The sequence below is a fragment of the Camellia sinensis genome, chromosome 4 (assembly GCF_055761805.1).
Source record: "Camellia sinensis isolate YWXY chromosome 4, ASM5576180v1, whole genome shotgun sequence".
Classification (NCBI taxonomy): Eukaryota; Viridiplantae; Streptophyta; class Magnoliopsida; order Ericales; family Theaceae; genus Camellia; species Camellia sinensis.
This window is the reverse complement of record NC_138964.1, coordinates 217,906,315-217,967,262: the sequence shown is the minus strand read 5'-3', so window position 1 is coordinate 217,967,262 and position 60,948 is coordinate 217,906,315. Positions and strand designations below refer to the sequence as shown.

Below are 60,948 nucleotides of genomic sequence, written 5' to 3'. Positions count from 1 at the left end.
TGGCAAAACCACGTCTTAGCCTACTTGCGAGTAGCACCATCAAACCATTTTCAAAATAAACAAGCATGAAATGTTTTGCTCCAAATCAGGCGACCCAGTCTATACTTGTATGTTGTGCGCATCACATAGTAAATCTAGGCTAATAACCGAAATAAGAACACACAATGTTTTCAAAACTTGATATCATGGTTAGTAGAGGCCGATCTTTGATCGGGCGAGCGGGGGTGCTCACGAAGTGACCTTCCCCAATTGTACCCAAGTTCCCGAGCCGAGGCAACTTTGGTGATGACGGACACGTGGCCTTAGGCAAACGAGTCAGGGTTTCCTAAATTTGCCAAAATAAAATATTTAGGTAGCGACTCTGTATCCGGCAAAGCAGTCCATGTTTGGCACTTCTTTCAAAATCTGTTTTCTCAAAACGATTTGCCAGATTTGGACTCTTTGGTTCAGATTTAGAACCGTGACAAATTGAGAGTCCGAACTGTAGTGAGCGCAATATCGAACGGAACGGGGGACTCGTTCCTCCCGGGGCGTTCGGGGGACGTCTACAGGGGGCAGTTGTGGGGATGTATTTTCTGAATACCGACACGTGGCATGGTGATGCCGACGTGTCAGCCGAGGTGCCACGTGTCCTGGTAGTTACGCCGAGGTTACCTAGGCAAGGCCGAGGTGATCTCCGAAGATATCGGAATCCGAGATAAGCAGATAGGGGACAAGAGTCCTAGAGTAAAGAGAAGACTTTGCTAAGATAAATGATAAAGCTCTTAGGGAGTTTATCTTTATCTCTTGAAGAGTCCAAAGTTGACATTAAATTGGAGTCCATAGAAGTCAGACTTCTAGTGGGACTTGGATTTAGTAAACTATAAAAGAGAGGCACCCCCGTAGGTCTAAGGTACACAGTTTTATACTCAAGCTTGTGAGTTTAGCACTTGATTATCTTTGAGAGATATACTGACTTGATCGTCGGAGTGCCCCCGAGTGGAAGAGCCACCGCCGGAGCCTTTTCTTTCTGTTGCAGGTTCACTGAAACCATCTATTCTGCCAGTGCTCTCCAGCTGATTACTAGGCGGGCAGTGTGGTCAGAAAATTATCCACACAGTTGCCATTGACAAGTAAATTATATTCATAATTCTTACATTTATATTTTTATTCTAAAAAATTTTAAATTGTATCAATGTAATCTAATTAATAAAGTTCATTTACATATAGAACTTGGAAACATACAATAATTTAAGCAAAATTTTCTTTTTCTGAACGGTACACATTTAAACAATTGAAATACTTAGTTATTTAATACAAAAATACTCTATGTTCCATACAAAGAAACCTATTTTACTTAAGAATTTTTTTCTCCACCAAGTTCAATTCTTCAATCGTTTTATAAATATAGAAGATTTTCACATAATAAACACAGACGTAAGACAAAAAATGAGTTTCACAATATGTAAGACCAATCATTTGTCTCACATCTATATCTCATTATGTGAAAATTCTTTGTACATTTGTGGTTGCTCTCAATTCTTTGCATGTTTTTTAATCATGGTTCAGAAACTATGGATCTCTCTTCCTCCTCTTTGATAGCATTGATCATATATGCAACTTGGTTTACGCTAGGTCTTGCCTCCGGTGATCGATTAACGCATTTCACAGCTATCTGCAGCAAATTCAGCATCCTCTCTTCGCTCGCACCTTCTTGAATTAGGGTTTTGTCAAACACTTCAACAGTCCACTCTTCTCGAACCACAGAGAGAACCCATTTGGCTAAGTCCAACCCATTGGTCTGAACCATCTTTCCAGTTAGTAGCTCGAGAAGAATCACACCAAGGCCATAGATGTCTGCTTTGAAAGCATTGGTGTTGAAATTGGCAAGTGATGATTGAGCTTCGTTGTTCATTTGCATTAGACCATACTCGCTAATGCATGGTTCCATGTTGTTGTATAGCAAGATGTTTGAGGATTTGAGGTTGCCATGAGGAATGCCATCTTGATGGAGATCTTGGTGCATGAAAGCTAAGGCATTGGTTATGGTTGCTGCAATCCAAAGTCTGCTGCTCCAGTCCAAGGCTTGGGTTCCTGAAATTAGTATGTTGCACCTCACCATGATGAAAAATTCTAATACTCAGAATTCAATCACAAAATTTGACAACTCTCTTGAGCCTTATCAAATGTGTAGATCTCACGTCATGTGAGAGAGTTATATCTAATCGGATTATAGAAGAATTGCACCATCATTCCATGTACTAAACCAGTGGCGTCTGATTTTGTCCTACTTATAAAATTTTTTGTTATATCATTAGTTAGAAACACCTCATAAATAATGTCAAATGATTATTCTAAGACTACTAAATAATATCCTTGAAAATGAAAAGATGAAACAATAATGATAGGAATGCATAATGCAATCACAAAATAATCGTAGTACAAAAGTATTTTATGTAATCAATTCATCACATGGCCAAGCAAATATGTAGTCTTATACTCACTATTCATCATGTGGTAAAAGTTGAGACCAAAATTTGATGTAAAATAAAATTAATGTTAATAAAACTTAATTGATTGACACATTCTTGATTTCTTTGGATTTTCTAATGACTTTTTGTAAAACTAAAAATGGATTTTTTTGATCAAAAATGACTTGTGAATTAAGTGGGAATGAAATTACCATTGAGAAGCTTGAAGAGGCTTCCATTCTGCTGATACTGATACACCAAAAGCTTCTCTTGTTTAGAAGAGTAGAAGGCAACAGCTGACAATACATATGGATGCTTAACTTGATCCAACCTCCTCATCCTCTGCTTGAACTCATTCCCCAAAATGCTCCAATTCCTAATCCTCTTCACTACCAAACTCATCCCATTCTCACACACCACCTTATACACTGTCCCCTGCCTCCCTCTCCCCACCAACTCCGCCGGAGCCTTCAACAAATCATCAAATTTCAACCCATTCACCTCCGGACTCGTCAGCACTATCAGTGACGACGAATCGATCCCACCGCCACCGCCACTCTCAGCCGAAATTTCTGATTTTTCCAAAGACCCTGTTTTGTACTCCCCTGAGTTCACAATGGATTTGGTGTAGAAACTTTCATCAATTGAAGTTACCCTGTTAGCTCCTCCATCAATTACTTTTTCTTCTTTTTTCTTGTTTCTTTTACAAATCTTGATTATGATGACAACTAAAACAGCCAATCCTATGACGCAGTAGCCTGAATAGATGAGAAACTGGTGTCTGTTGGGTTTCTTTGGGCATTGATTTGGCAATGGATCACCACATAATTCAGGGTTTCCGGCGAAACTGCTCGCCGGAAAAAGACTTCCCCCATTGGGAATTGGGCCGGTGAAATTATTGAAGGAGACATTGAATTCGAGAAAGTTTGGAAAATTGAAATTGGGTATGAGTCCAGTGAATTGATTGTATTGAACAAACAACTGTTGAAGACCCGATATCCGATCCAATTCAGGCAAATTTCCAGAGAAGTTGTTCCATGAAAGGTTGAGTGATTTCAGGTTGTTTAGCCCGGAAAGAGACTCCGGTAGGGTACCGGAGAATCTGTTACCGCCTATATGGAATTGAGTGAGTTGCTTGCAATTTTCAATCCTGTCAAGGTTCTCCCCGCCGAGGTGGTTGTCATTGAGGCTCAGTGAAGTGAGAGATGCAACGAGAGATGGAGCGTTGCAGAGAGTGGATGCATCGAATGTTCCAGCGAAATTTAGGCCGTCGAGGTGGATTTTCCGAACAGAGAGAGTCCGGTTATTGCAGCTAACGCCATTCCAGTGATCTTTGCAGGGATAGGAGCTTGAATTCCAGCCTAAAACAGGGTCAGGTGGGTTATTGGTGTTTGAGAGTTTTATGTAGAAATTGAGCAGAGAGGTCTTGGCTTCTTCCTCATCTGATTTTGTTGTTTGGATGAAGAGAGAGAGTGAAATGAAGAGTACCCAGAAAGAGATTTGATTCATTTTGGGTGATACAAAATGTGGATTGTTTGTTGTGGAAGTTGGGAGTTAAAAGATATGATTTGGTCAGACAGGTTAGGATTGTGGAACAGAGGTGATGATCCCAAAGTTCAAATTGTGGTTAAAAATAACGGTTATATTTTTCCAGATTGGCGGTTATTACTAGGAGATTGTGTGTGTCATTAGGACTCTGATTGTCCCTAACAATGTTGAACAATAAGACATTTTAGCTGGAATTTGGATGCCAAAAATTGGACTGATTGTCAAGAATCTTGAACTTGCCACATAAATGATGCTCTTTCTAGTTGACACCCAACATTTTCTTATCAAAATCAACATTTTCTTGTAAAAAATACGGTAAAAAAATATTTTCCATAAAAAATAGATTAAAGAAAATAAAATAAAAAGAAATAGAAATGATTTGTTTATATGTTTGCTATTCAGTTAATAAAGAAATTTATGTTTGAAAACTATTTACACTTTTGGGTGATGTATAATTTTTCTTTTTTTTGTAATTTTTCTTCCACGTTTGTGTTCAGCCTCAAAAAGGATGGAAATTTTGCAACTGATGATGTGGTCGTGTTGATCAAAAATTAAATCAGATCAAATTTTAGGCAAAATATCGGTGGTGCTGCTTATGATTTTTTTTTTTTTTTTTTTTTTTTTTTTTGAGATTATATGTCAAACAATTTCCTAATAAATTTAATAAACATTGATTATTGAGAGACGCATGTTTTTAAATTTTGTTTATAAATTAGCAACGTCTAGCTTCAAATAGGCCGTAATGAACATATCAATCTCCAAACCTCACTCAACTCAATGAAGTACTCAAATGAATGGAAAATGTTTAGCATATGATGCAAAATATCATTGTACTCTTGTCCTCTTTCTTTCTCCTGCTGCTGCAACTGTTGAAGCAAAGAAAGCAACTGAATTATAAAGAATTCAATCTCTCATTCTGGTAGCTGTCACTGATTTCTAAATTATTGTAACATTCTAAATCACTACTCCAATCTGCCATCACTGTTTTAAGGAAAGATGAAAACAGAATGTATTGCATACGTGTTTAAGATTATCACAGTTCAATAATTGAGTCGTAAAAATCTAAGCATGCGACAACTTTGTGACTCAGAACCTAAAATTGACGTGTCCATGTCCCTACCTGAAAACAACATGTCCCTTGCAACGTCAGGGTGAACAGGCTTACTAATCCCCATGCCATCCTTGGATTCGGATTTGTCAAGGGAATGAAATACTATTTTTTTTTTTTTTTTTATGAATAAAACAAACAAAAAATTTGATCAATATCTATTTATTTTCTTCTCGTATTCCTAATCCAACAATAAATAAATAAATAAATAAGTTTAGTACTTAACAGACTCACCAAGTGCTGTAGATCAGCTCCACACAACTTCAATGTTTTGTAAAGACAAATCCTGCCTCAATAAATTTAACCCAATAATCATAGTATTTTGCTACGCAATTGATAATCAAAGTGACAGATAACAAGAGAGCAAATAAAAACAATCTCTCCATTTCTATTCTTCTTTGAACCAATGTGCCACCATAAATTGATACACATGCATGGTATCTTGTATCCAGTCTCTAACTGCCCTTCCTAATTATACAAGCAATTAAGATATATGTCATATATAGAAGACAAAAAACAACATCAAACAAGAATTAATTCCCTTATATTGAATTCCGAGGCCATTCATTCCCTTTTAAGGGTCTGCATTTCCAGCAACGTCATCTTCACTAGATGCACTTCGTCCATCGCTAACATCCTCATCACTTATTTCCTCGTCACTCTCTTCTGAGAGTGTGGCGGTGATATTCTCCTTTGCGTAACGCTCACAATACTCTGTCAACACAAGTAGTGTGTCAAATATACATTTGTCATCATTAACAGTAAAATGCTACCACTTCTACGAAGAAGGCCTAAAAGATATTCAAATTCTGAAAAGAATTTCAGAATCGCAAAAGAACAATAATACGAATAATGAAATAAAAGGTATGTGTTATGTTTGATTTTGCAGTACTCTCCAAGCTGAACTACAAAAACAAAACTTTTGGCCTATGTTTCGATTTGTACCCCAAACATCATCTATAGCAATACATATATAGTTTGCGGACAGTCAAAATGGTTAAATTCCCAAGTTAGTATCTTCAAGTCGAGAGGAAACCAACCAGAAATAAAATACCAATAATACTATGATGACTAAATTTATATACCACATTTTACTTATGTGATGTGTCACCACAATATTGGTAACATATGCAATGATGACATATGAGATGAGATGACAAACAAAATGTTGTACATAAACGCGGTGATCATCATACCATTATGGAAAAATAAATAACAAGACATAAGAAAAAACTCACCTTTCACTTTTTGTTCATATTGCTTCTGATCCTTCATCATTAGCGATGCTGCATCACCATTTAATGGATCTGAAGGATTTGGGTAAAGCAAAAGCTGCGGAAGAAAAACCTCAAACACATTGAGCAGATCTGTATATCCCAGAATAAACACTGTAAGGTATTGAAAAACCCTTAATGAAGATCAAGTAAACACAACAAACAAACACATTTAGTGACATTAGTTAACATCATTACTCTTGCACCAACAATTTAATTTGGTATTTTGTTCATAGATCAGTTGATAATTACCAAACATTGGACTCCAAGATTGGTTAATTACATCCAAGCATACGGAACCAGACCTGCGGTTGACCAAAACAATTTTAGTCAGTATATAACAAATTTAGCAACAAAAATATTAAAGATGTCTCATAGCACAGCCTCGGAAAAGCAGTACAACAATTTTCCTTTTTTGGAAAATAAAATTAAAAAGAAGAAAAAGAAAATAAGGGTTTTAAAATTAACTCTTTGAAAGAACTTCCAGGAGGTTCCTCAACCATACTTTAATTTTTCAAGCTCAAAAAGCTAGAGTATACTATTTTGTGATCAATCGTCTTTGGGTCTAAGCAAATTAGCTGCCATTATGAGCTATAGAAGTATGAAAGGAGGCTCACATCTCATCAACATTTGGGTGGAATATTTTGTTTAGAAATCCTATGGAAGGAGACTTGTATGGGTAGGCATCCGGCAACTCAACACGGACTTTCCAGACACCACCTTCATAAAGGCCTGCAACCAGTGTGATGGAATCAATAACATGTAACCAGAAACATAAGCCACGTTGAGACCTCGAAAATAGAAAAAGGTTACTCAGAGGTCTTTAGGAAGAGACATCCTATGCAAATTTAAAAAATAAATAAATAAAAATAAAAAAGAGAGAAGAAGAAAGAAAATAACCAGCAGAAGTTGACTACATTAACATGTAAGGACCTCACATCTAGCTGACAAATGTATAAAAAAAATAAAAGAAAAGAAAAAAAGAAAAAGAAAACATGAAAAATGCCTTTCCAGCTCTAAATCTAAAAAGAAGATCATTAAACAAAAGGACTGAAAATAAAATGGGGGGAAATTGACAGTCTCCTGTGGCATGAGAAAAACATAATAAGTATGGCCATGTATTAATAAGTAGGAATGAAATGCCCAACATCAATTCTGCTATGCCCAAAGATAATGAAAAACCCAAATTTCCTAAAACATTCTTACAGGGGCTCGTAATCAAGCCCCAACAAACTCTCGCATTTTTCAAAAGAAAAAAGAAAAATAAAAAAAAAGAAGTAGGAAATGATGAAAGAATCACGTCCAAGATGCATTTGCAACCAGTGTCTGAGCCACATACTTCCAAATGGGGTCAGTTGGCCCCACTGGAATATATAAATATACTGAAAAAAAGGTGAATTGAGTTTAATATTTTAACTAATGTTAGGTTTTTATGTAATTTGATCCCATTAGATTTATTAACAAAGAGTAGAGGATAGGGTCATGTCTCCTAATAAGTAAAAATTTTGAGTAAAATGTAAGAATCAAATCTAGCAATTATTACAATTTGAAATTTCCTTTCTTTTCTTTACAAAACAAAAATACACCTATAAACATATATTTTTCCATCTTGCACACAAACCAATAGACCCAACTGTAAATTAAAATGAATAAAATTTAAAGAATCAAGCCTTTTAGCATTTATGATTGAATTTTCAATTCACTTTTTAAACCTTTAATGGTGAAAAAATAATTACACTATTGAAATTAAGTGATAAACTTTTGATTGATATTTGATTCATCGTGCTATTTATAGTTTTCTTGTTCTGCTCATTATTACTGTTGTTCTTTACTTGTGACCTAGAGTTGCAAGGACTTCTATTTTTTGATACATTGTTCTACAATATCCTACTTAGTTAAACTTTAAAGTTATTTCTCTACTTCAGGTTTGCTTTAGGCAAGTTGATATAAGTTTGTTAGTTATTAAGGTTCTAAAAGGTTGAATAAGTGTTACCAAATCGTACATAGTTAAATTCAACTAGGGGCAATTGTAAAATGTTGTGTATTTGCACCCCAAATATATACCCATAATGCACCAAGTTAATGAGAATTTTACTATAGAATGCTATATTGCTACATTAGTACATTACAAAATGACTACAACAAAGGGAAATCCTAGCTCCTCCACTTTTTGCACCAACTCAGGTAGCAAAGGAAAGTCAAATGAATAAGGTCTATTATTCTCACACAGAAGAAGAGCAGCACCAGAGAGAGAGAGAGAGAAAGAGAGATTATAGCTGTTTCTGCTCTCTGGACAAGGTGCTTTTAAAGATTCCACTAGTATAATTATAAAAACAAGGGAAACAAAATTTAGCTCATTCTTTTCTTCAACAAAATTTAACTCATTCTTTAAGAAAATTGGGGGAAAAGAAAGAGTGGAGGGTAGTTTGAATTTTGACAAGAACTAAAAAAAAATTCACTTCAGTGACCAAATGTTTGCAAAATTAACCCTATGCACATGTAGGTTGTAGTGAAAGGCAATCAAAGATATTGTTTCTCCATTAAAAGATAAAAATTCTCAGTATTCCAAATAGTTGTCTTGTGCATGAAAAAATGGAACCTGATGTTTAAAATCAACCAGGAAAAAAGTGAACCGAAGGTTAGATTTAACAGTGGAAAAGAGAAATGTTTGGACCTTCAAGTTTCTTCAAAGCTATGAAACATACCTTAAAATGCAAATCTGAAAGTGTTGAAAGCCAACAGAGTCTATAGTCCTAGCCATACACACCCAAAGCTATGATTTGGCTTGTATATGCTGGAGATATACGTTAAATTAGCTCCAGTCATAATGCAAAAGGTTAACAGTCAAAACATATCTTTTAAATCAAATATATAATTTGAATCAGACAGCAAAAACATAATGAATAAAACATGTTCTCCAACTCAAAACCTAATCACCATTCAAGTTCAAGTAGTGAAAAGCAAATAGAAATAATGTGTCGGAACAACAGCTAAGGTCCTATTTCAATAAGACTAGTGGCACTGACAGAGAAGAAACTTACTTTCTTTTGGACCATGGAATTCCACATTGAATTCACTAATTCCATCATTTATTGGCTCCACAGCATAGTCACTCATCATCCTATAACAGGAACACAACAGATCAATAATAACACTAAGAAAATCACCATCCACAAATATGACTCTTAGTATAGAAGATAGCAAGAGGCAAAGCCGGAAAGAAGCATACGAATTTGCAAGAGGCAAACTGAAAAACCTAAATGTATATGATACCAAGATTTACTATAGCAATACCTAGGGAATTTTGAACACATGAAACAGAGATGTACATAAGTTTTTTTGGGTATGTGATGGCATAATTCATATCAGAAAACTAAAATAAAAAATGCAATGAGCCAAAAAACAAAGAACACGTCAATAAAAAAATCTTACAATTTCATGACATCCATATCTCTCCTCTTGCTTGGAGAAGACATTTTTTTAATCTAAAAATATTACGTATTTACCAACCTGCCAAGTTTAGAACAAAAGAAAAGAGATGTAAGCCCTCAAATATTCAATTCCCTATAGGTCTTTAAAAAATTCAGAATTCAAACATAAGAACCCAAAACAAACAAACAAACAAACATTTGAACAAGTGGAATCCGCTATGGCAAAATCAAAAGATGGTAGGCAATAACTTGAGAGAAGAAATCAACAGAAGTCTCACAAATCTCAAAAGTCTTCAAATCCCAAAAACTAATGACAAGGAGCATTATGTTCTTGTATACAGCTTGTTATTGCGGTGGTTGTTTGTAAGCAGCAAGTCACCTACTTCTTAGTGCAACGGTTGCACATAGGACACATATTAATAGGTGGCTACATGCAAAACCATGTCACTTGCCATTGAATGTTTGCATGAACATCATGTGTCACTAGCTTGTTATGGAGTGGTTCATTGTATGTCTTCCACTTGTTCCCTTCTTGTTATTTTGTAGTTTTTCTATTCCAAAAGTACTTCATTAGGAAGTGACTCCCTTAGCTACTTACATTTTAAGGATGTCTTTGAAGAACTGAATCTTCAGATTTTGGGATTTTATTTTAGCCTTACTTTGTTATTTCTTGTGGCTTGGTTTTGAGACCCATTGCTCATGGAATTTGACCCTAACTTGCTAGATTTTGCATAAATCAATCCTAAAATTTGATTTTACATAGTTTGACAAAACTGCCTCCCACCCCCCAAAAGAGGATTTTTTTCCAGGTTTGATCCTAGTCAAAGAAGTCAAAACACGCAGTTCCAAAAGGGCCATACTTTTTGAGATCATACCTCAAAAATGTGGCTCTAAAAAAGCCTTTTCCATCCCCAACTCAGTTTCTTGGTAACTATGATTGAGACCACTACCATTTATATAAACATGTTTCTTGTAATAACTCAACTAACCAATTGTCAAATAAGCCTAGAAATAAAATACTCTACATAGATATTTTATATTTATTATATACATAACCCATGTATTCTAAGGATCTTTTTTCTGTCAAAAAACTAGAAAAATAACGGGTGTGTTTGGTTTGTGTTTGTAGAGTAGTTTTTGCGACAAAAAGTACGAAAACTTGTTTGGTTTGCCTTTTTTCAGAAATGGTTTTGGAAAATTGTTTTGGGGAAAATTGTTTTGGGAAAAGAGTTTTGAAGTGATTGATTTGATGTGTATGAGAGAGTGTGATTTTGGAAAGTAAGTACCCAAACAAAATTTTGAGATTTTTTTTAGAAAAATTTGTTTGTAGACAATTTTTCCAAAATTTTTCTGAGAAACAAACCAAACAAGGCCAACATCTTTCTCCAAGAAAGACAATCTGATATCGCATCCTTTGCCAGCAGTGGTAACCATAATGATCACATCTTATCCTCGAGTTCAAGAATGCCTCCAGCAAAAAACAAAAACAAAAAAAATTGGTGGCATTGGATCAAATATACATTGACAATCCACATTACAACCTTCAACACTTTGAATGATACTACAGTTCAAGAAAAAAGCAACTATGACAATCACAAAGTTAAAAAGCTAAATAAAAATATTGTTGTACCAAATGCCCATTATTAGCAAATATGGTGCTATTAACTTTATTTTATTGGCTGCAAATACGGTGAAATTGTTAACAGGCATCGATCTTGTCAGATTTCCCTATTTCTAATTAGATAACCAATCACTGTTTCAAATTATATTTCAAATATAATTCTAAAATGCTCATCTTTGAGAAAAAACTAAAGTCAATCATTTTTTATTTTTTATTTTTTTAAAAAGGTAACGAAACAACTGTCATGCCATTTGAACTGCTCGTAAGCAGTAATTCAAAGCTGGGACAATGGAGTACCTACACTAGTATGAACCCTAAGACAATGGAGAACCTACTACACTACAATGCAGTCACAAGAACTCATGACAATAACCAATTAGTGATCCCCAAGACAAAGGTAGCCTTTATATAGTCACTGCAAAGTCACTTTCTCTAGTAATAGTATGCATTGCAGTAAACAGTTACTTGGTCATATCATGGCAAACAATATGCTGTGAAGACCAGCCATGATATTGCTCCCATTATTTGCACAACTACCGTGCACGTAAATACAGAGTCTCTAACAAGGTAACCCACTTAAAAGAGTATTTTTCTGAACTGATTCATATTAAAACCATGTCAATTAAAATTCTAAACTAAATCTCCGCAGATTATTGCTCCTAACAAACAAATTAATCGTTACAAACAACTCTGCACTCAATTCTGATTCAAATTAAAAAAGAAGTACATTCAACATAAAAATTTCAAGTTCTAAACTTTACTTTAACAACGAGATTCTTATTTTATTTTATTTTTTATTTTTAGTCTCTGCATTCAAAGAAAAAACAAGAATTAATTTAAAATAGATTATCACACATCGCTCGAATACATTCTCAATACAAAGTCAACCAAAACACCACAAATCCAAGGCAAGAAAAGCGTGCAATACAAAATACAACACATTTAACCGGGAAAGAAAAAAAAACAAAACAAATTGACTCCAATGACATCAAAAAAATAGTGAAAATACAAACAGATGGAAAAAAAAAAATCCAAAATAATCGTAAAAAATAGAAATCAGATTAGATTGAGGTTCAACGCAGTTTGATATCCGATTGAAGATCTAAAAAAATTATATTAAATCAAGAGAAAAATCAGAAAGAAATGAAGAATATGAGCAAGGGAAATAGAAACTAACCGTGAAATGAGAAAGTGTAGGACCAGTAGATCACGTTGCGTTGTGTTCACGGTAGAACCGATCGCGAGAGAAAAGAAAAGCTAGAGAGAGAGAGAGAGGGGTGGGGTGGGGAAAGTGTGTTTATATGTACGTATGGGAGGGGAGGTGTCGACATGGTTATCACAGAGGGGAGGGGGGGGGGGCACGTGCAAAGTGGTGGGGGGAAGTGAGTGCATACGTGTCATGGGGTGGGGAGACCTGTTTTTGTAACTTATGCAGAACACGATGAAAATAAAGAGGAAAATTTTGTGTGATGTGATGGAATGCGAGGCGGGTTTAGCTCTTCTCCGCTAAAACCAACAAAAACAAAACATAAGTCATCTCTATTTATTTCTCACACCACACCACCGCACCGCCCTCACTGGGGGAGACACTATTGGGCGTGTTTATCAATGCACCTAAAACTTTTTTGACGCCAAATTCTATCTTATTTTCGGGTGTTTGCTTGGGAAAATAGTTAAACTAAAATAATTCGCTAAAAAATAAAAGGCGATGGTTCTCTCTTGTCTTTAATCGGATTGGATTGTATTATTAGATTTATGAAGGTTTATTACGGGTCTCGTTTCGATAATCTGAACCGTTGAATATGTAGAACTCGTCGAGTACTATATGCTTGTTAAAAAGTACGTTAATCGGATATCGATAGTTATGTGATCAAATCAGTTTTGTATAAAAAAAAGGACGGTGAATAAATTAACGGTTGACAAAAATCTATTTTGATCACAAAGCTATCGATATCCGATCAACGTGATTTTTTACAGGCATATAGTACTCGACGAGTTCTACACATTGACGGTTCAGATTATCAAAACGAGACCTGTGATAGGCTTTCACGGGCCCAACAGCATGGTCGAATCCGATTAAGGACTGGACAGAAGTCCTTCCCAAAATAAAATATTAAGAGGTGGTTTGACAATGACTTTTATAGTTAATTTATTTTGACTTTTTTTAGTTTGGAATTTTTTTATTTGTTTGATTTTCTTTTTTAGATTTTTTATTTTTTGGCTTTGGAATGGAAAATATTTTTTTGTCCTTTTGTGATTTTTAACTTTTTGACTTTTTTGATTTTTTTTGTCCTTCTGTAATTTTTTAACCTAGAAGGAAAACCAAACTGGGACTAAAGGTTCTTTTGAAATGTAGGTTGGCTTTTTCACTTTTTAAAGTTTTGACTATTTTAGGGCTAGTTTGGCATGTACTAAATAAGTCAAAAAGTCAAAAAGTCACTATCTTATTTTAGTCACATCATCTTATTTAAATCACATCACCTCTCTAACACATCACATCAAACCCAACCCAAACCCAATCCAAACCCACCAATAAGTCAAAAAGTACACTTTTTTAGGAGATCTCAAACCAACCCTTAGTCTAAGATTAAAAACTTCATTTTGAATAAATTTTTTGGATTTTTTTACTTTTGTGAGAAAAAAAATAAAGTAATTATGGTTTGAATGTAATTTTTTGTCTTATTTGACTAAAAAATCTATTTTGTCTTTTCGTCGCTAAAATAGTCAAAAAGTCAAAAAGACTGGCATGCCAAACAAAAGCTTAAAATTGTTAATAAGATAAATTATCGCGTTCAATTTATAATCATTTTATTTTTTCTCTCATAATCATAAAACTAATTACAAGAAAAAACAGTTAACTTTCAAAATATAATTATTTTAGTCAAGTTAAAATAATTAAAAATCTAAATAATAAATTAAAATAATCAACTCCTCCAACAAGGCCTGCAAAGAATTATGAAAGTCAAATGTTATTTCTAAACTTTTTTTTTTTTTTTTGAAAATTGAGTGATAAATATTATTTTTTTATTTTTTTATTTAATTAAATGTGATAGTAAATATTTTGATAAAATAAATTTTTTTAATTTCACCTTAAATCAATTAGGACATAATTTTTTTAAAAAAATTATACATTATTTATTAGGTAAATTACAAATACACCCCATGAGATTTACTTAAAATACAAATCGGTCCCTGTAGTTTGAAAAATTACAAATACCCCCTTATTAAAAAAAATATTTAACAAAATTAACTGAAAAAATAAAATTCATAATTGTTCTCCGATACCATAATAAAATTACCTAAATTATTAATTGAAACATACTTTTAACATCATTAAAACTGTTAATTGACTTTATAATTTATTAATAAAATAGACAATTTGTTATGAAATTAGAAATCTCAATGGATGAAATATAATTTTTAAAACCACAAGAGGCGATTTGTATTTTAATAAAATTTCAGGAGGTGCATTTGTAATTTACCCTTATTTATTACGTACACAATTTTTAAAGGTTCTTAAAATTAACATTAATGTTAACAACATGTAAAAAAAAAATTAAAGAAAATTAAAGACCAAGGGATTTTTATTGATAAGTCCAATTTAGAAGTGTTTTAACCTAAGAAGTCCATAAAGGAATTTTTTAACCCATTTAGTCCCATGTATGTATAGTTTTATTCCATAAAATCCATTTTCTTGATTTATACTATTTTCTTGGACACTTATGCCCTTATATTTAATTTTGATACCCTTATAAATATTTTTTCAACGATTAGCAATTTAATGATGTAAACATTCATATTTTAAAATTCACATTTGTAGAAATGTAAATTGGCCCGTGGGCGGCCCGAAACCCGCCCGCGGGCCCGATCCGGCCCGTTGACAATGTAAATATTCACATTGACATGTTAACATTCACATTGATAAGAGTATAAAATTGGGCCGCGGCCCATGGGCGGCCAAAAGCCTTCCCGTAGCCCGGGGCGGGCCCGGCCCGGCCCGGCCCGTTGACAATGTGAATATTCACATTGACATGTTAACATTCACATTGATAGGAGTGTAAAATTAGCCCGCGCCTCGTTGTTGCCCGAAACCCGTCCACGGCCCGTGGGCGAGCCCGGCCCGGCCTGTTGACAATGTGAATGTTCACATTGGCATATTAACATTCACATTGATAAGAGTATAAAACTAGACAGCAACCCAGGGCGGGCCCGACTCGGCCCGGCCTGACCCGTTGACAATGTGAATATTCACATTGACATGTTAACATTTACATTAATAGGAGTGTAAAATTAGCCCCCGTCTCGTGGCAGCGCAAAACCCGCCCGTGGCCCATGGGCGGCCCGGGGCGGGCTCGGTCCGGCCCGTTGACAATGTGAATATTCACATTGACATGTTAACATTCACATTGATAAGAGTATAAAATTGGCCCGCGGCCCATGAACGGCCAAAAGCCCGCCCGCTGTCCAGGGCGGGCCCGGCCCGTTGACAATGTGAATATTCACATTGACATGTTAACATTCACATTGATAAGAGTGTAAAATTGGCCCGCAACCCGTGGGCGGCCGGAAGCGCGACCGCAGCCCGAGGCGAGCTTGGCCCGACCCGTGACAACGTGAATATTCACATTGACATGTTAACATGCACATTGATAGGAGTGTAAAATTAGCCCGCGCCCCGTGGTTGCCCGAAACCCGTCCACGGCCCGTGGGCGGCCCGGGGCGGGCCCGGCCCGGCCTGTTGACAATGTGAATATTCACATTGACATGTTAACATTCACATTGATAAGAGTGTACAATTGGCCCGTGACCCGTGGGCAGCCCGAAGCCCGACCTCGGGCCAGGGCAGGCCCGGCCCGTTGGCAATGTGAATATTCACATTGATAGGAGTGTAAAATTGGCCTGCAACCCGTGGGCGGCCCGAAGCCCGATCGCAGCCCGAGGCGGGCTTGGCCCGACCCGTGACAATGTATGAATATTCACATTGACATGTTAACATTAACATTGATAGGAGTGTAAAACTTGTCCGCTGCCCGAAACTCGCCCGTGGCCCGGGGTAGGCTCGGACCCAAACCCGGGCCGCCCACGAGCTTCGGGCCGCCCATGGGACGCGAGTCAATTTTACACTCTTATCAATGTGAATGTTAACATGTCAATGTGAATATTCACATTGTCAACAGGCCAGGCCGGGCCCGCCTCGGGCCGCCCACGGGCCGTGGGCGTGTTTCGGGCAGCCACGAGGCACAGGCTAATGTTACACTCTTATCAATGTGAATGTTAACATGTCAATGTGAATATTCACGTTGTCAACGGGCCGGGCCCGCGTCGGCCCGAGGCTGGGCTTCAGGCTGTCCACGGGTCACAGGCTAATTTTACACTCTTATCAATGTTAATGTTAATATGTCAATGTGAATATTCACATTGTCAACGAGCCGGGCCAGGCCCGCCCTGGGCAGTGGGCATGGGCCAATTTTACACTCCTATCAATGTCCATGTTAATATGTCAATGTGAATATTCACATTGTCAACGGGCCGGATCGGGCTCGCCCCGGGCCGCCTATGGGACGCGAGTCAATTATACACTCTTATCAATGTGAATGTTAATATGTCAATGTGAATATTCACATTGTCAACAGGTCGAGTCGTGCCCGCCCCGGGCCGCCCACGGGCCGTGGGCTAGTTTCGGGCAGCCACAGGGCGCGGGCTAATTTTATACTCTTATCAATATGAATGTTAACATGTCAATGTGAATATTTGCATTATCAACGAGTCGGGCCGGGCCCGCCCAGGGCATCCCACGAGCCGCAGGTGGGTTTCGGGTCGGCCACAGGCTGCGGGCTAATTTTACAGTCCTATCAATGTGAATGTTAACATGTCAATGTAAATATTCATATTGTCAACGGGCCGGGCCAGGCCCGGGCTGCCCACGGGTCATGGGCCAATTTTACACTCTTGTCAATGTTAATGTTAATGTTAATATGTCAATGTGAATATTCATATTGTGAACGGCCCGGCCCGGGTCCGCCCCGGGCGACGGGCTGGTTTCGGGCCGCCCACGGGCCACAGGCTAATTTTACACTCCTATCAATGTGAATGTTAACTTGTCAATGTGAATATTCATATTATCAACGGGCCGGGTCGGTCCTATTTTTTTGGCTTGTGGGTCGACCGGCCCGACTCGAATTTTTTCGGGCACCCACGAGGATCGACATGAGCCGGACCCCTACACATTGACAATATAAACATTTATATTGACGGTGTGAACATTCACATTAAGGGTATTTTGGTAATTATGTCACCCATAAGACTTATTAAAGCATATGAAAATAAAATGAACTAAATGGAACATAAGTAGATGAAAAGGGTTTTTTGGTCTTCTTATCTTAAATTGAACCTAATGGAATAGTCAAAAAGAATATGAGTTAGATGGAATAAACCTCTTAGAAAATAGATTTATCAAAAAAGTTCTCAAAGAACAAACAGACTTTCCGAATTCGGTTTAATTTTTTTAAATATCAGGTCTAAGACCTAAACAGTAGAAAAAGAATTGATGAAAAAAAATCCAATAAAACAAAGAAGTGGCCAAAATAATAATTCACTATTGAAAGATTATGACCGCCACATTGGACGGTGGAGGCATTATTTTAGTGACATTTACCTACTACTGGGTCGTGGGTTAATTGTCATGACTTTTGTCACTTGCTTTGGAAAATAAGTTAAAAATTAAGGTTTCGTTTGGTAAGTCTCTCAAATTATAATTTTATTTATTGATTTAAATGTAGTGTTTATTTTGAGTTTTGAAATCATAATTCTACACTCATTTCTCAAAACTCATAATCAAACACATAATTCAAAACTCATTTCAAAACTCATAACCAAACACATAATTCAAAATTCAATTCAAATCAATATTTTAATTTTTTAAATATTTTAAAAATATTTTAATTTTGTTAAGATTTTAAATATTTTAATATTTAAATATGTTACGATTTTTTTAATTTTTTAATTTTTTTAATATTTTTAAGTATTTTAATTTTTAAATATTACGATTTTAATTTTTAAAATTTTAAAATATTTTATAAAAATAAATTCAAACTCTATTTTATAAAAATATTTTTAAATATTTTAATTTTTTTGTTATGTATTTGGTTACGATTTGAGTGTAGAGTTGTGAAATTAGTTTGGAGTTTCGAGTTATGTCTTTGGTTATGAGTTTTAAAAATAATTTCTTAATTGAGTTTTGTTTTATGTGTTTGGTTACGATTTGAGTGTAGAGTTGTTTTTAAATTTAAAATATTTAAAATTTAAATTATTTAAATTTTTTGAATATTTATTTAAACTTTTTACTTATTAAATTTTTTATATTATTTAAATTATTTAAATATTTATGATTTAAATTTTTTGAATATTTATTTTGAAAAAAAATTATTTTTAATATTTTAATTTTCGGAATGTTTTTAATATTCTTAAAATTTTAATTTTCGGAATATTTTTAATATTTTTAATATTTTAATTTTCTAAATAATTTTAAAATATTTTTAATGTTTATACCGGTCTAAAAAATGAATTGACAGAAAAATTAATTGACATAAAACAATTGATATAGAAGTTATTTGAAAAAAAAAATATTCAGAAAAATTACTTAAAAACAATTAATTGAAAAAAAAATCATTTTTTTATTTGAGTATTTTAAAAATGGTTTCGTTATCAAAAATACGGATATCGAGTTATGAGTTGTGTGTTTGATTATCAATTATAGGTTTAATTAAGTTTTGAAAACTATTTTGAAAACTCATTACCAAACAAATTTTCTTATTTCACATGTCACATCAAACTTTTAAAACTCAATTTCACATACAATTCAAAATTCAATTCAACACTCTATTTAAAAATCATAACCAAATAAATTTTCTACACTCAGATCATAATTTCACAACTCACAAACTTAAAATACAACTCATACTCTCAAATCAAATTCACAAAATTCTACCAAACGCAACTTAACTTTTTAACTTTCATTTAAAAAACGTATAAAAAAAAAAGATAAAATGTGAGGTGATGTGACCTAAAAAAGATTAAAAGTCAAAAAGTTATTTTTAATCTCTTTGAAGTGTCTTTAGAGTGTTTTGAAAATTTAGTAAAAAGTTAATTTTTTGATTTTTTTTTTTGTTAAAAAAATTGATTTTTTTAACTAAAAAAATTAAAAAATAAAAAAACTGAATTTTTTAACTTCTTCATCCGAAAGTCAAAACAGAACTTTAATATCAAGATTTTAAAAATAGGACCGGATCAAACCGGAATTGAATCACGACGTAATATAAGGAAAGTAGAACACCCCGTATAAGGAAGCCGGAAGAATTAAATCACCTTATAGTAACAGGTTATGAAAAGGCAGTACAGTAATTGGACCATCAACAGGAGTTTAAATTTATAACACAAATTAAAAAGAAACGAACTAATGGCATCAATAAAGGGGCATCAATAAAGGGGCAAACACAGCAACAAAACAGATGTAGATGTCAATTGGTTTTGCACCCATGTTTTGCAATCTACTTGCAATTTCAGTCATATATTTGAAAAGATCAACAGAGAACTTGAAATGAATCAAAATAGGAGCTTGAAGAGTATGAAGCCTCATTGTATTTCAAAGAAAATTGGCATATCTTTATGCCATTCATTTATGTTTGGGAACCTAAGAGAGAAAAGAAAAGAAATGATTACTTAAGTAATAAGAGAAAAGAAATGAAATGATTGTAATTTCTCTCATTTTTGTTTGGATAAGGAAAAAATTAAAAGAAAGAAATAATTGTGATTTCTCTCATTCTTATTTGGTTAAAATTTCATTAAGAGAAGAGAAAAGAAAAGAAAAGAAATTATTTTATATTATATTATCAAAATAACTTTTTTATATTTTCAATCATTTTATTTCTTTTATTTTTATGGAGACAAAATTGATATTACGAAAACAGTGATTTCTTTTCTCTCCCAGTTTCTTCACTTTTGGAAAGATTGAAAATAAGACTTATAAGAGAAATGAATTTCTCTTCATTTCTCTCAATTTCTTCTCATTTCTCTCTACTTAAGTTATCCAAACAAATAAGAGAAATACATATCACTCCATTTCTTTTCTTTTCTCTTCAAATCACTTAATCCAAACATAGCGTTATATAAACTCCTAGCATGAGCATAATTCCAATATCTTTGGTTGTCATAGCAACAGTTTGCTCCAGCCAACCTGTTTGTTACAGATTCTTCATATTTACAGGAAATAATGCTAGATTTCTTATCAAATAGAAATAATATTGACCTCAAATTTATAAATTAAAAATTAAAAAAAAATGGTGTTAACAACAGCAAGGATCCCTTATTTTTGCTCAATTAACAATTCTATGGAGGAAAAAAAACACAAAAGCACAAAGCAGATATAAGTTGCAATCAAACTGCACCAGATGATTTGAACATTTCCCCATAATAATTTGTGCCAACCATTAATGCAACAATAGCACCCTCGACAACCACACGAGCTCTCATCAGCTGCGGACCCAAGTGAGAATTGCCCTGTCTGAAACTAATTAACCCAGCTGTGAGCACCCCCGCAGTGATAAATGCACCTGAAATAGCCAAGGCCATAATGCATATTCAGCGAATAACTTTCATTTAACCATATCTTTAGTAATGAAATCTCGGATCTTTGGGAAAATTTGCTTGAGGACGTTGTCTTCATTGACAATGATTTTTTTATTTTTAAAGTAAAAAGTGAAGAGGCTATGGACACAATCTTGGAAGATGGCCCCTATTATGTTGGGGCTAGATTGATTGTTATTAAAAAATGGCAACCTGGACTAAAACTAACAAAGTGTGAATTTTCAAGTGTGCCATTGTGGGTGAAGTTGTACAATGTTCCTTTGGAACTTTGGAGTGAAGAGGGTTTGGGTTACATAGCTAGCATCTTGGGAACTCCTCTTTATTTGGATGAGCCAACTTTCAAGAGAAGCAGACTTACATTTGCGAGAATTTGTATTGAAGTGCCAGCAAATAAAGAGATCCCTAAGTCTTTCAAAATAAATTTTGGTTATGGTGACCCATATGAGATTCAAGTTGAGGTACCATGGAAGCCCCAAAGGTGTGATGGTTGTAAGACTTTTGGCCATACCACTAATTTGTGCCCTCAAAAGCCAAAGTCTTTGAACCCTCCCTCCTTCAAACGTGAGTGGAGAGTCAAGGACACTAAAACACAAATTCCGACTAAATGGGAAGTGGTGAAGAAAAAGGGAAGAGATGGTGGGCAAGGTTCAACGCCATTGATCAACAAAGAGAGAGAGAAGCAGTCTTCTATCCCCTCAACATCTAATGCCTTTGATGTCCTTGGTGATATGGGCGAGTTAGGAAATGGAGATTCAAGTCAAGAGTTGAGAAATACAGGGAGTCCATCTCCAAGTGATCCTAGTTATGGGGAGACTTCAAAAGAGGATAACAGAAGAAACTTAAAGCGAAACTTCATGACTTGAAGAATGCCAGAAGGAAATTCTGAATCCTTGTTTTGTTGGGAATGTTGTGCTTGTTTTCTATAAGCTCAGTTTGTTTTTTGATGGAGTAGTTATTTTGTTTATTTTTGTGCTCCCATCAAAAGCTGTGTGTTGAACTTCATTGTATATTTTTCTTTTTTGGTTATAATATGACTTACTTATCCAAAAAAAAAAAAAAAAAAATCTCGGCTCTAACATTCTAACTTGAGAATAAATTGTTCTTAATTTCAAGTCCTACCACTGAGACAATCTGATCACACATTTTGATTACATCGTCAATAAAGGTTAAAATTTTGACTACAACTCTCGTTTGGCAACATCACTTTTTAGCCTAAAAGTCAAAAAGTCACTAAAAAATTAAAAAGCTAACAACCTATATCAAAAAGTCAAAGATTCATTTTTCTCTCTACTTTTTACACATAAAAAACTAAAAAGTCATCCCAAACATACTAATTTTTTTTACATCATATTTTAGTCAAAACACTAAAAAGTTACCAAAAAAATCTGTTCCCAAACGAGGAATATGAATACTACGATCACACAACATTCTTGATGCGCTCCTCCGTCTCACCCCGCCCTAGTTTTTTGGGTCACACCGTCATCTCTCCATATTTACGAATAATTGACCCAAAATATCAAAGATATTCACTATTAGGTATCTCATGCCTATCAAATTTTACTCTATATTCATCTATATTTCTAGTTATGATAAAATTGAACTCCACATTTCGTCATAGTTTTAGGTGACCTAAACCTTTTGGATTCTAAAGTATGTCTACACAATTTAGCTTAAAGTTAACCCTCTTGTTTCGTCAACTAAAAATATAATCTACAAATAACATACATCAGGGTATATCCATTTGAATGTTCCTAGTAAGTTCGTTCATTAATAAGTAATATAAAAGGCAAAAGACTTAGCCTATGTTTGGGAAGTTAGGTTTGAAGATTTTTTGGCTAAAATAGTCATAAAAAACAAAATAGACTTTTTAGTCTAATAAGACAAAACATCACATCGAACCCATAACTATTATATCCTTTCTCTCACAAAAAAATCAAAAAAGTCAAAAACCCTTCCCAAATCAGACTTTTTAGCCCCACGTTAAAATAGCCCAAAAAACTAAAAAGCCAAAAAGGCAATCCACTTCCCAAACAAAACCTTAGTGTTAATCTTGATGTAAGTTTGTTGTTATAAACTTATAATTTACAAATGAATAAATAGTGAAAAATAAATGAGATATAGAAAACAATTAAAAAGAGTAACATAAACAAGCTGGAAATGTTCTTCTCCTCTATTGCAACTTTGCAAGATACTCCAAATATTTATCTAGGTTTGTTCCACACATATCCCATATTCATATACATAGTAGACTTGGATTCAATTAGCTAAAACTTAGTTTAAAAAAAAAAGAAAAAATTATTCTATCCAGTGTCAGCATAAACTCTGGTAAGACCAGGGAACCAACAATACAAATAGAACAACTCCAGATGGATTAAGGTACACACACAATCATACACTAAGGTTGTGTTTGGTTCAAGGATTGGGGAGAGATTTGAAAAGAAAAAGAGAAAAAGCAAGTGAAATGTGAATAAAATATATAACTATATTTTACCTACTTTCACACACATTTTCCCTTTCCTTTTTCAAATTCCTTCCCAAATCCATAAACCAAACATAGCCTAATGCTGTGTTTTTTGATTCACTGAAGTGAAAGTATAATGGAACTTAAAATGGAGAATGAAGATTTCAGCAATGTAGTTTTCATCATTTTTTTAATGAAGTAAACGTGAGAATGGACATCCTAATTGAATGATCATTCCAATGAACTAAACACCACTTAAAAACACACGCATTCTACGCATTCCCCGAGTGAGATTAACTTAAGCATCGGAATACCAGACTAAGATTAATATTTTGCAAGGTTCATAAGCGCTTGGGTTTTACTCATCAAGTCATCCTAGTTCTTGACCCATCTTGTATGGATTTTCCCTACACAATATCCTCATAGCCAAAATGTCCCAACACACATATAGATTCATGGTTGGGTTGGGGACACATCACTTGTATAATAAAGCCATACCCTTGAGATAATTAATCATTTCCCACCACCATTAAGCTAGTCATGAACAATCTAATATTTTTCCATATAGAGAATTGCTAAAAACCCACATTTAATCCCTAAATTCACCCACACAATGATGTGGAAAATCTAGTATATATACAGGGGAGAAATGCTAGAAGCTGGAGTTCAATGTTTGAGCATTGATTCTTATCCAATACAATCCAGTCTAGCCACATAACTGAACACAATTGTATTACACAAACACCAATTGTTTTCCCCCCAAATTTCGAGAAACAATTGATTACTCTTCATTTCCCAGGACTCCAAACTAATAATGGGTTTTCAAAATTATTAACAAAAGTCGAATTGACTTGCATGAAATTCAACTAATATAAAGACAAATTTACCAAATAGATCAAAACAATAAACAAATACAGATTCAGATAAACAGAAACAGGAGGAAAGATGAGGATGATACCAATGGGAACAAAAGGGTTCTTGAGGCGCTTCTTCCCCTCAAACAATCCTTCGATATCTGAATTGGTCGTTCCAACCTTCTCCATTTGATCGAAAGAGTATTATCAGTATTCAATCTCACGCACCATAAAAGTATAGCACGCCTGTGATCGATGCTTTGTTGTGGCCCTAATGCTGGCGCCCAATTATTCGGCTAATTCTATTTACACATCCTTATTTATCTTAATACTAGTGGTCCCGTGCGATGCACAGATTTTAGAAAGTCAATAATTATTAAAAATAATTTTACTATTTGTTTATATTTCTTAATATTTTTATTTGATCTGTGTATATAAATCTTACTTCACATCATTAAAAATATTTAAGATTTCACATTATTAAAAATTTTAAAAAAAGTATCATATATTAGTAAATCATCACATATATAATAGCTAATTTATCTAAGAATTACTTCAGACAACCAAAAGTAGAGTAACAAATGCATATTATAATTAATCAAAATGACTAATATATTAAATAAAAATAACACTAATTTTGCTTAATCAATAGTAGATATTACATTAATCATCTCATATAATATAATAAATTAAAATAAAATTAATTTTAATTCCCATTATATTTAATCAGTGGTTAAAATTTTTTACATGCTATTTGTTTTTTGGTTATATTGATTCATTAAACACAAATAGGTTTGGAATGATTATAAAAAAAAATTTAAAAAAAAATGTTTGAAAATGCATTATACTTGAATTGACAAACATAAAGAATATAAATATTTAAATTATTAAAAAAAAAATTAACATTTTAAATATGAGATATCTTCCATTTGCTCAAACTCTGAATTTAAATAAATAAATAAATAATTTAAACAAAGAAGAAATTTGTGGTTTAGTTCTCAAAGGAAATGAGTTACTAAAAATAAATTTAATCATGAATTATTTCAATAGGATAATCGACAATAAAAAATCAACTGATGAATTTATTTAAAATATAACCCATATCCAATAAATCTTGATGTGTTCTTCATTTTCAATCTAACATCTACACCAAAAAAAAATTAAACACAAATAATCAATAAGTGAGAGAGTTACAAATTGATAATAGCAGTGCTTTTATAAATATAAAAAAAAGAATAAAATCTCAATTAAATGACACATTATTAACAAAAAGAAAGAAATAAGGAAAAATACAAATTGCAACCAAAAAAAATTAAAAAAAAAATAATAATATTCATTTATATGAACTCACTTTCTTACAAATGCAAAAACTCATACAAGTCAGAAATGGCTCAATTTTGATTGTTTTCCTCCCAACTTTCTGTTCATGGTTTCTTTTGCAGGAACTTGTTTTTATATTAAAAATATTATGTTTAAACAAAAAGATCTATGTGGAATTCTATCATGTTTAAAATTTGTATGGATAAGTAATTGATGATTTTGAAAGATAAAATATTAAATTCAACTTAAAGATAAACTTTAAAAAGATTAAGTTGAAATATATAGAAATTCTATAACAAACTAACAAAAGATAAATATAAATCGTTAAAAAAATTATCATCTTTTTGGGATATTTATATCCCAATCTTATTCTTTTTTTTATTTAAATATTTTGTTATCTTTTATTTGAATTTTCATTAAATAGTTATATTTTTATTTTTGTATATTTTTTCATCTATATTTATTTGTTATTCATATATACATAATTACCTTTTTATTTTAAAAATCATTTGACTCGTAATATTTTTTTATTTAAATTTTTTTTAATTGTTCATATATAAATAGTTAACTTTTTATTTTTATAATTAATTGACTCGTAATATTTTTTATTTATTTTTTTATCTTTTATTTGACTCTTTATATTATTTTGTAGTTGAAATTTGAATAGTTATCTTTTTATTTTATTTATTTTATATTTTTATCTCTACCTCTTTGTTGTTCATATTTAAATATTTATCATTTTATTTAAATATATATAATCCTTTTGGCTTTTGAGATTTAGATAATTGACAAATGATTAAAAATTAAGAAAAGCGGGAGGGGAGACTTGAAAAGTGACACGTAGGAGAGAGAATCCATAAAAATTTAGTATTAAGAGTTTGGAGAATTCTCATACTCCACTACATTTGTTTATATAGATAGATAGATACACTATTTACTTAGTTTACACCATATATAAAAATTAGGAAAAATTATTTATAAGTCCTATTAGGGAGACTTATACTATGTTAAGTCCTAAGAAATTTCTTATTAAGTTTGAAGTCCTATTTAAATTAGAAAGTATTCCATTAAGTCTCATCTATTGTGTGTTAATTCAATTAGTTTACTATTATACCCTTGATATAGGTTGCAATGTGTTAATCGTTTTCTTTCTATATTGTTTGGTGCCGTGATATGCGCCATGATCGCAGAGTCTGTTAGGTTTTCAATTGGTGAGTGTTGCTTTGGTTTGGTTGTTTCATCTTGCCGCTTTCGAGTCAGATTGTTTGAGGGAAGGAAATCAAGTTGTCTATTTATTCAATTGGTGAGTGTTGATCTGGTTTTTTTCCGAATGTTTTGTTTTCAATGTCCTCATATATCGTAAGAATTTCGCAATCTGTCATAGCAATCCATTGGTAGAATTTGCTATGGTAATCTTGCATCAACTTCCGTGGTAATGATATTGTGTTATAATGTTCACATACATGTCACATTTCGTTTCGTAATAGTATTTTACGATAGCTTAATTAGATTAGAAATTGAGTATGTGAGAATGTTGCTGCATTCTGCGAAATGGTGCAGCCTTACATTGGCGTAATTCTGTAGATTTGAAGGCTGTTATGTGGTGATGGTATGTGTTACATTCGTATGTATTTAGTTTGTGTTTTGCAATTGTGCTAGTTTTTCAAAACATATATGTCACGTTACGAATCGCAAAATTATTGGGCTTCATTTTTTTCTTTCTCAATGTCATATTTGCTTGTCTGTGGATACTATTGGAATGTATGTGAATGTAGCTCACATACACATGGAGAAGTACTTGGTTTTTGTATTGTGTTGTCTGATTCTTGTATTTACTGTGGAAATATGTGTCACATTTCGTTTCGCAAAGTCTTTGGTTTCTATTTTTTACAATTGAATGTGACAATTGTATCGGTTGATGAAATTTATTGGAATGTATATTAATGTTAATCTAACTTCTCTTTGTATGTTATTTAATTTGGGTTGTCATTGTGCAGATATAAAATTGAATGTGATTGAATGTGGTTTGGGCGACGTTGTGATTGTTTTGTGATTATTTTTTGTAGGATGTATGCCATGGTTAATGTTTCATTTATTTTGTTGTGCAGGATATGGATATCATGCTTTTTTGCACCTTCGGTTCATCCACGGTTGCTGTCAAGGGTGTTAATGGATTGACATTAAAACGTTTGATACAAAATTTATGTGATAGGTGGGTGGATGTGACACCATCATTGATTTCAATATCTTACAAATTACCGTGTCACGAGAATCAAGTGATGTTGTGTAATGACGTGGACATGGAAAACATGTTTTCCATTGCAAGGTCCATTGTCGTTACCCATATCAACGTTGTGATTGACTCGCAAAATGAGGTGGATGATTTGAATTGAGGTACTCAATTCAGTGAGACTATGTCTGCAAATCATCTGGATCCTGACAGTGAACCAATTACAGGTTCCCAACCTAGTGTAGATTTGTTGGCCAATTATTGTCACCATAGTGAGAAAATGTTGATGACAGTTGATTGGTCACATGGCAATAGTCATGTCGGCCAACGTTTCGAAGGGGGTGTTGCTGCTTTCCGTTTGGTTTTGTCCAAATATGCTATTGAGTGTGGGTTTGACTTCAAATTTGTTAAAAATGACTCAGTTCGAGTTACGGCAGTGTGCACATTGCGGGAGCAAAAAAGGTGTTCATGGTTGGTACATGTAAGGGTTCAAACATGCAATGGTTATTTTTACTTGAAGAGGTTGAACAACTTGCATAGTTGTGGTGCTGTTGTTCGCACTGGAAAGAATAACAGGCTTAACTCTGAATTGATTTGCAATGTTATCGGTGATTGGTTATGTGATAAGCCGCTTACACGTCCCACTGACATCGTGTTTAAGCTAAAAAAGGAGTACGGCCTTAATGTTAGTTACCATGTAGCATGGTTAGGTGTGGAGAAGGCAAGAGACGAAGTGTATGGTGACTACCATGTTTCATTTGATCAACTTAGGTGGTACGCGGATGCGGTTATGCATTACAACCCTGGGAGTTATGTCAACTTGGATTTTGAGCAGTCTACCGGCCGATTTAAGCGGTTCTTCATTTCATTCAAAGCTTGCATGGACAGATTCAACCATATCTGCCCATTATTGTTTCTTGATGGCACTTTTAAAAGGGAGATTTAAAGGCAATTTGCTTGCAGCGACTGGGAAGGATGGCAACAAAGGTATGTCTCTTACGATGATTAATTTATACTTCCATATAGTAACGCATTACATTGTGGCTAACCTCTTTTGTTTAAGTCCACTACAGTAGTGGGCGATCCCCAATTGCAAGTTTATTTCCAATTTAATATTATTTTACTAACATTGTGTGTGGTGCGATACGAATTGTGAACAATTGTTAATGTGGACGTAAACTTTGTTAAAAATATTTCATCTAAGGTAAACCTGTTGAATCTACCAGGTTTATTCCCATTAGCTTTTGCTATTGTTGACTCAGAAACAACTGCAAATTGGACTTGGTTTTTATAGCAACTGACAAAGGTTATTAGTAGTGCTCGCACATTAACTTTCGTATCGGACCGTAATATTGGGCTGCTTGAATCCTTGCCTGCTGTATTCCCATCTGCACATCATGCGTACTGCTTTTAACATCTCCAAGCAAATTTGCGGGACAAATTATGATGGGTTGACAACCGTGTACGTTTTGGTTTAATGGCGAAGTTGCGTAAATGTGCGTATGCTCCAACCGAGGTTTCATTTCAGCAGCATTGGAAGAAGCTAAAAGGAACAAGACGATCTGGAATAAATAATTTCTTGGAAGATATGCCACCGAAGCATTGGGCCAATGCATATTTCAGGTTCGTACGAGACTTACATGTGCTAACATTGCAAGTACCCAATATGTGATAGTATTTTCATTATGTTTTCATAATGTGAACAGGGGCAAACGGTATGGAGAGATGACCTCGAACGCTGCAGAATCGTTTAATAAATGGATACTTGATGCTCGTAATTATCCAATCACAAGGTTGGTTGATACAATCAGGAATCAAATAATGACTATGAGGGCTGAGCGTAAAGTTTTGGCAACTAATTGGAATGGGTTACTTTGTCCGAATATGGAAAGCCATGTTAGGGAGGCGTACTCCACTGGTTGCACATGGATTGTTAGCCAGTCAAATGAAGACATATATGAGGTCCATTCATTTCCGACGGTGTTGGTAGACGTTGGCAAGCGTTCATGTTCTTGCTTCCAGTGGCAATTGAACGGATTCCCATGTGCACATGCGGTGGTTGCAATACAGAGTAGTGGAAGGGATTTCAGTACATTTGTTGAAAATTTTTTCACTGTTGATCAGTATAAAGCCGCTTATTCTGGATACATTCAACCAATACTAACAGTTGACAAACCCTCCTTCTCGGAAGACAACTTCATCATATATCCACCGGCAATTAAACGTCCTCCAGGGCGACCCAAGAAGAATCAAATACCATCTTGGAGAGAGAAACTAAGTCAGATTAGGTGCGGTCGATGTGGGCGCATGGGCAGCCACAACCGAAAGACATGTAAAGAACCAATTTAGTAAAAGGCATTTAGCATTCGCTTTTGTAATCTGTTTTGAACAGCAGCATCGTATTATTGTAGTAGCATGTATCGAAGCCAACTGGTGACAGATTTTAATAAGTGAAGACACTTTTTACAATTGATCATTCAGCTATTTTTTCTTTCATACTGTCTCATTCATATGTTGCTGTTACATGTTTACTTATTTGGTCATGCAAACGTGTTTCAGACCTGCAAAATACGTTAGACAAAATGTGTTACACGTCGGCCTTGTATGTGAGAAGACATTTATTTTGTAACATAGGTGGTGTTGTTATTGTCTCCGTCTGACAGGTTGTCGTGCAACCGGTTAGTCAATGTTAAATTACAGCAAATTCTTGACATATTAAATTGTCAAAGCCAATCAAGATCCCTTATCACATTAAATTTGGCAATATCATTTACACAAACACATTCACATTTCTCTTTTTCCCACTCAATAAGAAAAGTGCACAAAACTGTTACACATTCAGCACCACAATCTTGCTATTAAGTGTAGACAACAAAACCTGTTCTAACAAACACAATCACATCCTATTTCACATTCACTATTGTAGACATCCCCGAACGTCCCGGGAAAATTCCGTTTTGTTCATTGGGCTCACTACAGTTTGGACTCGATGTCACGGTTCTGAATCTAATCTCGCAAAGTGCAATGCAAGATTGATAAATCACCAAAGAGTCCAAATCTGACAAATCGTTTTGAAAAACTGATTTTAGAAAGAAGTGTCAAACATGGACTACTTTGCCAGATACAGAGTCGCCACCTAAATATTTTATTTTGGGAGAATTTAGGAGACCCTGTCTTGTGCCTATGGCCACGTGTCCGTCATCATCAAAGTTGCCTCGGCTCAGGAACTTGGGTACGATTAGGGAAGGTCATGCAATGAGCACCCCCACTCGCCCGATCAAAGATCGATCACTACTAAACATGATATCTTGTTTTTGAAAATATATGTGTTCTTATTCCGGTTTATTAGCCTAGAATTGCTACGTGATGCGCACAGCATACAAGTATAGGCTGGATCGTCTAAGTTGGAACAAAACATCTCATGTTTGTTTTTGAAAATGATTTGCTACTCACAAGTAGACTAAAATGCGGATTTTGCCACCCTCAAGTGGGCTTAGAAAACATGGTGATTTGCCACTCTCAAGTGGTCTTAAAACTCGCAAATGATGAATTGTTCCAATTTAAATAATCCAACCTTCACTCACAGGCATTCAGGCAAGTATATCCCATAAGCAGTTAGCCTCATGACAAGCATACTATCATGGCAGTCACTCACACACATGAAAGGATGCTAAAGCATAAACACTCACCGAGTACTCCAAGCCAAAACAAAAACTAGTTAGTAATCAATGCATAATCCTAGTTCATGTTAAGATGGCTAATGCAGCACATGCAAAATACAACTAAGATAGGCTCGGCTTTTCTAAGATGGCATATGAGATGCTACAGATAACATGTATTCAACTCAGAATTGAAATACAATGCAGTTAGTGTGATGCGCCGAGCCCAGTGCATGCAAGACAGATGAATAGATGCAAACATGCGAAGCATAAGGATGCTAATTGAAACATGCCCTAAAACTAACCATCATAAACTGGTAAATAAAAGGGAGAAAGACGTGAGGTTGGAAGACATACATCACACACATGCACACTTATTACAACAGTTGGCCCTCTTGACGGAGGGTCCGAATAAATAATACAGAATCAAATTAACTAATTATTACACAACATTAACTAATTAACAAATTAACTGAACTAGCATGCAAACTATGTAAAAGGGGCTGCCTCAGCTCTGCTTTGAATGATAAAGGATGCATGCATGCTCAAGTCGCCTTGTAAGGAAATCCATCGCGATGCCCCGGCTCGCCTTTGTTTGCAATTGATTTCAGAAAGTTACACGAGGCTCCAGAGAGATGAAACTCCACCCAGGGAAGCTGTGGGAAGGCTGCCAACCAGCTATGGGCAAGGGAGACCACCTGCCGACCACCCTTGGTGGTGAAGACCAGAAAAGGTGGTCGGCCTGCCAGAAAACCTGGTCGGCCGACCAGTTCATTCTCCTAGTTTCTGCTTTTTCTGCAACAGAGACAAGGGAGAGAGAAGGCAAGGTATTTTCAACATATGTGTGCCCGACCATTCTCCCCATCATTGCATAAGCTCTAGGGAGTGTAGTCCTCGATCCTCAGGCCACCAATCACGCATCCCGATACATGATGGCCGAGGAGTCAAATTGCACGACTCAATAGGACATGAATGCACATATAAGCAACTAAAACCAATAACTCCATCATGGATGGTCAAGAGTGTCGGCAACCGGGAGTCGAGGCACGTTTCATCACTTGGAGTATGAAACGTTCCTCGTTTCCAGTGTTTGGACTAACTCCTATTTCAAACACAATGCAACAAGTAGAATGGCATGGCATGTACAAATGCAACTCTAGTATGCAATCCTAAATGTAATGCGACTAAGTGATGTAAACATGCAAAGGATGACATGCGAGCATGCAACTAGTATACACAATGCTATGGACTAATCAAGGGCATACTCAATGCACGTGGATTATATGGCATGCATACACAATGCACTAACATACGCAATATTATGAACGAGGCATACGCAATGCAATGATCGAACATGCGATAACATAGATTATATGGCATACACAATGCAAGATGGACTTAAACCAAGATGGATGGACCTCAGCCGCACCCAAATCAGTGGCCAAACATGATGAAAACAAGGCCCCGAAAGACACACAAGCATGCACAATGCGAGGGCTCCAAGCCTAAGGCACAAAATGCAACTCTACAAAAGCATTGAAAAGATGAAATATGGCATACAATGACACATGTTCCAGCTCTGAAATGACATACAAAATGGCTCTGAATCATGCAAACAACTCACACAATGCATGTTGGATGACTCAAACACCGAAACTAGTGAAGTGCATTATACTATAGGCATGCGAGGCAATGCTCAAATGGCCAAATCAACTCCAAACAGTCCCCATGCAAGCCAAAATAGGAGCAAAAGTGAACTAAGATGATGGCTCGAAAGGCACAAAAATAAAGCTCATGCAATGGCTCACAAATAGCGCATACAAGCACAACTCTCAAACACATTGAAGGAGTGATAAACATGGGAATATGGCAACCTTATATGCTCTGAAATATCATGCTCAATGATGCCAAAACATGCAAACACCTCAAGTTAAGCATGCAATGGACCTCAAAACTCAAGGCTAAGCAAGGCTATTACACTACAAGCATGCATGGCAAGGGTCATTCGACCAAGGGACCTCAGAACAGAGCTAAGGTAGCCCAAAATATGAACAAAATTAGTTTGGACCATGGCCAAAATATGCTAGAATGGAGGGCCAAAACAACATGCATTTCAAGCTAGTAAACCATGATTTACACTACAACCATATGAACCACATAAGAGGCTACCAAACCAGCCAAAAACAGAATCATGGCATGTCAAATGATGGCCAAAAATCCACTGAAACATGACCAACACATGCAAGAATGAGGTGCTACTTTGATAGGCTATACAAGGGATTGTTCTACACATGCAAGAGGCAAAAAAATGTGACCAAACCAACCATAGACATAGTCTAGGCAGGTCCTAAAAGTCACTAAAAATGGCCTGAAACAAAGTTAGGAAGTGTGGAAATATGGGCTCCTTTGAAAAGCCAAAAATGCTAGTAAACGAGACAACAAGAGAGAGGGCCACCCCTCTCTGATTTTGGCCCTCAAAACCACATTCTCACCACTGAAAATCCACTGGATTTCAGTGGCAGGAAGGCCAAGCAAAGATTAAATCAAAGGTTTTATGGCACGGCACAAAACAAGGCTATTTAAAGCATGTAAGAGGGTAGATGACTCCCAACAACAAAATAGCCTTACATAAACATGAAAATCACTTAAATATGAACCTTTTTTCAGTTGACAACAAAGCTCAAATAAGCATGCAAATGAGGCTATGAGAAAGATCAAAATAGTGCTTAAAAGAGGGGAAAATGATTACCCTTGAAGCTCAGCAAAACCAGCCAACTTTGGGACCAAAAACCAGACCTTTAACCTCTGAAAATGATCTCCAAGGACCTCAAAGCAAAGGTGGAAGTGTATGGCTATGAGGTGTAGTGTAAAAGGGTCAAGAACCATGCACTTTTGAAGCCAAAATGTAGAGATATAGAGAGAGATATTTTTTTTGCCTTAGAGGAAATCTGAACCTGTGCCAAGGAAGAAGAGGACCTCTCTTATAGAGATACAAGGCTAAAGCTTCTTCAAAAAGCTAAAAACCAAGGCTCAAGATCCTCCACGTGTATGGAGGATACAAACTGTGCCTTCCAGCTGGCACAGCTGGCACACACTCACACAGACAAAACAGGAGGGAGCTGGCCGACCAGACAGGGTGGTCGGCCGACCACTTCCCCTGGTCGACCGACCAGGGTAAGTGGTCTCCCAAGACAAAGGGTGGTCGGCCAGCCCATTTGATGGTCTCCCAACTGAATGCAAGCTAGTGATATAGTGGGAGACCAGCAAATGTGGCTCAGAGACCAAGAAAACCAGCTTCCCGACAAGAAAATCAGCTGGCGGGGAGAAAGTGGTTTCCAAGGAGAAAAGGTGGTCTCCCACCCTTGTACCACCTTCTAAACAATGAAAACAAGGTTCATGCCAAAAATGAACCAACACCGATGTAAAACGAGGGTTTAGGGGGCAAAACGCGCGGCCAGGTGCCCCGAAAACAAGCTGTTAAGCACCAAAAGTGGCGTACGACCACAAAAGTGGTCTCCCGGACCACAGTGTCCCTCTAGACAGAGGAAACAAGGTGTGTGCCAAAAATCGTGCCAAACGGAGAATGTTAAGCGATCCCGAACCAAGGCGCACGGCCGACGGCTCTGAAAATCAAAAACCGAAAACTAGTCTCCAAACGGGAACAGTGGCCTACGACCATGAAAAGTAGTCTACGACAACTAAGAGATGGTCTACAAGACCTCTCCCTCCCTCCGGAAAGAGAAAACAAGACTTAGTCCGCAGACCGAGTCAAAGCACAAAGGGTCCCGAGGTCCGGAGGTGAGGCTCTCGGCCAAGAAATCCGAAACTTCGAAACGAGCACAACATGCACAATCACCGAGCGCTCAATCGATGACGTCTAAGTCTTAAGGTCAGTCAAAAATGGGGTGTCTACAGTTGCCCCTCTTTGACAGAACTCGAAAGTCATAAGTGACGGAAGTGAATGTCAAAGCCCAGAGACGACCCATTTTTTACAAGGTCAAAGACTTAGACAAATAGGCGAGATAACAAAGAGATGTGCCCGCAGGAAGGGGCAAAAATGGAAAATGTTATGTAGAAAGATTTTGATAATTGGACTTATACGCTACGCAAAGCCGGTTTGATAATTGGACTTATACGCTACGCGAAGTCGGTTTGATAATTGGACTTATACGCTGCGCGAAGCTGGTTTGATAATTGGACTTATACGCTGCACGAAGCCGGTTTGATAATTCAGGATTTATGCAATGCAATGCAATGTAATAATTAGGAAGTGAAGGTACCTTACAGAGGCAATAGGCAAATGACTTACCTCATGCTGCTAGGGATCTTTCGCTTCTTCTTGGTTGAACCACAGGTACTACTTTTCTCCCTGACTATGGTCGCAGCTTTCCCTATTCTCTAACAGGGTGACAGACTAGGTTGGTTCAGTATCCAGAATTGAGGCGCATACATATGCTATCTCAATCTATGGGGCTACCATACAGATTTCAAGCTGAGGATATACCCCTGGGTATTTAAACCAGACTTTAGTCTCAGAAATCCCGAACCTTTGCGTTCTAGGCATGAGCCATTCGAACTCTAGTTTCCACCGTCTTAGTTGGTCTCCTAAGAACTCACCGCAAACACGGGCAGGTGGCTATACCAGACCACTGGAAGTCGTTCGGGCACGACAAACACCAAAGGAATTGCACCTTTAGAGGATTTAAGGTCTCCTAGACCGGAGAGTGCACAAGACAGTGCGAATAAAGATGCAGGATTTAAGGTCTCCCAGACCAGAGAGTGCACAAGACAGTGTGATGCTATGCACTAACAAGTGCAAGTGAGGTGCGTAAGAAAGCGCGAGCAATGCACTAACAAGTGCATATAAGATGCGTACGAAAGCGCAAACAATGCAATGCACTAACAAGTGCAGGTAAGGTGCGCAAGAAAGCGCGAACAATGCACTAATGAGTGCAGGTAAGGTGCGCAAGATAGCACAATGCAATGCATGTAAAATGCAATGGTGAATGCAAAGAGGAAAATACTCCAACCATGCTGGAATCATGAGAGGGGGAAAAACAAACAATCAGGCGCGCATACAATGCAACCTAAGTCAAATTCCAAACACGTTGAAATCGCATAAGGAAGGGACACTCACACCACGCTGAAATCATGAGAGGAGGTCAAAAACAAACCACCCAGCGCGTCTACAACGCAACCTGGGATAAAACCCGCCCAGGCTCACACATCAGGAGTCCTGAGATAAATTCCAAACACGCTGAAATCGCGTAAGGAACGGGACACTCAAACCACACTGAAATCGTGAGAGGAGGTCCAACAACTCGCCCAGCGTCTCTACAATGCAACCTGAGATAAAACCCGCCCAGGCCCGCGCATCACGTGTCCTGAGATAAATTCCAAACACGCTGAAATCACGTAAGGAACGGGACACTCAAACCACACTGAAATTGTGAGAGGAGGTCCAACAACCCGCCCAGCGCGTCTACAACGCAACCTGAGATAAAACCCGCCTAGGCCCGCGCATCACGCGTCCTGAGATAAATTCCAAACACGTTGAAATCGCGTAAGGAACGGGACACTCAAACCATGCTGAAATCGTGAGAGGAGGTCCAACAACCCGCCCAGCGCGTCTACAACGTAACCTGATATAAAACTCGCCCAGGCTCGCGCATCACGCGTCCTGAGATAAATTTCAAACACACTGAAATCGCGTCAAGAACGAGACACTCAAACCACACTGAAATCGTGAGAGGAGGTCCAACAACCTGCCCAGCGCGTCTACAACGCAACCTGAGATAAAACCCGCCCAGGCCCGCGCATCAGGCGTTTTGAGATAAATTCCAAACACGCTGAAAAATCGTAAGGAACGGGACACTCAAACCACGCTGAAATCGTGAGAGGAGGTCCAACAACCTGCCCAGCGCGTCTACAACGCAACTTGAGATAAAACCCACCCAGGCCTGCGCATTAGGCGTCCTGAGATAAATTTCAAACATGCTGAAATCGCGTAAGGAACGGGACACTCAAACCACGCTGAAATCGTGAGAGGAGGTCCAACAACCCGTCCAGCGCGTCTACAACGCAACCTGAGATAAAACCCGCCCAGGCCCGTGCATCAGGCGTCCTGAGATAAATTTCAAACACGCTGAAATTGTATAAGGAAAGGAACACTTTAACTATGCTAAAATCGTGAGAAGAGGTACAACAACCCACCCAACGCGTCTACAACGCAACCTAAGATAAAACCCGCCTATGCCCGCGCATCAGACGTCTTGAGATAAATTCCAAACACGCTGAAATCGTGTAAGGAAAGGAACACTCTAACCACGCTGAAATCGTGAGAAGAGATCTGAAACAAACTATCAGGTGCGTGCTCGGCGCAACCTGAGAAAGTCCCGGAGGACAACGATCCTAAACGCAGCTCGACGTAAAAGGACAAATGATACAAGATAACACAAGATGAAAATAAACGCAATAAGTGCGATGATACAGTGCATGTTACAAGCAATGTAGAGCATGATGTTTAGGAAATGCAATAAACAGACAAAGCGGCAATTTAGAAAGCACCTCATGGAGTGAGTGGCGGTAAACCGCTTTACTCTGATGGGTATCTCTTCTTGTATTCTTCGAATACTTACCTTTAACTCACAGTATAAAGATTCTGAAATGCTGACAAGAAGCAACATTTGCATGTAGAAACCACAAATGCCGTTTTTCGTCCTGATCATATTCATAACTTTCCCTAGGAACTCATTGCAAACACAGCCAAGATGCCTCCGGCAGGGAATGATACTCAGGAAGAGCACATCTGATTGCCATTCTAGTTTTGAAACAATCAACACAGTATTTTGTTCACTCTGAACACATAGCTCATACAGCACACTGCTCATTCTGAACATACAACCCGTAACACTGTACTCTGTTTCTTTTGAACATACAGCTCATAACACAGTATTTTTGTCATTTTGAACACACGGCTCGTAACAGCACACTGCTCACTCTGAACACACAGCTCATAACACAGTACTCGGTTTATTCGGTACACAGCTCATTCCGAACATATGGGATGTAGTGACAGAACTTTCAGAAGTTGAAACAAGCTCAGACGCTCTAAATTTTCCCTATTTTCTTTTGCTTTGCAGCCCGGAACTTTCATAGCTTCAGATGGGTCCTGGTTTTTACTGTTCTCATATGACCTGGGTTGAACCCTGCGATTTTATGAAAGAACAAATTCTGTTTTGCACAAATGTGGAGAATGGCACGGCACTCTGAACACAAAATGATTTCTTGAAAGTGAGATGAGAAAAGGGTTCTTAACTGGGTATTGAGCCTACAACTGACCACAGCCAACACGACTCAACAAAGGAAAACAAAAGGTAGAACAACCTAAACACAACTCAACAAAGGAAAAACAAGGTAAAACAACCTAAACACAACTCAATAAAGGAAAAACAAGGTAAAACAACCTAAACACATTTATTGACACTCAAACGACTCAAAACAAGAATTGAAACAAACAAAAACACACAAACACAACACTCAGCTGTGTTATAAAGGCAAGAGACCTCCTGGTGCACGAGGAGCCAGTTTTTCCGGGTATTGTTTCCCACCCTTTCTCACTTGTGATTCTCACATCACTCGGCCCTCAAGCTCTGTTTTTCTGAAAAAGCCCTTTTCCTCACTTTTTCTCTCAGCGCATATCTCTTTATTCTTCAATCTCTCATTTTTTATCCCTCCCCTGGGTAGTTGATGGATAAGTAGGAAGTTGTGGGCTCTTGTCCCTGGTATTCTACCATATTCTTGTTCTCGTTCACAACAGTGAATTTCTCCCACAGAGGGGTTGCGCTACAATTGGGTGTGTAGCAAATCTGCAGCTGACATCGGTTGACAATGCTCTGCTGGGGAGTTTGGACGTGATCAGATCTATCCAGACGAAGGAGTGGAATATCTTGATCCATTCCAATTCGTGCTTCGCACTTGACTCGATACCTCGCTGCTTAGAGGATGTGAAAGCTTTCTGCCCTTTTGCGGTTAGCTTTAGTGGTACCCTTTTCCGGCAGGTATGAGTGTCCTTCTTCGCAAGTATGTTGGCAATGGGGAAAAGATAGAAAACCTGGCTCAATTGTGCCCTTAGTTCATCATTTTGACCATTTTTCGTTTTTGGCTTTTTACTAAAACAATTTTGACCAAAATGAGAGTTAGATTAACATGCTTGTTCGATTTTCTGATTTGAAATCATGCAAGTCAGGTTATGAGCACTGAAAAATTTCCTTTTTTGGGTCCAAGAAATGGTCCAGTTTTGGAAAAATGGAGTAATTTTTAAGAAAATTAGTCAACTTCATTAAAAATTCTCAAAACTGTTTTTACAAATGGCCACTGCTCAACGAGCGTAGAATTTACTCTTGAGATGCACAACCTCAGATCCAAAATAATGAAAAATTGCCCCTTGTCTGAACGGCACTGCATGGCAACGGAAAGTTACCCCTTATTTGAATGGCACCGCAGTGCATCGTATGGCAACAGAAAGTTGCCCCTTGTTTGAATAACATCGTAGCACACTGTAACCAGTTTTCAAGGTGACGATCACAACCGAACTGTCGGATACAGAGAAGACAACGATGATCAGAACCATTACATGGACACAGTCGATTTGGAAGTGTTTGTGGCTGGACTTCAAAATGAAGTTGCCTACGTATCCCAAATATGGGAATCAAGCCTTACGTAGTTCGGGGGTAAGGTACACTCGGGTATTAACCTCTCCTTTTGCGCTCTAACTTTTGCCAAGGCCATCCTTTCTGGGTTTTCAACCTTGCGAGCTTTGTTCTTCTTTTCTTTTCAATTCTCTTCATTTCTTTTCTTTTTCATCTTTTTTTTTTCATTTTCTTCATTTTTCTTCTTTTCTTTTTTTTATTCTTTGCATTTTTTTTTTTTTTTTTTTGTTCTTTTTGTTCTTTTTCTGCTCTAACTTTTGCCTAGGTCGCCCCCCTGGGTTTTTGGCCCAACGAGCCTCCCAAGGGTAAAAGTTTAGCTTTGTCCATGTTGAATGGTTTTGACATCCTGAAGTCATCTGAATCCAGGAGAATGGTTGCTGTTCGCTGACGACGCAGGAGTCCATCCAATGAGAGGCTGAATTTGCCCCTAATGTTGTGGATAGGAACTCGGTTTTCCTTTAGAAAAAATTTTCTTCTTTCCTCCCTTCGGGGATTTGGTATTCTTACCAATCTTCGTTAGCTTGAGAAGTGACTCATCTTTCGCTCTTCGAGCACATCTGACATTTTTGCCCCTAGTTCAAGGGGCGCTTCTGATCTAGCTTCGCAAGCTTCCTTTTGATCATATCTGACCTTCTTGCCCCTAGTTCATGGGCTGCTTCAAATCTGGCCACACAGGCCTTCATTGTGGTTGACCGTTGAACATTCTGAATTCAAGTTCAAGGTTTGAAAGTGAGGGGTCGAGTCTTGGGGCTGAGAGCGATCCTGAGTTGCACAATCTCAAGAGCGATTCCACACAGGCCTTCGCAGGACCGCGCAAAATATTTTTTGAAATCTTTTAAGAAAGCGACTAGTCGCTCGCACTAAAGACAGCACGGAACCAATCTAGATCAAGCCAGGATCCTTCTCAATACTTACATTAACAAATACGATCTCATTCATTAAGGGCTTAGTACACCTCTCTTTCTCTCAATTGATCAAAAAATTTTTTTGCAAATCCCCGAGGAATTCTTTCCTCTTTGTTTTCATCACAATGTTCAAAAAGTTTTGAAAAACTCTGGTCAATGTAATGATTTCAAAGCACAGAAAAGACACAATTTTTAGTCAAACACTGCCATCTCATTCAGAACTTCTGGCATAACTAGCACAAGGCAGAAGTAAACACAAGAGTGCGAAAATCACTGCTGTTCATTCAAATCTGTTGGCATTACTGGCTTCAAGGCAGAAACAGACTCAAAAGAGAACGAAAAGACAAACACAAAACAAGCAAGTGATGTCCGAGGTAACACCCCCGAAATCACCCGACTCCAACAAAACAGGACTGACTCGGTACAACAAGACAAACCCAACTGACTCAGTAAGAAAAGACCGACTCTATACAACGGGACAGACTCTAAACGACATAACAAAACCGACTCAATACCTAAGTCAGAAAGTATAAAAACCAGCATTCACAAATGCTCAAAACAGTGCATGCCATACGCCACATCTAGAGTAAATTGAGTGCTGCCCGCATGTGGTTCGTCCCCTAATCACATATTCGTACTATCCCCCAAGTTCACTGATCCAGTGGCGATAGACTTTGCTGAGCTGGTGCGGCGATGACCTTGTTGTCAAACAGATCTTGTACATCAAGGCGAAGACGAAAGCAACTGTCAGTGTCATGACCGATTTGTTGATGGTAGGCACAGTATTTAGTCTGGTCATGCTTTGGAGGGATAGGATTAGGTAGAGGCCGTTGTTCCAACGGTTTCAGATGTCCTTTCCAGAGTAAGACCTCTAGAGCCTTTGACAAAGGCATATAAAGTGGGGTAAAAACCCTCTTGACTCGAGGTGGATATTTGGTTTTTTGTGGGCTACTTCCGGACGCACCGGTGAATGGGGTAACTGTTTTTGATGTGGTAGTGGTGACCATGCCCACTTTAGAAGATCTTACAGCTGCATCACCACTGGTGGTCGCATTCGAACTACTGGAAAATGCCCTCCTGGGCTGCTCCTTCTCTTGGTCAATGAGGCCCTGCTTCATAGCGTCCTCGATTTGCACCCCAATCTCATGTAAATTTGTAAAGGTGGGTAGGGGGAGAACGATCATCTTTTGCATAAGCTTGGGCTGGAGGTTGCGCACAACCATCCGAATCTGATCTTTGTCAACGGGCTTGATGGTTATCATCGAGGTTTTAGCCCTCCAGCGGGTCACAAAATCGGAGAAGCTCTCCTTTGGTTCTTGCCTGGTGGTCTCGAGATCACGAGTTGTGACCTCGATCTGTGTATTGTAGGAGTATTGAGCTATGAAGGCCTTAGCCATCTCCTCCCAACTTCTTTTGACGGAATCTTTCAGTTTTGTGTACCAGATGGCCGCTACACCCGACAGGGTTCGGCCGAATAAAGAAAGCTTCTATAATCTGGTGAGGCCCATCGGCCTTAGTATGTCTGAAAACAACTGCAAATGTACCATAGGATCACCGGATCCATCAAAACGGTCAATGTATGGCATCTTAAACCGGTCTGGCAGCGTCACGGCCGCGTCGGTGTATCCATCTTCGATATCTGGAATGGACTTGACACCCTGAGATTTCTTGAACAGCTTTTCAAGCTTGCTCACTTTTAATGATGTGGGGTTCACCTCGAACTCAAAGGGAGAGTCCGGTAGGTTGGTAGGTGTTTTGGATACCTGGGGTAGGATTGGGGGCGGAGCCGGCCCTGTCAGAATGTTCGTATCTTCCTGGACATTTGGTGTCTCCCCGGGTATTGGAACTCTTGGTGGGGGAGGAGCTTGGTGTGAAGTAGATGCTCCGGTTTGCTGTTGTAGCCTGGCAATTAACTCTGCCTGTTGGGCCATGATCTCAGCCTGCTGTTTGGCAAATTCTGCTTGACGAGCAGCGTCTTGCTACACGGTTTTCATGCTCTCCTGGAGCTGACGCATCATCTCTTCTATTCTAACTAAAAGCTGCTGATCTAACTGAACAAGTGTGTATCTCCTTTCTGAGGTGGAAACAAATATCTCAGCCTAACTGCGCACAGGTGAGGTGGATAATGACCGCTGAACTAGGTACTGTTGAACAGGTGATCTGTGCCTGATTGGCCTTTTCTTGCCTTACCACTGGCGAAGGAAACACTGGTTGCTCTGAATTGAATCTCTGACCTGACAACGTCTATCAGCACGAATCCAATGTACCCGGGGGATATTGGAGCCCTCTGAAGCTATAGTTCAACGACTACCTTGCAAAAAAGAAAACAAACAGCATCTCAGCTTGATTTCACCAGAACAGGTATAAGCATAGCTGAACGAGTGTGCTCTCTACTGAATTCTGCCCAAAACCCTGCCAGTAAACTGATACCCTCAGGTAAAACTGATTCTTCACATATTGATGCCCTCAGGCCTAATACCCCGACTTACAAACTGATACATGCAATCTGTAGAGGCACACTCTGACAGCACATAGCAGGCAAGTGAGAGCCAAAAACACCCCTATGTTGGGGTAGGGCTTCCCTGTCCTATTTTGTCAGGAGCTAGGGTTTCACTACGCACACAGTGGTTTCAAACAACCTATAATCAAGTGAGCAACCTGTCCTAGTTTGGAATAGTCACTATGGATTTCGATATACACTAGGTCGAACGGTCAAAAGGGGCGCCCCGATAAAAACAAGGGTTTGTGTTCCTATTGTGGCAGAGCCCATAACCGGTCAGCCTTATGGCACGCTTCTCAAAGGGAGCCTCCGACAAACCGTTCAGGGATAGCAGATGGCAAACACGGTATCCTAGGCGCACCAATGCAAATGCAGTGCAAAGAAACACATAAGTGTAATCAAAACAAGATATCATGAGTTCGAGTCAAGTTCTCTAAATCCTCAGCGGAGTCGCCAGAAACTGTAGACGTCCCCGAACGTCCCGGGAAAATCCCGTTTTGTTCATTGGGCTCATTACAGTTCGGACTCGATGTCACGATTCTGAATCTAATCTCGCAAAGTGCAATGCAAGATCGATAAATCACCAAAGAGTCCAAATCCAGCAAATCGTTTTGAAAAATTAATTTTAGAAAGAAGTGCCAAACATGGATTGCTTTGTCAGATATAGAGTCGCCACCTAAATATTTTATTCTGGAAAAATTTAGAAAACCCTGACACGTGCCTAAGGCTACGTGTCCGTCATCACCAAAGTTGTCTTGGCTCGGGAACTTGGGTACGATTGGGGAAGGTCATGCAATGAGCACCCCTACTACTAAACATGATATCTTGTTTTTGAAAACACATGTGCTCTTATTCCGGTTTATTAGCCTAGAATTGCTACGTGATGCGCACAGCATACAAGTATAGGCTGGATCGTCGAAGTTGGAACAAAACATCTCATGTTTATTTTTGAAAATGGTTTGCTACTCGCAAGTAAGCTAAAATGCGAATTTTGCCACCCTCAAGTGGGCTTAGAAAACATGGTGATTTGCCACTCTCAAGTGGTCTTAAAACTCGCAATCGATGAATTGTTCCAATTTAAATAATCCAACATTCACTCACAGGCATTCAGGCAGGTATATCACATAAGCAGTTAGCCTCATGGCAAGCATGCTATCATGGCAGTCACTCACACACATGCAAGGATGCTAAAGCATAAACACTCACCGAGAACTCCAAGCCAAAACAGAAACTAGTTAGTAATTAATGCATAATCCTAGTTCATGTTAAGATGGCTAATGCAGCACATGTAAAATGCAACTAAGATAGGCTCGGCTTTTCTAAGATGGCATATGAGATGCTACAGATAACATGTATTCAACTCGGAATTGAAATACAATACAGTTAGTGTGATGCGCCGAGCCCAGTGCATGCAAGACAAATGAATGGATGCAAACATGCGAAGCATAAGGATGCTAATTGAAATATGCCCTAAAACTAACCATCATAAGCTGGCAAATAAAAGGGAGAAAGACGTGGGGTTGGAAGACATACATCACACATATGCACACTTATTACAACAGTTGGCCCTCTTAACGGAGGGTCCGAATAAATAATACAAAATCGAATTAACTAATTATTACACAACATTAACTAATTAACAAATTAACTGAATTAGCATGCAAACTATGTAAAAGGGGCTGCCTCAGCTCTGCTTTGAATGATAAAGGATGCATGCATGCTCAAGTCGCCTTGTAGGGAAATCCATCGTGATGCCCCGGCTCGCCTTTGTTTGTAATTGATTTCAGAAAGGTACACGAGGCTCCAGAGAGATGAAACTCCACCCAGGGAAGCTGTGGGAAGGCTGCCGACCAGCTATGGGCAAGGGAGACCACCTGCCTACCACCTTTGGTGGTGAAGACCAGAAAAGGTGGTCGGCCTGCCAGAAAACCTGGTCGGCCGACCAGTTCATTCTCCTAGTTTCTGCTTTTTCTGCAACAGAGACAAGGGAGAGAGAAGGCAAGGTATTTCAACATATGTGTGCCCGACCATTCTCCCCATCATTGTATAAGCTCTAGGGAGTGTAGTCCTCGATCCTCGGGCCACCAATCACGCATCCCGATACATGATGGCCGAGGAGTCAAATTGCACGACTCAATGGGACATGAATGCACATATAAGCAACTAAAACCAATAACTCCATCATGGATGGTCAAGAGTGTCGGCGACCGGGAATCGAGGCACGTTTCATCACTTGGAGTATGAAACGTTCCTCGTTTCCCGTGTTTAGACTAACTCTTATTTCAAACACAATGCAACAAGTAGAATGGCATGTCATGTACAAATGCAACTCTAGTATGCAATCCTAAATGTAATACGACTAAGTGATGTAAACATGCAAAGGATGACATGCGAGCATGCAACTAGTATACACAATGCTATGGACTAATCAAGGGCATACTCAATACACGTGGATTATATGGCATGCATACACAATGCACTAACATACGCAATATTATGAACGAGGCATACGCAATGCAATGATTGAACATGCGATAACATAGATTATATGGCATACAATGCAAGATGGACTTAAACCAAGATGGATGGACCTCAGTCGCACCCAAATCAGTGGCCAAACATGATAAAAACAAGGACCCGAAAGACACACAAGCATGCACAATGCGAGGGCTCCAAGCCTAAGGCACAAAATGCAACTCTACAAAAGCATTGAAAAGATGAAATATGACATACAATGACACATGTTCCAGCTCTGAAATGACATACAAAATGGCTCCGAATCATGCAAACAACTCACACAATGCATGTCGGATGACTCAAACACCGAAACTAGTGAAGTGCATTATACTATAGGCATGCGAGACAATGCTCAAATGGCCAAATCAGCTCCAAACAGTCCTTATGCAGGTCAAAATAGGAGCAAAAGTGAACTAAGATGATGGCTCGAAAGGCACAAAAATAAAGCTCATGCAATGGCTCACAAATAGTGCATACAAGCACAACTCTCAAACACATTGAAAGAGTAATAAACATGGGAATATGGAAACCTTATATGCTCTAAAATATCATGCTCAATGATGCCAAAACATGCAAACACCTCAAGTTAAGCATGCAATGGACCTCAAAACTCAAGGCTAAGAAAGGCTATTACACTACAAGCATGCATGGCAAGGGTCATTCAACCAAGGGACCTCAGAAGAGAGCTAAGGCAGCCCAAAATATGAACAAAATTAGTTTGGCCATGGCCAAAATATGCTAGAATGGAGGGCCAAAACAACATGCATTTCAAGCTAGTAAACCATGATTTACACTATAACCATACGAAGCACATGAGAGGCCACCAAACCAGCCAAAAACAGAATCATGGCATGTCAAATGATGGCCAAAAACTCACTGAAACATGACCAACACATGCAAGAATGAGGTGCTACTTTGATAGGCTATGGAAGGGATTGTTCTACACATGCAAGAGGCAAACAAAATATGACCAAACCAGCCATAGGCAAAGTCTAGGCAAGTCCTAAAAGTCACTAAAAATGGCCTAAACCAAGGCTCAAAAGTGTGGAAATATGGGCTCCTTTGAAAAGCCAAAAATGCTAGTAAACGAGACAACAAGAGAGAGGCCACCCCTCTCTGATTTTGGCCCTCAAAATCACATTCTCACCACTGAAGATCCACTAAATTTCATTGGTAGGAAGGCCAAGCAAATATTAAATCAAAGGCTTTATGGCATGGCACAAAACAAGGCTATTTAAAGCATGCAAGAGGGTAGATGACTCCCAACAACAAAATAGCCTTACACAAACATGAAAATCACTTAAATATGAACCTTTTTTCAGTTGAAAACAAAGCTCAAATAAGCATGCAAATGAGACTATCAGAAAGATCAAAATAGTGCTTAAAAGAGGAAAAAATGATTACCCTTGAAGCTCAGCAAAACCAGCCAACTTTGGGACCAAAAACTAGACCTTTAACCTCTAAAAATGACCTCCAAGGACCTCAAAGCAAAGGTGGAAGTGTATGGCTATGAGATGTAGTGTAAAAAGGTCAAGAACCATGCATTTTTGGAGCCGAAATGTAGAGATATAGAGAGAGATATATTTTTTTTTGTCTTAGAGGAATTTTGAACCTGTGCCAAGGAAGAGGAGGGCCTCTCTTATAGAGATACAAGGCTAAAGCTTCTTCAAGAAGCTAAAAACCAAGGCTCAAGATCCTCCATACACGTGTATGGAGGATACAAACTGTGCCTTCCAGCTAGCATAACTGGCACACACTCACACAGACAAAACAGAAGGGAGTTGGCCGACCAGACAGGGTGGTCGGCCGACCAGGGTAAGTGGTCTCCCAAGACAAAGGGTGGTCGGCCTGCCCATTTGATGGTCTCCCAACTGAATGCAAGCTAGTGGTATGGTGGGAGACCAGCAAATGTGGCTCAAAGACCAAAAAAACCAGCTTCCCGACAAGAAAATCGGTTGGTGGGGAGAAAGTGGTCTCCTACCCTTGTACCACCTTCCAAACAATGAAAACAAGGTTCATGAAAAAAATGAACCAACACTGATGTAAAATGAGGGTTTGGGGGGCAAAACGCGCGGCCGGGTGTCCCGAAAATAGGCTGTTAAGCACCAAAAGTGGCGTACGACCACAAAAGTGGTCTCCCGGACCACAGTGTCCCTCTAGACAGAGGAAACAAGGTGTTTTCCAAAAATCGTGCCAAACGGAGAATGTTAAGCAGTCCCGAATCGAGGCGCACGGCCGACGGCTCCGAAAACTGAAAACTAGTCTCCAAACGGGAACAGTGGCTTATGACCACGAAAAGTAGTCTACGACCACTAAGAGATGGTCTACAAGACTGCTCCCTCCCTCCGGGAAGAGAAAACAAGACTTAGTCCGTAGACTGATTCAAAGCACAAAGGGTCCTGAGGTCCGAAGGTGAGGCTCTCGGCCAAGAACTCTGAAACCTCGAAACGAGCACAACATGCGCAATCAGCAAGCGCTCAATCGATGACGTCTAAGTCTTAAGTTCGGTCAAAAATGGGGTGTCTACAACTATCATATAAACAAAGTAATTCACATTCACACAACCACATTCATATCTGTATTTCACATTCGCAAAAATAGTGCACAACACAGTCACACATTCGCATTTGCATTTTGGGCGTAACGGGTATACAACCAAACCTGTTATGTCATGCACAATCACATCCAATTTCACATTCACCATCACATAAACGTAACCATTCACATAACCACATTCACATTTGTATTTCACATTTGCAAAAAAGTGCAAAACACTGTGATACATTCACATTTGCTTTATGGGTGTTACAGGTACACAACCAAACCTGTTATGTTATTCACATTCGCATTCATTGTCACAATCACCATCACATTTACATACAATTTCACCCTCAGTCAACCACTTTCACATTTGTAATTTCACACTTCCTAATACAAGTACCAAACATTGCCATACATTCACAAACACAATCTGTGTATTAGAAATGAACAACCCACATTGTTTTATGGCATTACCATTCACATTCACCTGACATTATGAGTGGCATTACCAATTACATTCACATTTATGCAACCTGATTCACACTTATGTAGCCAATATTCCTGTTGCCCTTAAATTCCTATTGACATTACTGAATGACACATAAAGCCATATTAACAAAATAAAGTGCATTCCCAAAAAAAACAATTAACCATTGTTGCCTATTCCCAAAAAAAAATACACTAATCAATAATCCATATTCACAATGCTACGAAAAACATCAAAAACTTCCAATTTTTTCTATACCAGCAAGGTTTTAATACCATTCCAAAGCAAAAACAGTGTGATTATATACCCAAAATATCAAATTTGCACCTATATACCACCATCAGTAGATAGTCAATTGCCAGCCACAAATGACCTTCTCCTGTCATTCACAAATGACTTCACCATACTGGCTCGCATTGTTCTGCAGCTCCCCCCTCCCATTGACTTGTCAACATCTAGGTGACGCATAAGTTGCTTCATAATGAAGCATACTATAATTCCACAATCATTCCTATCACGAAAATTTAAGTCATTAATAACAATGTCAAAAAAGACCACGTGTAATGTACGGAAACATGAATGGCATACGTTGCAAAGAAACGTAACAAACTTACGAGTCTGGTTTTTGTTGTGGACAATAATCAACCACTAAAAGCTCCTTCACCAAGTCTTGTGTTTCAACTATGCCCACCTTCAGTCTGTGATTTATGTACTCCTCAAAGTAGGATTTCTACATTATTGTCAAATTTATATTACAATAATTAGTATTGTTGTCCAAAATAAAATACAAATATCACTGCAAAAAAGTAATTGATGTTTACTAACCAGCAACGACGCTTCCCAGTAATGTTTGTCTTCCCTCCCACGTCTTGGTTTCATAGAGTTATAATGCAACCAAAACCCCTCCTCAGTGTCATAAACCATTAGTGTCCAATGGTTATCTAAGTGGATTGGGAATTGAATATATCTGGCCTTCAAGGCATGCGGGGCACGCAATGCCAAGTACCTGTCACGTACATCTTCGGCCACATCTCTTATCGTAGGCTGCAGACATTCATTTTGGAAATTTAAAATGACAAACCAAAAATGACAATATTCATTTCTTTAGTTGCATGTCTTACCAAACATAATGTGCTGAAAATGTATGATTTTTCGTCATCCGTGGATTTAGGCGACTTCATCTGCTGCTCGTACATAAGAATTTCCGCGTAGGCATCAATGACCTGCGTGAAAAAGAAAACAATTTTTATTTTTCCTTCCATTGTATACATGTACGTAAATTGCATTCTATGTGAAGAAGCTTCAGAAGTGTGACGAGTATTTAGAAATACCATACTTACATTGCCTCGTAATGTCAGTCCCTTAACGATCGCTCGTATGTCATTGAAAGACACAGAGTTGGGCACATGTGGTCCAGTCCAGACTTGCGCACTACAATACATCTGTTGAACAATAAATTCATGTACAAATGCATAATAGTAAGAGCAAGTTGCATAACCTACCTATCACCCCCTTTCTCATATGCTTCTTTAAGCTTGTCTTTCTCTTGCATTGATAATAACTTCCAGATTGGTAGACGATTAGTCAAGTCGAACAGAGAAAATGTCCTATCTGGGTCTGCAATGTTGTCAACCTCAATGATGTCATCTTCTATTTCTTGTTTACTGTCACACTCATCCTCATTGACCACACCACTATCAGATGGTTTCATCTGCCTCCCCAAAGCCAGTGGATATTCATACTCTGGCAGTTTATGCTCCTTCCTATTTTTCTTTTTAATTTTTCTCACAAACGAGTTTTGCAACGCAGTTGTTCTAGTGTTTTGATTAATACCAGCCATTAAATCCACATCACATGTCATTTGCCCAATGTCGCTGATCGGGGTCACATGAGTATCCACCCTTTGCAACTCTGTCTTCTCATTCACATCAGATGGAAACGATGTTGACAATGGCATAATGGCAAGTACGTTTGCGTCAGAGTGGTACATTTCCGCATTACTGTGCTTCATCTTCTGTACACCAGCAGCTGCTTGGGTGTATTCATGGACTGCATACTCCTCCAACTATTCCACGAGCTTCGCGTTTTTGTCATTAAGTTTATCCACTAGCTGCTGCATCCTTTCAATGTCACATTCCTTCTGCTTATTGTTCACTGTGATTTCTTGTTTTAACTTGGCACATTTTCCTTCGTACACTGCCCTCATTGTTGCCAGTTCTGTCTGTAATGCAAATATGACATCAGATTTACGTGCTACTTCTATCTTGAGCACACCAATATCAAGCAGTGCTCTCTGGTATTCTTCAGCACCAATCTCACTGCACTTTGAACATTCGACCTTTGCTCCAATTTGTTTAACGTCTTTTGTCTTCATGAAGCATCGTTCAGAATGACTGATGTGCAGATCTGTTACCACAACCTGCAAACAATTTAAAAATCAAAAATCAAAAATAGTAAATTGGCACATCTAATATTTACTCTAACGGTACAGAAAATCGTACTTCCACATCATTTGGCTGCTCAATGTCCACTGCTCTTATCTTTGTGACCAACTTGCTGATATTCCATTTCGTAAACCTCGGAAACCCATCTCCACGATCTACTTGTATCAAGTTGGTGTGCTCACATATCCAAAACTGTGTGACCATGGGTTAAAAATATTAGCTGTGAAAGTTTTTCAAAACAAATACAAAATTATATTGTGGGAAAAAAAAAAAAACAGAGCACTTACAGGTAGGGCAGTAACACATCCAGTAACTTTCTTAGGCTTAGAGTAAAATTGCTTAATTGACTCCATCAAATTTGTGCAGATTGCTCCAGCCCAATCATATGCCTTCATGTTTTCTAAATCCTCTACAACCTGAACGAACCCCCATCCCACGGTCTCTCTTGAAGTAGCAAAGAATAACTTCCCACACAAGTACAAACTCAGTAACTTTGCTATATCCTGGTGATCCTGTGTAGTGTCCCCGAGTAATGCATCCATTAACAATTCCTTAATGGTCTTCAAGTTTATGCGTGCTATTTTGGGACACCTTCGTTGGATGAAGTTAGTCGAGAGTCTTGGCCCATGTGACACATCTAAACTCTTCTTAGCACCTTGAATTCCAAATATTAGTTGCATATCGATGCTCGTAAGCTCAATGTGTTTACCACCAATCATGAAAGCCGACTTATCTGGAACAAATGTCTGAATGATCCTCATTACAATGTCATCACATTTTTGGAATTCATGTTGGTTTAGATCTGTCTTTCGCATCGCATCCAACAGCAACCAGAACGGTGTTTTCTGAAGATGTTGCAAATGCTCATCTTTCAGTTTCGACACTGCCACCAGCTTCACAATTCCAGCAATGTTGGAACGGTAGCAAATTGTTGGTTGTTTGTTCAGTTGTTGGCGAGGCTTATATTTCAGCTTCTTTCCTTTTCGGGCACTGCTTTGCCCTAATGCGTTCACATTCTGTGACGGAGTTTGAGACTGCCGTCTTTTACCAGTTCTAGTCCCTTCACTGCTGCTCACTTTTGGCTTGGAGCCTGACTGTGGTGTACGTTTAATCGAGCCTCCTGAAAAAAATGCCACCAAAAATTCACAATTCATATACAAGCAAGATCCTACTGATAATGTATGTGAATATGTACTTTAATAGCAATACGTAACATTGCATGTCAGTATGTTCGTGATGTGACTAGTGTCACTAAGAAGTACTTGGCGTAACTGTGACAAATTACGCGCACACATTCATGGCCATGTTTTCAAATGTGACTGAGAAGTACTTGATGTAACTGTGACAAATTACGCGCACACATTCAAGGCCATGTTTTCAAATGTGACTGAGAAGTACTTGACGTATCTGTGACAAATTACGCGCACACATTCATGGCCATGACTGTGACAAATTACGCGCACATATTCACGGCCATGTTTCCAAATGTGACTGAGAAATACTTGACGTAACTGTGAGAAATTACGCGAACACATTCATGACTATGACAAATTACGAGCACACATTCACGGCCATGTTTTAAATGTGACTGAGAAGTACTTGACGTAACTGTGACAAATTACGCGAACACATTCATGTTTTCAAATGTGACTGAGAAGTACTTGACGTAACTGTGACAAATTACGCGCACACATTCAAGGTCATGTTTTCAAATGTGACTGAGAAGTACTTGACGTAACTGTGACAAATTACGCGCACACATTCACGGCCATGACTGTGACAAATTACGCGTACACATTCACGGCCATGTTTCCAAATGTGACTGAGAAGTACTTGACGTAACTGTGACAAATCACGTGCACACATTCACGGCCATGTTTCCAAATGTGACTGAGAAGTACTTGACATAACTGTGACAAATTACGCGAACACATTCGTGGCCATGACTGTGACAAATTGTGAGCACACATTCACGGCCATGTTTTCAAATGTGACTGAGAAGTACTTGACGTAACTGTGACAAATTACGCGACATGGTTTCAAATGTGACTGAGAAGTGCTTCACGTAACCGTGACAAAGGTGTGCGTGTAATTTGTCAAATTTGTAATTTGTCACATTTGTATATCTGAGTGAAAACAACCAAATGACATCGTACCACAATGTACCACTGTACACACAGTCCAACTTACATGTGCTTCCACTCACATCCGACATTAATTTCATATTGGGCCACAATCACATTCATTAAATGTACAACACACAACGACAAACCCCCAAAATAGTCTACCAAACCCAATACTATGCTTGGATAAAAAATAAATAAATAAAATCAAATAATGATTGTGACTGTGGCCCCCAAAATAGTCTACCAAACCCAATTCAACAACGAATCAAGCATAAATCACCCACACTGGTCAACCCGCAGAACCTCCATCTTCCAACCCCAACATACATATTATTTCCAATTCGGAAACTGTAAAATCAATTATTCATCACAATTCTCACAAAACATACAAATAACAAAGCAGATTACGATTGAAGGTCACATAAACCCTAGTTTTGGGTTGTTAATAAAAATCAAATAAATTAACATTGCGAAACAGGGGCAAATGCACACTTACGTTTCGGAGTCATCATTCCTGCTTCTCACTGTAAACGGTAACCGTTGAAACCTTCCCGTTGATCGTCTCCGTCGAATCGCGCCCCTTCTCCTGTTCGTGGTGAGTTTCGAAATGTATACAACTGAATCAGCCTATTTTGGGGGTTTCGAAATGTTTTTTTGGGGGTTTCGAAATGTTTTCCGAATTTCGAAATTAATGTATATGGATATGATATTAACATCTACTATTAAGGGTAAATGTGTCAAGTAAATTTCCATAGGACTTATGAGGATATAAGTTTTTACTTAGAACTTAACCTATCATAAGTGTGTGAAAAATGACTTATATATAAGTCTCCCTAAAAATTAAAATTTTTAATTTTATCTCTATACACATCAATAATTTTTGAATAATACTAAACTACCCTCATCTTCTATAACAAATCTTAATCCTAAACTTGCTAAAGCCACAATTTTAGTAGTTCCTTATGTTTAAATCACAAATAACTATAAATCGATGATAAAGTTGAATAGTACAATGCTATGTGCTTTCCCTATTTTGCAGCATTCATCATACAATAACAAGAAATTTACCCATACACTTTATGGTCCTCGAAAACTACAATTATACAATAAAATAAAATAAAAAATGCTTTTCTGAACTTCTCTTGGTACCATTTTTTGATTCTCATCAAAGTAATTTGAATATTTAAAGTAGGATGCTTAACGTTAACAGTTAAGGAAGTCTTTGAGCATATTCCTTTCGTTCCATCAATCTTTCAAAGGTTAGAATTAAGTTGGGGGAGGGAGTGGGGGGCATATTGGTAATTTGATTGAAGAATATAAATATAATTAAAAAATTTAGAAAAAGATGTGCACCGAGTTGATCAAGTGTATGGAAATGGAATTTCTTCGATTATTCCACCAAATATTTCTTCGGCAGCTGAAATTAGGGGAAATTACAATTAAGTGTTTTTTTTTTATAATTAAATTTTTTTATTATTTTGCGAAGTTATCACTAAATTATAATTTTTCCTATTAATTACAATATATTTTTATATTAAATTTGTTTGTTTATTTTAATTTATTTTTAAAAAATTACAAATAAGTTGAAAATATGATAAATATTTAAAAAACCATGCATTTGTAGGAGACTATCACCCACATTCTCAATAGTTTATTCCATACTGTATAGGTTTTTTTTTTTTTTTGCACTACTATAATTTATAAATATTTTATCTTATTTCTCTTTAATTTATTGATGTTCCAATTTCACTTCATTTATGTGCTTGTATTATAAATTTATATATATATATATTTAAAATCCACAACTTGCCCCTCATTTTCCCTTGTGCCTGACACTTCCCTCCCCTTTGCCACCCATCTAAAGACGGTTTTGAAGCACTACTGTACTTAGCAGCGGTTTAAGGTTGTTGAAAGTCTTGACTGAATATCAAAATAAAATCTTATCTAACTTTTAAAAAGTTAGGACTTTCAATGTTAAAAATTATTAAAATTTTATTGTGGGTTCTAGACAACAATTTAATTGGTTTAATAGTGTAGTCACCTTTGATTGTGCTTAACACACATGAGGGGATGTTGTACCTAAACTATTCATTTTATAAGTATGTTGAGAAGATCATTCATATAAAAAATTAGATTGATTAAATATCAATAATCAATTAATGTGATCATATTTGTTTAAAAAAAATACGTATAACAAATGTAATTTAAAAAATAAAACAATTATCTGACAACACTGATCGTAGAGATAAATTTACTTGAAAACATTTTCAGGCTATATATAACTAGTAAAACCATTCATCAATCAGAGGAAATGGTTATGTTAAGATTCATGATATGGCAAAGCATTCGCCTCATTAATTATGCTTGATGATTAATTAGAAAGGAGAGGTTGGGTAAGATGTTTGTGGAATTAGATTGAGATTAATCAAAAGCAAAAGTCCTTCAAAAGTATTGAAAGATCAGCATATATATATATATATATTAATTTCAGAGAAACTTCACAATATTATAAGATGAATTGCGTTAAAATGTGTACAAACCTCTTTATTTTGTAATGGAATATAACAAGCATATATCAATATTTAGCTCCAAAAAATAAAATTAAAAATTCTCTCAGCTTTCAGGACTATGTATAGATCATGTAGGAATATGTGCAAGAATGTTGACTATAAGTTTATACCAATAAACCAGCCTCCTTTTTTAGCACAGCCATCAAAAAATCATTCCAAGCATCAATAGGTCCAGGCAAGCACCAATGAACACAATCATCGTAACCCTTCATCCATTTATTCCCCCAGTGAGATCCCGGGTGTCCATCAGGCCTCACCATCATTGCCCCCGTCACATCCAACGCTCCAAATTTCTTTCCTCGCCTCTCCCCTCTCTTCTTTGCCCTTTCAACCTCTTCCAATTGAATTCTTCTAAGTTCCAAGTCAACACCTCCTAATTTCACCCCATCCCCGGCCAAAGGACTAGTCCTATTACACCTTCCTCCGGTGTCCCATGCCCCATTCTCAAAATGGGCCGGTGAAAAAGTCCTCAACAAAGTTACCATCTTGCTCCTGCACTCTCCGCATTGATTGATGTGATTGAGGGCTGCACGGAAGGACATTCGTAGGGCAAAGCCGAGACCATGATCAGTGACATTTGGTTCATTGCAATACACACAACCTATTAAATTATTGCCTTCGTATAGGTAAAGTTTTCTGAAGAACCAGTGCGCATCTGAAATGATGGCATAGTCTATGTTGGGTAGCTTTTGGGCCCATTTGTCATCGATTCTGTCAAGTTGTAAGTCAAAAATGCCGGTGTTTGAACCGTTGATCACTCTCTCCTTGCCTTTTATCAGGAATTTGGACCATAGGATCATGAGAGTAAAATCATGGAAAGGGAAGTGCCACGTTCGGAACCGGTCTTCTGAGTCCTTGTAAACTTCTCTTGGAATTTCTTCCTACAAGATTTGAAACAAAATACATTTGTCAATGCAAATTCATAGTCCATTTTTTTTTTTTTTTCCAAGCTTACAAAATATATAATTTATGAAAGCTTACATGTATGTTTAAAATTTTGATATTCTAAAAATTAAATCCAAACCTCCCTTGATCCTTTCATTTTGTACCTCATCCCCTTCTCTGTCATATTTTGGATTATATAATTTTGTGGGAATGTCAATTCAAAAGTCTACTTTATATCCAAACATGATATTCGGAATTAAGCAATGTACATAATCCAATTTCATAACTTAATCACTCAAACAAACACTACGTCTTCTCTCAATTGACAGTAAATGAGAAGGGAAAAGAAAATAAAATTTGTATTCCTTCCTGGTACTGTGTTATGTTATTGGGAAAAAATTATAAGTGGTTATTTTTACTAAAAAGTATAGAATTATTTTTGAATAATTCTACATATATTAGCAATCTTATTAAAAAAACATACTAAAAATAAAAATGCTCAATGTGATTGGTTACCAAAAAATTAATGATACTTAAACATTCAATAATGTTTGAACATGTATATTTTTAGTAAGATTATTGTCGGAGTCAGAAAAAAATATCTATCAACTTATTGGGGTTAATCCAAACAAGGCCTACAATGGGTTCAGCCCAACAAATATCACACCTTCCATCTATATAAAGGGATCTCAGAGGAAGAGGTATGTCATCTCGCTCTACATTACACACCAACACTCTTCATTCCTATACCTTCATTCTTTCAATCAAGTGACTAACTTCGCCATCGGAGTGTCTCTAGCCAGCAATCCTAGTTGGATGGCCGATCATGCGCATCGTTGCAAATCTACAGAGACAAAGTTCATCTCTTTGTTGGATTTCTATAATTCATGTGAGAAGATTTTTATGGTCTTACAATTATTAATAAGAATTTCAGTAGATGCAGGATTATTCATTATTTATATACATAAATTTTCTTGTAAATTAATAATTAAAGAAAAAGAAAAATAAAATCATATTTTCAATTGTTGGGGGGTCTTTTTGGAAGTAGTTATAATCCACTTCTCAAATTATAATCTATTTTCCTCTCTCACAAAAAAAATCTTTCTAAAAAACCCGTTATTTGTTCCTGTAATATTTTTTCCGACGAAAACATTCCTGACAATTATACGGAGGGGTTAACGGATAGCTTTGGTTGCGGCGTCGTTTTTGTGTGATTGGGTAAATATCCCATAAAGTCAACTATTACATATAAGCAAGCACGTTTCAATGTTTGGTTGGTTTTGATTGGATAATAATTCCCCTACCTCTGACTTTGATTTGCTAAACCAATCGTGTGATGTGATCCTCTTTCAAGAACCATCAGTACTTGTACACCATTTTATAGTTTGAACGGGCAATTTGTGGTGACCGTTTTGGTTTTGTTTGTATTTGCCGTGTTATTTTAATCAATAATATCTAAATAATTTAATGATATGTTTAGTTGTGTTTTTATTTTTATTTTTTAAAATATATAAAAAAATTATTTGACAAGTTGTTTTTGAAAAATATTTTTTTAGATAACCCTTTTTAAAAAAATATTAAATTAGTTATTTTGAATTCTTAAAAACTGTATTAGTGCTAAAATAAAAATAATCAGTGTGTTTGGTTTGAGTTTTCTAGATTAAATTTTTTGAAAACTGAGTTTTTAAGTTTTCGTAGTCTTTTGTTTCTAAAAAGTAAAAAAAAATTGTGAAAAAATATTTTAAAAATTTAATAAATACATAAAAATATAAAAAATGTACTGGATTCTTGTATTTTTTTGTATTTTTGATATTTAGTGAATTTTTATTACTTTTTAGATATATTTATGTTAGGTGTGTCTAACAAGTAAAAAAAAATTGCTTAAAATATTAAAAAAATTCAGTAAAAACAAAAAAACACTAAAAATAAGAATGCAAAATTTTCTGAAAAGTGTTTTTTGAAAAATGAAAACAAGCAAGCTGAATGGATTTTTTTTAATTTTTAGAGTATGATCTTATTTATGCATCACAATATGAGTGAACAAAACACAACTTGTGATTGATTTAAACGGTGTTGTTGGGCTGTGGTGGGCTCGATTCTAGATCCATCTCGATAATCTAAATTATTCAAGGTATAGAATTCGTTGAGTATATCATTCTTATAAAACATTATATTAATCAGATATCGATAGTCACTTGATCAACTTGCATTTGTATCTGCGGTTTATTTTTAAAATCATAATTATTGTTGAAACAAATATAATCTAATCAAATGACTATATTTGATCAACATAATAATTTTAAAAAATGATATACTCGATGAGTTATGCATATTAAACGATTAAAAATATTGATATGAGTCCAGAATCAGGTCAACCACGATCCAATAGTACCATCTAATTAAATTTTGGACCGGGGAGATGCTGTTAGTTAATTTAAAGTTGTAGAATTCACTTTAGTTGGGTTGAAAATACTTATCACTCAGTTTTGGTTTTTAGAAGTTACTTTTTTGTTTTCCGTATTTATTTATTTTCATTGAATTTTTTTAATATTTTAAATAATTTTTTATTTTTATTTTTAGACATCTAACATAAATATATTTAAAAAATATAATTTTTGTGAAAAAAATCTGTAAAAAATTCACTAAATAACAAAAATATAAAAAAAATGGAAATTTAATATATTTTTGAATATTTATTAATTTTTTAAAATATTTTTTCACAAATATTTTACTTTTTAAATATATCTAAATAAGGTATATCTAAAAAAGTAAAAAAATTTGCTTAAAATTTTAAAAATATTCACTACAAATAAAAAAATATAAAACATAAAAAACTTAATTTTTTAAAAATTAAATTCAAAAAATTAAAACTAAACATTCTGTATATGTTTTTTTTTTGTCACTATTTTAAAGAGATTGTTAAGGAAAATTTGGGAGAGACTCCCTCTTCTGCCATGAATGCATTGATACGTAAAGGAAACAAATTAAATCATGTGACATCAATTTCTAGAAGGTAAAAAAAACGAGAAGATATTATTTGACATTGGTAAAGTAAGCTTTTTTATATGGATAATGTTAAAGATTTTAAAAATTTTGTTAAAATTTATATCAACCGTTCTCATATGATTGTGAGATCCACATGAAATCTATATAATGTGGGTTCCACAACCATATAAAATATTGATAAAACTTTTGAAATTTCTAACCATTTTCTTTTTAGTATATTTGGGCAAAGGCCAAAGGTTCTTTTTCTTAAACCAATGACCAAATAAACAAAAGGAAACAAATGAGACAAAAAAAGAAAGAAGGCCACACTGGCTTGAGAATTGATGGCACTATTTTATATAATATAGGAATAATGTTGAAAATATCAATTTTTTTATTAAATAAATGACCAAATATCTCACACAGTAGTTGTTTGTAGATCCCACACCCATGTGAAACATTTGATTATTTATTTGTTAAAACATTTAGAGTCTATAATATTTTCCATAATATAATTCACTAAATTTTCAATTGAATTACCACATTGTGTTTTTTGTGCAAATAAATTGTTCAAAATTATAAATGGTCTACTATCAAGCAAATAATAATAATAATTATGTCAATGAAAATGATGATAAAAATCTAAAGGGTTCCATTATGTCATAAAAGGCAAATCTAA

At 36.8% G+C, this 60,948-nt stretch overlaps 5 protein-coding genes across 8 annotated transcripts in view; 2 read left to right on the top strand and 3 right to left on the bottom strand.

Annotated features, from left to right (window-relative positions):
• Positions 1 to 1,433: 1,433 nt before the first annotated feature.
• LOC114294567 (putative inactive receptor kinase At2g26730) lies at positions 1,434 to 5,334 on the bottom strand. The gene is made up of 2 exons (XM_028238682.2): positions 2,663 to 5,334; positions 1,434 to 2,073 (listed from the first exon to the last, which is right to left on the bottom strand). Exons 1-2 carry the CDS (start codon positions 3,957 to 3,959, stop codon positions 1,538 to 1,540), a joined length of 1,833 nt encoding a protein of 610 aa, XP_028094483.2. The 5' UTR covers positions 3,960 to 5,334; the 3' UTR covers positions 1,434 to 1,537.
• Positions 5,335 to 5,474: 140 nt separating this feature from the next.
• On the bottom strand, positions 5,475 to 13,083 carry LOC114294569 (ubiquitin-conjugating enzyme E2 5). Of its 4 annotated transcripts, none has more exons than XM_082867594.1 (7): positions 12,610 to 13,083; positions 9,813 to 9,890; positions 9,422 to 9,501; positions 6,998 to 7,112; positions 6,633 to 6,685; positions 6,345 to 6,473; positions 5,475 to 5,820 (listed from the first exon to the last, which is right to left on the bottom strand). In XM_082867594.1, exons 2-7 carry the CDS (start codon positions 9,854 to 9,856, stop codon positions 5,681 to 5,683), a joined length of 561 nt encoding a protein of 186 aa, XP_082723720.1. In that variant the 5' UTR covers positions 9,857 to 9,890; positions 12,610 to 13,083; the 3' UTR covers positions 5,475 to 5,680. The 4 variants fall into 4 exon arrangements, with proteins under 4 accessions (XP_082723720.1, XP_082723719.1, XP_082723722.1 ...); XM_082867593.1 differs by having other exon boundaries at positions 6,345 to 6,494; positions 12,610 to 12,951; XM_082867596.1 differs by lacking the exon at positions 9,813 to 9,890 and having other exon boundaries at positions 12,610 to 13,007.
• Positions 13,084 to 28,123: 15,040 nt separating this feature from the next.
• On the top strand, positions 28,124 to 28,885 carry LOC145824454 (uncharacterized). The gene has a single exon (XM_082924119.1). It carries the CDS (start codon positions 28,124 to 28,126, stop codon positions 28,883 to 28,885), a length of 762 nt encoding a protein of 253 aa, XP_082780245.1.
• Positions 28,886 to 29,416: 531 nt separating this feature from the next.
• Positions 29,417 to 30,288, top strand: LOC114262052 (uncharacterized). The gene is made up of 2 exons (XM_082924118.1): positions 29,417 to 29,562; positions 29,646 to 30,288. The coding sequence occupies exons 1-2, from the start codon at positions 29,417 to 29,419 to the stop codon at positions 30,286 to 30,288; spliced, it is 789 nt and encodes a 262-aa protein (XP_082780244.1).
• Positions 30,289 to 56,314: 26,026 nt separating this feature from the next.
• Positions 56,315 to 60,948, bottom strand: part of TBL22 (TRICHOME BIREFRINGENCE-LIKE 22) — a 6,428-nt gene continuing 1,794 nt past the window's right edge. The window contains exon 3 of the mRNA XM_028195733.2: positions 56,315 to 57,280. Coding sequence (XP_028051534.2) covers positions 56,504 to 57,280 — 777 coding nt within the window. The 3' untranslated portion in view covers positions 56,315 to 56,503. The remainder of the gene's footprint in view (positions 57,281 to 60,948) is intronic.

What these genes read in the sequence shown, in the direction of transcription:
- LOC114294567 (XM_028238682.2), bottom strand. Translation starts at nt 3,959, where the DNA reads ATGAATCAAATCTCTTTCTGGGTACTCTTCATTTCACTCTCTCTCTTC. An exon ending in CCTCTTCAAGCTTCTCAATG is followed by an intron (nt 2,074 to 2,662) that starts GTAATTTCATTC and finishes TACTAATTTCAG; the next exon opens with GAACCCAAGCCTTGGACTGG.
- LOC114294569 (XM_082867593.1), bottom strand. Translation starts at nt 9,856, where the DNA reads ATGTCTTCTCCAAGCAAGAGGAGAGATATGGATGTCATGAAATT. An exon ending in GATATGGATGTCATGAAATT is followed by an intron (nt 9,502 to 9,812) that starts GTAAGATTTTTT and finishes TTCCTGTTATAG; the next exon opens with GATGATGAGTGACTATGCTG. An exon ending in ATCTTGGAGTCCAATGTTTG is followed by an intron (nt 6,495 to 6,632) that starts GTAATTATCAAC and finishes AATACCTTACAG; the next exon opens with TGTTTATTCTGGGATATACA.
- LOC145824454 (XM_082924119.1), top strand. Translation starts at nt 28,124, where the DNA reads ATGTCTGCAAATCATCTGGATCCTGACAGTGAACCAATTACAGGTTCC.
- LOC114262052 (XM_082924118.1), top strand. Translation starts at nt 29,417, where the DNA reads ATGGCGAAGTTGCGTAAATGTGCGTATGCTCCAACCGAGGTTTCATTT. An exon ending in TGGGCCAATGCATATTTCAG is followed by an intron (nt 29,563 to 29,645) that starts GTTCGTACGAGA and finishes TAATGTGAACAG; the next exon opens with GGGCAAACGGTATGGAGAGA.